General features: G+C 37.8%; 1 protein-coding gene across 2 annotated transcripts; it reads right to left on the bottom strand.

The window, feature by feature from the left end:
• Positions 1-23101: 23101 nt before the first annotated feature.
• tpcn2 (two pore segment channel 2) lies at positions 23102-71280 on the bottom strand. 2 transcript variants are annotated; one of them, XM_051923710.1, is made up of 25 exons: positions 71229-71280; positions 62893-62945; positions 60569-60645; positions 58610-58787; positions 58183-58299; positions 57787-57893; positions 56435-56507; positions 55439-55538; positions 54902-54967; positions 54762-54826; positions 53799-53902; positions 53455-53536; positions 52827-52913; positions 50740-50859; positions 48426-48485; positions 48207-48335; positions 45114-45160; positions 37181-37280; positions 32591-32662; positions 32439-32512; positions 31411-31516; positions 31231-31313; positions 28717-28798; positions 24173-24267; positions 23102-23630 (listed from the first exon to the last, which is right to left on the bottom strand). In XM_051923710.1, the coding sequence occupies exons 1-25, from the start codon at positions 71263-71265 to the stop codon at positions 23552-23554; spliced, it is 2193 nt and encodes a 730-aa protein (XP_051779670.1). In that variant the 5' UTR covers positions 71266-71280; the 3' UTR covers positions 23102-23551. The 2 variants fall into 2 exon arrangements, with proteins under 2 accessions (XP_051779670.1, XP_028649626.1); XM_028793793.2 differs by lacking the exon at positions 71229-71280 and adding an exon at positions 67211-67750.
• Between the last annotated feature and the right edge of the window lie 809 nt (positions 71281-72089).

Raw genomic sequence — 72089 nt, 5'->3', positions numbered from 1 at the left:
AAGACTCAGAAAAGACAAGGAAATGCTGAACTCAACTGGGGATATAATCAGTAAATGGAAGGTGCACTTTGGAATTCTTCAACCCATCATTAGAGACTGGATAGATGAGGAGCTCACCAGCGGCTTGTTACCATAATAGTTGAGATCGGGTCAACATTGCATATTTTTGGAGATTTATTTGATAATCTCTGGATGAAGTGAGTAACACAGGTGCAGTGGTTAGTACGACTCCTTCACAAATACAGCATCCAGTAATTGAATCCCAGGATTCAATTCAACAATAGCATCATTTACTTCTATTACATAATTTCATACAAAGGAAGTAAGTGCTTTACAAGATGTCAAAGAAAACGGAGGACAGAAGAAAATGTAACAAACTCCAGTTTAGCCCGATAAAAGAAAACAACCAGAATCTGCAGGGGTTCCAAGGCCAAAAAACTACCGAACCCAACTGGGCTTTCTACCTAACATAGAGTAGATGTTCCTTATACAGAAGTTGTTCCTTATTGCTTTTTAGGGTTTGTCTTAAAGGAATGGACACAGTGGGTCTCAAAGTATTTTTCAATATTCAATAACAATGTATATTTAATGTATCAACGGTTCAATACAGTTTGTACAGTGCTCTTCATGGAGTACACTCTCAAAGTGCACTACCAAAGTTACTGACAAAATGAAAATGTTACAAATAACATAAAATTTAAAGATTAGGTTAAACACAGTAAAACACTGATTAGTCAAATGATTCAGGTAAAACAACTTCCTACGAAACACACTGTTAACTTGGCAAAAATATTTATGAAATAAATTGTGCTTCACTTCCAGTGAAATTCTTGCCATCGACCCAAGAAGAAAAGTGTTTAGTCCTGATTGGAAGCATTTACATGCTTTAACTCTGCATGCATCTGTCTGTTATTTAGCAGTTAAATAAAAATCTCTCATTTTCTGCCAAGAGTAGACATTTTTTTCAGCCACCATTTCAACATTTCAGATTTTCCCCATCGGAGACTGCGTGGGGAACTAATCAATATCTTCAAACTCTTCAAAGGCATTGATAAAGTAGATCTAGCAGAATTATTTAAACTTAACCATGAATACTTGAGGACAGCAGGGGAAATAAAATGGAAGTACATTCAGGACTGAAGCCAGAAAACATTTCATCACGTAAAATGTCGTGGGACTTGGTTACAAAGTACCAAGACATGGAGTTGAAGAAGAAACCTAAATAGCCTTTAAGAAGCATCTGGATGACATATTGGCATAGCTTAGCTATTAGCTAAACAAACGAGCATGATGGACTGAATGGTCTCCTCTGGTTTGTCAAATTTCATATATTCTATATGCTAAAGATGTATTGGAGAGAGAGAAGAGAAACTTAAAGCTGAATGGCACTTCAGGAGTGCATAACCACAACTCTTTTTGTAGGAATCAAGAAACAGTAATGGACAGCTGATAGGCAATGGGAGTGGGGTGTTTTTCCTTGTGGTGAGATTTTCCTGCAGAGAAAACACAATAAAGTGAATGATGGTGCGTTTTAGTGTATTTTTATATGGAAAATATGCAGTATGTCATTTTTTGTTTTAATTCACTGTGCCCATCTGGTAATGTGAACAAGATAAATAGAATTGATTTTACTCTTATATAATGCACTAGTGAGACCACATCTGGAGTATTGTGTGAAGTTCTGGTCACCACACTAAAAGAAAGACACAGCAGCACTTAAAGCTCGGCAGAGGAGAGCACCCAGGTGCATTGCACAATTTAAGGACATGTCCTACTCTGACAAGCAGTGGAGACTGCATGGAGACCTAACCCACGTCTTCAAAATCCTCTGAGGTATTGATAAAGTAGATCCAGCAGAATTGTTTTCAATTTAAGGGTGAAGTAAGTACTTGAGGATATCAGGCAAAGTGCCTAAATAGTAATTCTTTATGCAAAGAGTTGTGGGAATCTGGACCAAATTGGCGAGGCATGGAGCTCAGGCAGAAACCTTGACAGCCTTTAAGAAATATCTGGATGAGCTATTTGGGACAGCTTAGTTATTAGTTAAGCAAATAAGCTTGATGGACTGAATGGTCTCCTCTCATTTGTTGGATTTCTTATATTCTATGTTCCTGCCCAGGTCTGCATGGATTTGCTTCTGGTTACTTCTGTTTTCCTCCTGCATGCAGGTTAAGTTATTCTCGTATACAAGTGTGAGGTTAGGTGTATGCATTGTCGCAGGTGGCTGGGGGGGGCGACCCGGCCGGGATGCCCCGGAGGACTGGAAGAGGGCTTACACCTTCCCCAGACCACGTGGGGGCGACCGCCCTGGTGGCTATGGGGACCATGGGTACAGAGCTTGGAAGGTCAACCCTGTATGGGCCCGTGGTCACTGCCAGGGGGTGCTCCAATGCCTTGGGAGCCCTGGACCTCAGCACTTCTGCCACACCCGGATGTGCTGGGGTGAAGAGGATCAGGGACACCCGGAGTGCTTCCAGGTACGCAGCTGGCACTTCCACCACACTGGGGAGTGCCGGTGGAAGATTGCCGGGAGGCACCTAGAGCACATCCGGGTGATGATTAAAGGGGCCGCCTCCCTTCATTCAGGACTTGAGTCAGGTGGAAGAAGGACGAGGTCTGGGAGGAAGCAAGGAGGAGGCCTGAAGAAGTAAGGCATTGTGTTGTTGTTGGCCAGGACTTTGGGGACTGTGGAGCACTTGATTGTAAATATGGACTATGTAAATAAACATGTGTGGGGTGATTTAAATGTGTCTGCCTGTCTGTGTCCGGGGCATGTTCCACAGTATGAAAGAAAGGGCTTAGCACCCCATCTAGGGGGCCAGGCTCTAGACCTTTGGCACTGTGAATTGGATTGAATGTGTTTCAAACTGTTATTGCATGGGGTGGCACAGTGCTTCAAACTGATTGACAACTTAAAATGCATCCTACATGTAAGTGTAAAAAGCAGGTTAGAAATTGGATGGATTATTATTATTAGTTTTAACCCACCAGTAGTGGACCTTGCCCCAAGGCACCTGCTTGGTAAAATATTACCCATAATTCCAACAGTACAACACAATTCAAAACGCACCTGGGAATGCCACCCTAGCAGCTGCTCCTTTAGATGTAGTGGGCTTATCAGGCTGTGCTAACACAGATATGGCCAAAGGACCACTAGGTAATAACGTGGCTTTCTTCCATTTCTTCCCAAATGTACTCAGCTGCTCGTACGTTTGGCCTGTTAGAGCCTGAAGCAGGTGGCACAGCAGACATGCCTCTGCAAGAAACAAAACGTTCAGGCATTTTACAGAATAGACTGACTTCCATTAATGCAGTGTATTGCAAGGAGATGACCTTCTAGAATAAACTGATAAACAAAAGATGAACGGCTTCAGACAGCACTGTCTCAGTTGTTTGCTCTTTTTATGTTTTATTAGCTATCCAATAAAGGATAAAGGCAAGTCAACCTCAGGCAATAGGCAATAATACAGGCATTAAAATAAAAAAAATAAAAAAATAGAGTGGGATAGTGACTCAAGCCTTTGGGAATTTAGGACACTCCAGTAATTTTTCATTGTAAAGTTTATAGGGAAAAAAAATAACATGAAATTCAACAGACCCCCCTGCTCCCCATTCCTTCTCATGTGAGCCGACCTTTATGTGACCCATCCCTCCCTCTCTCCGCAATCAAGCTTTGGTCAAGGCTTTTTATTTATTTAATTTGATGTCCAGGCCGTGATTCATTAGCCGCTACAGAGTATACTGGGCTGGTGTTCGTTTCCCAAACCAAATGCTTTTAACAAATTGTCAGGCGGGAGTTGCCCTGGGTAACTAGTAGTAGAGGGATACCAACCAACAACGATAAGAACGTTCTTGTAAAGGTCTTTCCCATAGAGGAATGCAAGTTTGACATACTTGAGGCTTACTGAAGCAGGCCGTTTTCCAGTAATGAGATCTGCTTTGGCTGATGTCTTCTTTAGCTGACCTGTAGATAAAGGAGACCAGCGTGCACATGACATTTCAGTACGTAATTATCGATTTGATTTTAATCACAGTGAAAGAGCTCAGAAAACAAAAACAAAAAAGAAAAGCAAAACTAAGTTGGTATTACAGACTGCGGGGAAGCTGGCATATCACCTAAACATGAAGGACAACAGTAGGGTGACTCACTAAAGAACAGAACAAAATGGCTTGCAGTATGACACTGGGGAGGTTTAACTGTTTCTACGTATCTTCACTCCTCATTTCAAATGATACCAGTGTTCCTATTTGAAAAAATATGTGCTGCTCTCATATGGTTAGCATGGCTTATACAACAAACCCAATCATTGTACTAGTATTGCCATGTGTCCAGTAAATTTCTTACTTGCATGACCAACCAACATGCAACATAACCAACATATTTAAGTTTATCATAGAATGACAACACACCCGTAAAGCGCTATATAAATGTAAAGAATTATTATTAAGGGGCTCCCAGTGGCACCCGGTAGCATGGAGCCAACCCGCACTGTCACAGCATTCCATTCCAAAACTATGGGCATTAATATAGAGTTGGCTCAATATTGGCAGTTATAACAGCCTCCACTCATCTGACAAGATTTCAGAGTGTATCAATTTAGCCAAAACAGCATTTGTGAGGTGTGGGGAACAGCCCAGACACAGACAGGTAGACATGATGTTTAAACCACACACGTTTATTCACAACTACTATTTACACTTATCGTGAGCACAAACCCAGTGCCGCAGCACCAATCACCCCTCAAGTCCTTGGCCACACGCACAATGCCTTCTCTCAGTCTCTCGTCCGCCTCCACTCCTCTCCACCAAGCTTCGTCCACTTCCACCCGACTCTTGCCCTCGAGTGGAGGGAGGCGGCCCCTTTTATACACCCCGGATGGGCTCCAGGTGCATCCTAAGGGCTTCTGAAGCTCTGTCGGTGTATCCGGAAGTCCACCGGGTGTCCCCAATCCTCTTCCCCTCTGCACTTCCAGGTGTGGCGGAAGTATTGAGGTTCAGGGCTCCCAAGGCATCGGGGCGCCCCCTGGCGGTGACCATGGGCCCCTACAGGGTAGAGCGTCAAAGCTCTGTATCCGTGGTCCCCAAGGCAACCAGGGAGGACGCCCCCTCGTGTCCTGGAGGAGGCACAAGCCCAGCCAGGTGCCACAGAGGTCAAGTACTGATGTTGGATAAGACCACCTGGCTTGCAATCAACGTTCAAATTCATCGCAAAGGTGTGCAGTAGGGTTGAAGGCAGGGCTCTATGCAGGCTGCTGTCTTTAAAGTGCCCAGTGGTGCCCCATTAGCCTTTATTGTAAAGCAGCAGCGAGGGCAAAATATTTTTTTAAATTTACAGAAGACACTTGTCTATGAAGAAATAATTTCAACTAGAAATATACCAAACTTATGCTTTAGGAAGGCCAAGAGGTTGGTGGGATATAGCACATGGTATGGGAGTACAAACCAAGGGGGGTAATGCTGTACTATACATATGTCAGGTCTCATCTGGAATGCTGTGTGTACTTCTGGTTTCCAAACCCCCAAGCCCACCATGCAGCTGACCCCCCACACCAAAAAATGAAAAAAGCACTAAAGAAAGTCCAGAAAAGGGCTAGTAGACTCATTAAGGACAGCAGGTTGTGAGCTATGAGGAAAGGAATTTAAGCACAAAAAAAGATTAAAAGTTGACATGGTAAAAATTTTATGAAGGGATTTTGTATGGTGTAATGACCATAGGGACGAAAAAGGCAAGTCCATGAAATACAAAAAATATATTATAGCAGTGGAGAGAGGAATAGAGTACACATGTATACTAAACACCAAAAACGAAATGTTAAATTCAAGGATATATTTTTAAAGGTTTTAACCAAAGCCCAATCTTTGTTTCAGAAGTACCTTTCAGCATCTGCTATACTACGTCTTTTCTGTGCTACAAGAAGCAAAGTTCATTTTCTGTGGGGCCTGCCATGTTTTATAGTGGAGATGTGATGACATGAAATAGATGCAACTTCCTTGTCACATGACTAGCAATGGGTGCCCGATATGGAAAGCATCCATGGAAGTGAAGCATGAAATGATGGCACCAATAAAATATCATAAGAAGAATACAATTAAACAATAATACAAACAACATGCATAAAATAAAATAAAACAAAAATGTATAAGCACAATTAAGGAGTTATTGACTAATGTAGTCAGTTGACTAGTTGGTAGACTTCAGTTTAAGGAAAAGAGGTGACATGATTGAAGTATTTAAAATTATGAAGGAAATTAGTCCAGTGGATCGAGACTGTTATTTTAAAATGAGTTCATCAAGAACACAGGGACACAGTTGGAAACTTGTTAAGGGTAAATTTCACACAAACATTAGGAAGTTTTTCTTCACACAGAGAACCATTGACACATGGAATAATATTATCAAGTAGTGTGGTGAACTGTAGGGCTTTAAGGATGTTCAAAACTCAATATTATTTTTAGAAGAATTAAGTGGATAGAACCAGTAAGCTTTGTTGGGCTGGAGGGCCTGTTCTCGTCTAAACTGTTCTAATGTTCTAGACACAGATCTTAACACAATGATATTCTGCTAGTCTTTACAGAAATGTAACTGATGAACCAGACTGGGCTCAATGGTCTGCTCTCGTTGTTTCTTATATTCGTAAGAAAGAATTGTATAAACATAAAGCTGCAAATCCCAAACTGGCAAAGATCTTCACGTGGTCTAGAGCAGTTCTTATCATATGGCGTTCCCAGGGCTTCAAATGCTGGCATGTTTTCATCCCAACCAGTTTCACTCTCAGTGACTCATTTTACCTCTAACTCATCTCATTGTTTAATTAACTCTTTTTCTGCATTCATAAAAGCACAGGAGCACGAGATTTACATTTAAATATTGGGACAGAGACAACTTTTTTCTAATTTTGGTTCTGTACATTACCACAATTGAATTTGAATTTTAAATGAAACAACTCAGATGCAGTTGAAGTGCAGACTTTCAGCTTTAATTCAGTGGGGTGAACAAAACGATTGCATGAAAATGTGAGGCAACTAAAGCATTTTTTTAACACAATCCCTTCATCTCAGGGGTGCAAAAGTAATTGAACATTTTATTTCCAGTTATTTCATTTGTCCATTTCTAATACTTGGTTGAAAACCCTTTGCTGGCAATGGCAGCCTGAAGTCTTGAACTCATGGACATGACCAGATGCTGGGTTTCCTCCTTTTAATGCTCTGCCAGGCCTTTACTGCAACGGCTTTCAGTTGCTGTTTGTTTGTGGGCCTTTCTGTCTGAAGTTTAGTCTTCAACAAGTGAAATGCATGCTCAATTGGGTTAAGATCAGGTGACTGACTTGGCCATTCAAGAATTTTCCACTTCTTTGCTTTAATAAACTCCTGGGTTGCTTTGGCTGTATGTTTTGGGTCATTGTCCATCTGTATCATGAAACGCCGCCCAATCAATTAGACTGCATTTAGCTGGATTTGAGCAGACAGTATGTCTCTGAACACCTCAGAATTCATTCGGCTGCTTCTGTCCTGTGTCACATCATCAATAAACACTAGTGTCCCAGTGCCACTGGCAGCCATGCACGCCCAAGCCATCACACTGCCTCCACCGTGTTTTACAGATGATGTGGTATGCTTTGGATAATGAGCTGTTCCACGACTTCTCCATACTTTTTTCTTGCCATCATTCTGGTAGAGGTTGATCTTGGTTTCATCTGTCCAAAGAATGTTTTTCCAGAACTGTGCTGGCTTTTTTAGATGTTCTTTGGCAAAGTCCAATCTAGTCTTTCTATTCTTGAGGCTTATGAGTAGCTTGCACCTTGCAGTGCACCCTCTGTATTTACTTTCATGCAGTCTTCTCTTTATGGTAGACTTGGATATCGATACGCCTACCCCCTGGAGAGTGTTGTTCACTTGGTTGGCTGTTGTGAAGGGGTTTCTCTTCACCATGGAAATGATTCTGCGATCATCCACCACTGTTGTCTTCCATGGACGTCCAGGTCTTTTTGCATTGCTGAGTTCACCAGTGCTTGCTTTCTTTCTCAGGATGTACCAAACTGTAGATTTTGCCACTCGTAATATTGTAGCAATTTCTCGGATGGGTTTTTTTCTGTTTTTGCAGCTTAAGGATGGCTTCTTTCACCTGCATGGAGAGCTCCTTTGACCGCATGTTGTCTGTTCACAGCAAAATCTTCCACATACAAGCACCACACCTCAAATCAACTCCAGGCCTTTTATCTGCTTAACTGATAATGACATAACAACAGACTTGCCCACACCTGGCCATGAAATAGCCTTTGAGTCAATTGTCCAAATACTTTTGAGCCCCTGAAATGAAGGGATTGTGTTCAAAAAATGCTTTAGTTGCCTCACATTTTTATGCAATCGTTTTGTTCATCCCACTGAATTAAAGCTGAAAGTCTGCACTTCAACTGCATCTGAGTTGTTTCATTTAAAATTCATTGTGGTAATGTACAGAACCAAAATTAGAAAAAAGTTGTCTCTGTCCAAATATTTATGGACCTAACTGTAAATAAGTGTCAAGTTCTACAGCAAAAATGCAGATGGTTCTATAAGGATAAGTTTGGTAGTTTTCAAGTCCAAGTGATTTCTTCACAATCCTGGTGTATATTAGTTTGCCATGTGAAATTGTGTTCTAAAGTGAACCATATTTTATAAATAAAAAAAAACCTAAACAACTAGCCATCTCTTGCCTTTTATAATGGAGCTTATAGTTACTGGTGTACCATTATAAAATCTTCAAACTTGCCAAATACATCCATTGTTCAAACCAGAGCTGTTCTTGAGTATTAATTGTGGGCTTGGGATTACATGCATATTACAAAACAGCGTACCCATGCAGTTTTAAAAAACAAACTATTGTTCTGAGATTCATTCATGTTAAAAGGAGGCTGTCTGTGCATTTAGCTTTCCAAAGTACTATTTCGGTCTCAGGGAGACTGTCCAAACTGTACCCTGAGTAACACAGAGGGGGTACATGGGCCCAGGGGCATGGATTTACCTTGAGAAGTCCTCGCCAAGTACCGTTATTGGCATTACTGAATGTTGATACATTCTGTCTGCTGTTACAAGCCATGACAGAACGTAATCACTGTAGAAACAGAATTGTAGAAGGAAAATTAGGATTATAAGTAGAGTAGAGATTGGCGCGGGGGGGCTTTGGGTTGTCATAACTTCACCTATGAAGGAGGCTGTGAACAGACAAGCAAACAGGGAATATATTCTTATCTCAAGTAATATAGGACCAAGAATCTGTAATAAAACATATTTCTAATTTCCTTTTGTTACCACAAGGATGCCTAATGAACACAACAGGCATGTTTTCTTAAATTACACCTTTTGCTACTTCAAAGTGGATGTATTCAGTAAGTTTTAAAGCTTTTCCTGGTACCCTTCAGCTCCCATGTAAGCTGCAAAAACAGACAATGTATTTTTAAAAATGTATAAAAAATGCTTCACTTTAGAGCACAATTTTGTATGGCAAATATATATTTACAGCGGGAGATCCACAAAGGGAGAAAATGAATCACGTATCATAAAATAGTTTTTATTCCTGAGCTTTCAGCCCCTACCAGGGGCCTTCATCAGAGGATAATACTTATATAATCATTGTTAAGAAATAACCTTGACTTGCAAAATACCAAATGTATCCTTTAATTGTCTACTGACACACTTTTTCTGCTCCCTTGATTGTAATCTGATAATAAAAATCAAAGACAAACAGAGCAGACAGCGAATGGTAAAGGGCAGCAGTTACTTCAGTGTCAGACCTACTACTGTACAAATAACCATAAATAAACACTTAAAAAGGTAACAAAAACATTGATTTTTCATTCTAATTTGTTTTTTTCCATTATCTGCATGTAACACATAGAAATGGTTGCTACTACATTTCAATAAAAATTTGTAAAGCACAATTTTGCATTTTCTGTATTGCTAAAAACTGGAAAATAAAATATTCCTAGACTAAGGTAAGAGTCCAAATAAAAGCAGAAGTTGGTTAGGATGAAAACCTGAAACCACATCGAATCCCCCAGGACTGAACTTGGACACAACTGGTTTAGAACATTATGCAAAAGGAAACAAGAAGTAAAATGATTTATAAAACGTTGTGCTTGGGCATCAAGTTATTCATTCCATATTTGTCTTGTACTGTATTGCTGGTCACTTAAAATTATAGTTTTCAAAAAAATTACTTTCTCTGGCAGCTCAAGAGTTAAAGATATGAGTGGGGTGGTCTGTACTAATTAGACCCAAAGAATCTTTGGAAAGAGCAAAATGATTTGGGCAAAACCGAACTCACAGCGAAACTCTGCGTTTTTCTTCTCAAGATACAGGGTGGGCCAAAAGTAAGTATGCAGCATTTATTAATTATTATTTTTATTTTACAGGTATTGAGTAGGTATGCAGCACTCATCGGGTTGCGTTCAGTCTCTTAGGTGTTCAAAATGTCCTACATCAATGTTGCAACATTCCTGGATCCCATTCACGACACTGTGACACACAAATTCCAGATAGCATCAATGTCCATAAACTCTTGCAAAATGAACTCCTTCGATACCTCCACTGTGTGCGGCTTCCTCAAAAACCTTCTCCTCTACTAGGCCCCCTAAAAAGAAGTCCTTAGGTAAGTATGAATAAATACTGTATGCCTTCTGTTAGCCCACCCTGTAGATTATATTTTGCTTCCAGTGAAATTTGTGCCATTCACACAAAAAGGTGTTCAGCCCTACCTGGAAGTGTTTTTTTGCTTTCAGTCCACATGCTTCTGTCTGTCATTTAAATAAAGATCTTTAGGTACTAAAGAAAGAAAAGAAAAAAAAAACAAAACACACACGCACAGTCAATGTTTCCCAAATTATGTAAGATTATACAGAAAAGTTGATATTTGTCATTCATTATGCGCCCAGCTTTTCCCAATAGCCAAAGTAATCTAACAGTTAGCAGAGCATGTAACATACCTAGTGAAAGAGGGGACAAATATTCATAAAGAATGCCTCATCACAGTGCAGACTTCACCGTAGAGCAATGAGATCTCTCACAGTATGTATTACTGTACATCACATCTGGAGCACTCCGGACGAATGCAGCATGGAAGAAACTGGCAGCAAAGTTCAAAGTGTACTTTTTGAAATGATTGATTTTCAGGAACACAGACTCTGCATCTTTATACTGAAGAATGATGGCTAATGTACTTTATGCTGATCTGCCTTTTTTTTATTTCTTCTATTAGGCAACATAAATATTTCTATGCATCGCTTGTCTTTCTATGGCATTGAGTTAAATACATTTGATTCAGTGTCATGCTATACTTCAGTCCAAATATAAAATATGGTTCCCTTAGTTTTCTTTAAATGGCCTATTAGTGATTCTTCACGTCTGTAACAATCTAGATGATGCATGCCATTTTCATTTTGTAACACTACCCACCATACTAAGTCCATTAAAATTGCTCACGAGGTGGTCTAAGTTAGTAGGCAACTTTGTTCCCCTTGTCCGACTCCAAGAAAGACACAGCAGCTGCACCAAGTCTGCAGCTCTGTGGTACACTGCAACAGCACTAAACTGGAAAGTTCGCCTTAATACTGTAAATATGCCCTAACAGCCGATCAGCACAGGACCTAGCCAGTGTCCACACTGAAACGAAATGCTGTGGCTGGAGCTGAAGGAGAAAAAAGTTCACGCCTGAACAACCTATAAACGCCACTTATGAAGAAGGAGTGCACCAAAATTCGTTCAGAGCAAGGTGACAAAAATAAATGAAGAAATAAAACTGACCTGGTTAACTGGTTGTGCAATAGCTAATTACTGAGTGAGGAAATGACTTTAATTTGAACAACCTGTTACTTTATTATTTTGAATAATACAAAACACTTTTGAGTTATTAGTTGTTTTTTTCCCCAAATTTAATCAAAATGACATTCACTGTGAAAAACAGGCAGAAAATGTGAAAGGACAAAAAAAAATCATAGCAATGCTATACATCTAACTACTGCCATTAACACCTTAACTTTAGTGAACTCTTAACCTAAACTTGAACTTTAATTTCACGTACATTTAATTTTATGTGCTTTCTTAAAGACACAATAAAAAGCAAACCAGTCCTTGCCACCTCCACTGTAAATGAAACTGAAAGAGCCACAAACCAAATTGTACAGCTGCTCGGCACAAATAATCCCATTAAATTTGATTCTGCTAAACAGAGATCCAGCCTTTAGAACTTGAACAAAACTGCTTCAAAACATTAGCTTTATGACCTCACTGCCAATACCTCCCAGCTGGCGCTTACCTGGCAGGAAATACCCACTTTGTCAAGACAGATGACAGAGGCTGCTGCCAACAGCAGCTGGAGAAACAAGAGGTCCAAGTCAACAATTGGAGTCATTCATCTGAAATGCAAAGCAGAAGACGCAGCAGCCCCCTCGGGATTAGAACTGGGCACATTCTCACCACGAGGGGTACAGCCCACCCCCTGTGCAAATGTAACCCCATTACAGAATATAACATTAGTGTGCAATAAGTGGACTTTTAGTCAGGCCAGACTCCTGCCACATAAAGGCACACGGAAAAAAGGGATCCACTCAAATGAATTGTATTACTCTGCTTGTATGTGTGAGTTTTCATGGCAAAATTCACAGGAACGGATTTACTACTTAATCTTTCCTAAACATTTCACATAAAAAAATCATGATACTAAAGTGATAAAGGCTATTATTGATCCAAAACCTGCCATTAGAAAGCATGGAATGAGTACATCCCACTGATGAGGACTAAAACACATGTGCATTTCAGATAATTCACAATTAAAGTAAAACCAACTTTTAGTTACTGCACTGTACATAAACTCTCTTGCTGAGAGTGTCAATGTTCCAAAGACGGTGAAGATGTCATTTTCATTTTTTTTTCTTATTTGTTTTGTCTTCCACATACAATTCAGGACTCGGAGAGGAAAAAAACAAAAAGACAAAACAAATTTGGCTGTGAAGACAATCAGCTTTCATGCTTTTAGATACAAGACAAAACCCAGCAGCTCAACAGTTCTTGAAGAGTTATTGGGGCAAGACTGACCACCACAGTCGATAACTGGACAAATATGACATTTCTAAAGGAGGCAGAGCAAGTCACCACTTTGTTGTTCAATATGGAAGCTGATACAGTTATGGCAAATATTTAACACGAATGCTACACTTACTATGTACTTTGGGAGTCAAATGCAGTTACTCACCATTGTGCATCTATGAAACTTTGGTCATGGTCGTTAGCAGTGTTATTCTGTTTAGGTAGAAGACAACTGATGTTCCGACTTGGATTTTCAATCTGGATGTTCTTTCATGCTGTAATTGTATTTGTTGTCATTATTAAACTTCAAAGACCATATTCAACATTAAAGTAGAGTTCTTTTAAGTGCTTCACATAAGCAGAGGGGAACCACTTCAACCACAATCTGGATGATGGGACAGCAGCCATTCTTGTGTCAGCACACTCGTCACACATTAGTCATTAAGTACCCCTATGTGCCACCAAGAGCACGGAGGTCATCTGGACGACTGCTCCTTGTAGTGCCAAGATCTCGGGTGAAGTCGAGGGGAGACCGAGCTTTTTCAGTTGTTGCTCCTAGGCTTTGGAATAACTTGCCTCTGCACATCAGGTCTTCATCCTCGATCGAGGTTTTTAAAAGTCAGCTTAAGACCTACTTGTTTTCTTCTGTCTTTCATTGTGTATGATGGGATTGTGGTGGATGCTACAATTGGTTGTTTTATTAATCTGCTTTTGCATGATTGTATTATTTTAGTGCTTTTTTGTACAGCACTTTGGCGCAACCTCTGTTTTAAATGTGCTTTTATAAACAATCTAATCTAATCTAGTGACAGTTAACCATTTAGAGACAGGTGATGATTAGGGACCAAAACTGACAAGGCCATAGTTCGAAAGTTATCCATTACCTCGGAGAACACCCTACTCTTTTGAAAGATGCTCACGTTTCATTTGACCACAGAGAGTTAGGACCTCCATTTAATACTTCATCTAAATGATGGCATCAACGTTTAAGGCACAGTGTCCTACTCATTGCACTGCAGCACTGGGATCCAGAATCAGACCGCAGGTAAAGTGGCTCCTGCTTGCTTCCCCAACATCTCATCCAACAGAAGCCCAAGTTTTTCCTAGATGGTCTCCCATCCATATTATTACTGGCCGGGTGCAAACATGCTTAGCTTCAGGTGGAGTACCTGTTCTGAAGTCTCATGTTCATACAGTTTTTATAAAGCAAGTGCATTATGAATAACTTATTGACTAAAATGTTTAACAATCATTTTTGCTGCATGCCATGGAATAAAATTTAAACTGAGGGAAGATCAATACTTTCAATTTTCCAAAAATTTAAGAAAAAACTATCTGTTCAAAACACAGCAAAAATGTTTACTATTGGAATATTAAGGTAAATATTTGAAATTATGTAATAAATGCATTACTTGTGTATAAATGTTGAAAAATACGAGGGACTTTCAAAAAGTTTCCACACGTTTTTTTTTTTTAAAAAACGGTATTAAGAATTTCAAAAACAAACTACAGTGGAAACTCGGGTCACGAATGTCTCTGAACACGTACAAATCGGGTTACGACCAAAAAGTTTGCCAAACTTTTGCATCTGTTCACAACCACACACTCGGGGGACAAACAAGCCAGTTTCCCTTTCGGTTTGTACGTGCCGATGATTTCCGCACGTGTTCAGTCTCTCCCTATGCATTCCCTGTGCAGCGAGTGAGAGAGAGAGCGAGAGGGGGCTGGCCTTGTAAGGCCGAGAAGGCAGTTAAAGAATGCACCGGGCTTGTTGTTAAAGAGACTGATTCGAGCATTGTTTTAACCTCGTATTTAATGAAGACTTTTTTCTATTGGATTTTAACCTCCACTTCACTTCTGTTTACAGCGATCAGTTTGTAGCGTGCATTGTTTCAATGTTACTTTTTTGGTTGTTTATTAGATTACGGATTTTTCAAATGTTCATGTTTTTCCCTGTGCTTAAAACTCATTAAAAAAAGTGTTTACAGCGAGCGGTTCGTAAGTCTACAGCGTGAATTCTTGCAATGTTACTTTTCTCTGTTCAAGGTTTTCTCAGTGTTATTCAATGTTTTTACATTTAGTTTACTATTACGCTGTGCATTCTATGGTATGGTTAACTATTTTTGTGCTGAAAAATATTTAAAAAAATATATTTACATACAGTTCATACGATCTGGAACGGATTAATTGTATTTACATACAATCCTATGGGGGAAATTACTTCGGGTCATTTTATGGTCGTGACCCGAGGTTCCACTGTACATCGCTTTTCGACATAGTCCCCTTCCTTTGCAATGCAATCTTCCCTGCGTCGTACCAACTTTTTAATACCATCAGCAAAAAATACTTTTGCCTTCGTTTCCAACGAAAATATAAAAATGCGTAAACTTTTTGAATGCCCCTCGTACTATTTACTGTAAATGTTAAATTCCACAAAAAAGCAGTCCTGATTCAGTCAGATTTAACCTTTGTGCAGATCAATAAGATGATTAGATCAATATTTAAGGATATACTGCAAATACACTTGAAAAGCAAATTGATCCATATATCATCACATACACTGGATATAAAAAATCTACACACCCCTGCCAAAATCACTTTGTGTAATAAAAAAAGAAACCAAGATAAATCCTGGCAGGCAAACGGATTGGTGTAATGGTTAAGGCTTTGAACCTTAAACCCTGAGGGTGTGGGTTCAAACCTCCCTATCGACACTGTATGACTATGAGCAAGTCACTTCACATGCCTGTGCTCCAATTGGAAAACCAAAAGAAATATAACCAATTGTATCACAAATGTTTTAAGTCACCTTGAATAAAGGCATCAGCCAAATAAGTAAATGTAAATCCTGTCAAAACATATTCCACCTTTACTGCAAAATCGAAATCCATACAGAGAATGTGAAAAGAAATCAGAAATGGTTTAGTGAAGAAAGGAAAAAAAATCCTACAATAATCTAGTTGCATTAGAGTGCACCCTTTAATAATCAAGGATGTGGCTCTGTTTAGAATCAACCAATCACAATAAGTCTCATATCAAATAGCAGCTAGTATACATCTGACATCAAATAAAGTGGCTCTGATTGAGCGCAGATGAAGTTTGGCTGTTACCATAGGATTATTTAGATATCCTCTTGGTTGCAACACACTCAAAAAGCTTTCAAAACATGAACGGGATCTCAACATTGAAAGTTATCAAGGACATGGGTACAAAAAAATAAAAGTATCCAAAGCATTAAACATCCATTAAGCACAGTGAATACAGTCATCACTGAAACAAATATGGCTGAACAGTGACTCCCAAGATCAGGATGTTCCTCCAAGATTGGGAATGCCGTTCTTTTGATGATGAGCTCTTCAGAGTAAAGCATGGTGGAGGCAGCATCAAGCTTTGGGGATGCTTTTCTTCAGCTGGAGCTAGGAATTTAGTCAAGGTGGATAGAATCATGACGAGCTCCAGCTATCATTTTGGCAAAAAACTTTCAAACATCTGCTAGGAAGCTGAAGAAGGGGGAATAATTCTTCACATTTTGGTTTCATTTTTTTTTTTATTTTAATTGCACAAATCCTACCATTTTGGCAGGGGTGTGTAGACTTTTTATATGCACCGTATGGAAAAAATCTTTTCAAATGTGTAAAATGTCAGAAACATTTATAATGGAAGATAAGTAGTAGAACAAAAAACTAACATTACTCTTTAAAAGCGAGAAGTGTGTGGTTCCATAAAATATTAAGAAAAAAAAAGTGGGGATTGATTGACTAAAGTGTTCCAAGGTTTTTATAAGACAAATAAAAGCCAAACACAGACCAGTAACAACATGGATAAAAGGAAGCACCCATCCATTCAAGTGGTTTCTTCCATGACATTGTTGCAAGAAATCAATTTCTCAACAAATGCATACAGAATAGGACAGCAATGCACGCTTTGGTGCATTTATGCACACATCCCTACAAGAATTAAACACCAAGAAGTCATTTTGACTGCACAAGAAAATATGAACAAATCTAATTTAATAAGAAATGGGACACAACATTCAAATTCTACAAACCAGGGATTCCAGTCAGGAATCTGAATATGTCCAAGTATCATGAGGTGTCACATTAAAAATAAACACAGTATTATGTTTGTTTTTCCCCCCCTAAAACTTATTTCTTTATAGTACTACAAAATGCTAGCTTTAGTGCACAGAAAAGTCCTTTGACTTCATGTATATGGACATGCTGCCATCTGCTGTGCTGGAGTGTGGAGGTGCACAACAGACGAGTGTGAAATTACAGGGGCTGAAGCACTTTTAAGGACTTGCAAAGCATTTGGAGAAGGGCTCTGTAAAGGCCAGTGCTAATGCCAATGCCAGGATGCAACCTTTCTGAAAGCAGGGAAGAAATATTTGGACACTTGTAATATTTTTATTTTTCTGCATTGTATTTTAAATTATAGTGTACGGTTTACCTCCTTTGCATTTATTTTTGTATGTCAGGCTTACTGGCAGCATCTTGTAACAGAAATAACCACTTAATTAACAAATGCAGCACCCTGGCTTCAAATCACATGCCTGGCCGGTGTGCACATGCACTGTATGTCAGAACTTTAACTTTGAAAAGTGTGAGCAGTTTGAGGAAATAACTGATGCCTTCAAGTACTGTTACCAATTCATATCTCCATTTAACTGGGCTAAGCACAATTTTCAACTCTTCTTTCAGATTCATTGGTTTCATTTCTTAACCCTAAGTTGAACAGGTTAACTGGCAATTTTAACTCAAGTAGGTGTTTTTAATATAGCAAACAAAATTACATTACAGTGTGAGACATTTACATACTTACATTTATTTGCTAGGCAGACACTTTTATCCAAAGAGACTTACAAAAGAGGTAAACATAACCAAGTAACAAACTAGGGACTGTTTATTCAGCAAGTGTACTAGGACAAGTAACAAAAGGTGACTGACACAACTGAAAGGATAATAAATAAAATGTACAATCCTAGATTAACAACAGATAAAGCAATTAGACTTAATGGAACAACAAATCAAGTAACCAACAATATCAAAGATCACAGAGCAAAGTCCCACCAGTTCAATTAGACAAATATTCACACAACATATGGGGTTTCAATTGCTTTTTACAATATATTCAGGGAGGCAGCAGTTCGGATGGAAGTGGTCAGCTTGTTCCATCAACTAGGAACTACACAGGAAAGAGTCTGGATTAAGACTTGAGACCACTTAAGAGGTGGCATCACCAGACACTTTGTTGGCACAGAATAGGCAAACATCACTGATCTGAACTTAATTTGTACTGCTATAGGGAGCCAATGTAGCGACCTGAAGAGAATCGACATTTGTCTGCCTTAGTTGGTTAAATACAAGACGGGCTGCTGCATTCTGGACCATCTCTAGGAGCTTGATAGCACACATGGGTACTTCTGCTAGAAGAGAGTTGAACTAGTCCAAGCGTGATAGGACCACAGCCTGGACCAGAAGTTGTGCTACATCTCACTCATACATTTTCAAAAGAGAACAGGAATAAAGGAATTCTGCAGCGCCAGTTTTTTTTTTTTTTGGATGTTAGAATTAAATCTTTTACTAGACTAGGAACAATGGTTATTTTGAGAAACTGAAAGCATCATTAAATGCTTCTAAAATATTTTCACCACAAAAATAGCTGGCATTTAATTGTCTCTGCCAGTCAATTTAAAACCTTATTATTTGGTACAAGGGTAACTCTGCATATCACTGCACTACACTGCTCCAGTCTCATGCTTCAGACCATATATCTGGTTATAGCCCACATGGAAGTTTGTACATTTGCCCAGTTCATAAAGTATGTAGGATTTCCTACCACATCCACATAGACACGATAGGTTCATTAAAATCTCTAAAGTGGGCCATATGATGGCTTTGTACCCAAATAGTGGTGGAACAGGCTCTAGTCCAGGGAGTTTCAGTCTCGGTCCTGGGAATCCACTGTGGCTGCAGGTTTTTGTTCCAATCCGCTTGTTTTTAATTAGAATCTGGGAGGTAACGGTTCACTTAATTCACCCAGGAGTCCGTGTTTTGGGAACTATATAGAAAATTAGAAATCTAGTTTCGGTAAAACACAGTACTAAGCAGTTATGGGAATAATCTATTTTTCTCTTTTTAACTATGTTCATCTTGACTTCAATCAAGACTTGCATAGATGGTCAACCCTTCATCTCACTCTAGCCGGAAGAATTAACATTGTTAAGATGAATATCCTTCCTAAACTTCTCTTTTTATTTCAAAACATTTCAATATATATCAATAAATCGTTTTTTAAACAGATTCAACAATAACCTCATTCATTTGGAACTGAAAACACCCACGTATCTGAAGAACGACCCTACAAAGACCTCAGGCAGAAGGTGGCATGGCTTTACCTAATTTTCAGTTTTATTACTGGGCAGCAAACATACAAGCCATAAAAACCTGGACACAAATAGATGAACATACACAGGCTTGGTCCGCAATAGAAGTAAAATCCTGTAGTACTTCTTTATATTCCCTGCTCTGCTCTCCAATAAATGAAAGTTATCGCAAATATACTAATAACCCAATTGTGCTTTACTCACTCAGAATATGGAACCAAATTAGAAAGCATTTTAAGATGGAAAATCTTTTATCAGTGGCACTTCTGCAAGAGAGCCACCTCTTTCAACCTTCGCAAGTATATCCAGTTTTTAAAAAGAAAAGTTTTGGGATTAAAATGCTCAGAGACCTTTATATAGACAACATATTTACATCTTTTGAACAATTACGTTCAAAATTCAACCTCCCAGCTACACATTTCTTTTACTATCTTCAAATTAGAAATTTTGTTAAACAGAAATTGCCCGATTTCCCCCACCTTGCACCATCCACAATGCTGGAAACAATACTGCTCAATTTCGAGGAAACAAACACTATTTCCGCAATATATAAAATCTTAAGAGTCCCTACCTTTCAAAGATCCAAGAGGACATTGGGAAGAAGATCTCTTAATCAATATATCAGAAAAGGAGTGGAAGGTAGCAAAGCAGAGAATTCACTCAAGCTCCATATGCGCAAAGCATAGAATTATTCAACTAAAAATTATATATCGAGCTCATCTGTCTCGCTTAAAACTGTCCAAAATGTTTCCAGGGCAGGATCCAACCTGCGAGCGCTGCAACCAAGCTCCTGCCTCACTGGGTCACATGTTTTGGGCCTGCACTAAACTATCATCATTTTGGACAAAAATTTTTAAGTGCCTCTCAGACAGCCTTGGCATCACAATCCCTCCTAACCCATTAACAGCTGTGTTCGGTGTTCTTCCAGATGGACTTGAATTGGAGAAGGACAAGCAAACTGATTGCATTCACTACACTTTTGGCACGCAGACTTATTTTGTTAAATTGGAAGAATCCTAATTCTCCTCTTATAAGTCGGTGGGAAACCGATGTTTTATATTATTTGAAATTGGAAAAAATCAAATTTTCAGTTAGAGGATCTGTACAACATTTTTTCAAAACATGGCAGGATTTAATCAATATTATTTTAGAATAAGAGAAATAACTATTATTGCATTTAACTCCCTTCTCCATCTCTTATTTACATAGATATTTACTTCTCCCTTTCTTTTGTTTAATGTTGTCTTATTAAAAAGCCTAAAGCAATTTTCCTTTAGCTAAGCTCTCCTTCTCAGGGGTGGGGTTTGATTAGTCCTCAAATTTGTTGGGTTATAAATTGATCTGTTTGTATGGAATGATTACAATGAAAAAAAAAAAAAAAAAAAAAAAACCCACTATGTTCATCTTGATTTTCATTCTACTTCTCCAGGTGTTCTAATTGTTTAATTAATCCATTACTTACTAATTAGTGGGTTTGATGCTAAAGTAGCCTTTCAGGATTCAGTGTTTACCTGGCTGTCTGCTCATGTTTAATTGCTATTAAAGATACAATGAAGGGAGCAAACTGCACAAAGAGAAAAATATAATGAAAAACAACAAGAGTTAAGCAATTAAACCTATAGCAAAAATAGAAATATTTCTAAATGTCTTATAAAATGTACAAATGTATAAACGCACTGGGGAAAGGGAAAAAAAAAACAAACAAAAAAAAAAAAGCTAACCAAATGAGATCAGTGCTTTCACCGAAAACACAGATAATATGAATCTGGCCGGAACAAAAAAAAAAAAAAACCTTCAGCAACAGTGGGTAAGACCACGATTGAAAACCTCTGTTCTAGCTCTTCAAGATCCTGAATTAAACAGAGGTTTAAAATGTTAAAATGAAACCTAAGCAAAGCACCACTTGAAGTTTTAAAACATAAGGAACCAAATTTACGGTAAATGGGGGTGCATGCAGCCTTTATGAATTTGGGCTGCTTCCTTTTATTTAATAAATACAAGTACTGGATAAATGTGGCAAACCTAGAGATTTGTGCAGAGTGTGTTGACAAGACTAAGCCTCACCTACCAAAGGATCATGCACACAAATACAGAATCTGGTACCTTTTCACATTACTGTACTCTGTAGTGTCACACTAAAAAGATTATATGGTAAGCTCAGATCACATTGTTAGATTAACTACTCATCCGCAACCCACCATAGACAAATACAAAATAGTATTCCAGGTTTTCATACAAGCATTGAACATTTGACCATAAAGGTGTTGTGTGTTGTATATTGACCAAGAGCTGCTCTACAAATATTTTCTTTGATCCATGAAACAGAACACATTTGAAAAGAAATTTATGTATAAAACATATAACCTAATTTATAAAAAAAGTAATGAAAGCAGTCACCTTGCACATGCAAATCAACCTGAAAATAAGCAATATTGGGTATAGCAACTCTTAAAATGGGAGAACAAAGAAATTTTATAGCATTGCCAATGACTTGGGCTCAATGCTGCCAGCATAGATTACAGTTTGGGGTTTAGTTTATAAAAACATTGTTGCTAAAAATAGACTCACAGATCACTTTAATTAGGCACACCAATAGAAAACCAACAGTCTCCATTTGTCTTTAGTGATTGGCTTTAAAAACAGTCCTGTCAACCTCAATGCATTTCATGAAGGATGTGCCACTATTACTATTTCAAGCTTTAATCTTTAGTTCTCCATATGAACAACAGTGCAATTGTACCCCAACCACACAAAAAAAGGTCTGCAAATATGAAGCCATCAGTTAAAGCAGATGTACATAACAATGGCCATCAAAATAAAAATCCAGAATGTGCACTCTAAAAACGATGACCAATGTCAGGCCAGAGCTTAAGAAAACAAATGGGGCTTGACACAAGCGTCTACTTGGTGGACAGCCTCAGGAAAGGCATGCAACTGGTAGAATACTGCAACCGTGTATTGCTGGTCAAGAACTCCAAGCCTCCATTGCCCTCTGTAATTTGCATTCTTCCATAATGTGGCATGGAGATTAACAGTTCAAAATATGCTTCAAGTTTAAGAAGTGTCCTTTTAGAAATGCAATTTTGGTGCCCAGAATTAAAGTACAGAGAAACACTTAGTATATACCGGATAGGTTTAGATTGTGTCCCACATAACATGTATTAGAAGTTCCAAATTAGCTGGTGTAAAGCTCTCCTTACATTTCTATAAAGCCCAAAAATATGCTCATTCTATTTAATTCCAGCACTACCCTGGAATGACCACAAATTGAGAAACATTTCTGGAAGTTTGAGATGATGACAAGTTTGCTTCTAGTGCCCAAGACACCACCACTCCAAGTTAACATTTAAGGAACAACTTATAATGCTTAGACTATTTAACTAAAGCTCTGCCACGGCTCCATATTCTTTTCACACCTCCAACATTAAATTTCATATGGACAGATTAGAGAGAGAAATGTTCTTTGGGTGGGTAAATTTACTCAAAAGTCACCAGGGGGAGACAAAGCAGATTTCAAAACAAGCTGGAACTTAGACAATGAATTGTAGTTAAAAAAAAAAAAAAGATAATACAACTGATACAAAGCTGGGGTGGGTGCATTATGACAAAGACTAAATTTAAAGACAATGCAGATGAAAAGGGGAAAAAAAACAAACATACAGGTAAAGTGCATTTTAATAAAATACTGTGCAAAATTAAGGCTGTGTCGGGATTAAAACATTTCTCAAACAGGTATGGCACCAATAAACAGATGAACAAATCAAATACATTAGTCATGCCACCCAATGTACATAGATATTACAGCAGCAAGAGCATGATGAAAGCCATGAGGCCCACCTGTATTTAATAAAACTGGTATCTATGATGCTGTTCCTAAACTAAATTTAGGATGTGTGAGGAGTATTTGGTTACTGCTGCCAGTCTTTAAAATAGTAAACAGCCATATTACATTAAAAAAATATATATACAAACTACAAAATTAAAACTGCATATTGAGCTTCCTATACAAGTCTAAAATTTAAAAATCAAAATTAAAAAATTACCCACAAGAAGTGACCGCTAAACAAACTACCCCTCCCTATGCCCCCTATATACTCTGTCTGAAGGTCAGTGTGGAAGATGTAGATGTGGGTGCTGGTGAAGTCTGACAAGTAGCTCCTCTTCAGTAGGCTCTTTTATTTGCTCGCTGGGGGAAAAAAAAAAAAAAATCTATTAGTCGTCTTAATTACTATAAGAATAATTGGTCGTAAGTTCTATACAGAGCACTACATGCTTAACAGTCTTATCAGGAATTCAAAACCCTTGGATCTGGTGCTACTAACTAAAAATAAAAAATCAAGTATAAAACAGACTACATCTGAAATTCTTGGTCATAATTAAAAACTGATGGGAGTTTTAAGTAGGTGGGATACTCATTTCAAATGTGCATTTCTGACAATCATGCAGTTTGTAAAATAAAGCTTTCTCCGGGGCACACAACCAAATATACCTTCATGCGTTAAATGGTGTGAAGACACTATGAAAGTGGAGATGTAAAAACAAAAGTATAGCACAGATCTGCTTCAGACAGACAGATGCGGCCACTGTTTTCACCTCATTCTATTTCAACAAATACCTTTGGGAACATTAATTGCATAAACTGAGCAAATACATGAAATGTAAAATTCTAATGTTCTATATAGTTCTATATAATCTTGAGCTCCCAAAAAGGTATAATTATATACTCACCGGAACATTAACTGCACAGTCATTGGACACATTGCTGCCTCCTGCTGTTCAGTAATGGGACCATGGTGGCTTTTGTCCCATTTGTGGATAAAATTCTAATAAGGATAGGGGGAAAAAAAATCCAAGAAATTGAAAATCAAAAGTGAGTGCTTAATTTCCAATGAAAGACTACAGATTACAAAGCCAAATATACTAAATATAGATTTATTAATTTATCTATGAATAGACAAAAAGCACGTTTCGACAACATAAGATGAATCGGGCATGAGTTTGTCTCAGTAGTGTATGAAGAACAAATAAGTGATGTAAGTAATGATAACTAAGGTTTGGGATATGTATGACTATCACGGCAAAAAATACTGTACACGTAAAAAAAGGCATGCTATGACAATGTTTTTTGTTTGTATACTGGAGGCCTGTCAGTATGCAACTAAAGTTATAAAATCTCTCTGTAGACTACATTTTTTGTGAATACACTCACTGTTTGGTAGTAATTTCCCTTGATGTGGCCCATCTTTAATTTGCACCTTCACATCACTCGCTCGCTGAAAGTACTTAATATGTTCTTGCGTATTATTTTGAGTGTGAGGGTTGGCTGTGATCGGGGCTAATATCCTACGCCTGGATTGGAAGGATTTAGGATTTCAGAATAATAATCCCGAAATGCGTAGGCTAAATCCACTGCCTGCCGCGATGAAGCAAATTTTCTCTTTAGAGGCATTTGTATAAGTTGGAAGTGAGACGAACTGTGAAATTTTTAAGTCATGAATGTACCTGTTGAAGACAGTTGTATAATGCGTAGGCTAAATCCGCCGCCTGCCGTGATGTTGGGGTTGGATTTCGGTTTCGTAAGGTTTTTCAGGCAGCGGAGCAGAAGGCGACTGCACATTCAGCTTCGGACTGACATCAGTGAGTGCGCAGAAGGCGTCTGCGCATTCGGCTTCGGACTGATGTGAGTGAGTGAGGAGGCAGGCGAATTATGTATTAAGATAGACTGCATTTGTCCTGTGAGTATCTTTTTTCCTGCTGCTGAATGCATTCAAATTTCACATTGGGATTAATAAAGTTAACTGTAGCATTTTGGACTACAAGTTTAGATGAATTGCTCTCAACAATTTAAACTTGGCAACGAGTTTTATTTTATGCATTTAGCAGAACACCTTAGGACGGACAAATGATACAATATATACACTGGAGGCTTATTACACTCTTAAGAGGTTTCCAGCTACTCTTAAATCTTTTAAATGCAAGTACCATCTTTATTGAACTGACAGGGGACATACTTTAAAAATTTAGTGGCAACATTAAACACCATAATATATATATATATATATATATATATATATATTATATATATATAAACTGCAGTAAACAAACTTACATTTTTATCATTGATCAATGGGAAAATTGCAACATTCCTGGTAAAGCATCAGCATATGAGGCACTATGTGCGCTACAATTCAATGTCTTAAGGTTACTGATTGTACATCTATCACACTCTAAGATTTCAGTTAAAATTTGATTAAAAAAGTATAAACATCACATTTAACATCTAAAGTAGAAAAATGGAACACAATTTTCACAAATGCAAGTTTAGATAATATTTGCAAAATGCTAAATACAGCAATGACAATTCTTCATGCCCACAAAAAAAAGAGCAGTAACTTGTCAGTTGACCACATTTTTGTAAATTACTCAACCACATGCAGAAATACTGCAACAACAAACAACGTGTTATAACATTTGTATTGGCATGATTCAGTTTTGCTTTATCAATAAAAAAATAAAAAGGTACAGTTAAGACTTGTTGGATTCAGCTTAAATCTTCACACTTTTACTTGGATCCAGATTGCAGTGTAGCTTCAATGCTTTGAAGACCTGCTAAATTACCTTTTACTGTTGAAGCCACAGAAAAACTTGCTCATGGTCATTTAACAGTACCCACTTCATTTTGTCAAGCAGCAATTTCAGCTAATGCTGCTGTGATAAATAGTTTACATTTATATAGTGCTTTTCCCACTAACCAAAGCGCTTCAGTGAGTGGTGGAGCAACTTCAACCACCACTAATGTGAAGTATGCACCAGGATGACCTGATGGCAGCCATTTTTGTGCCAGTATGCTCACCACACATTAGCTGTTAGGTAGTGAAGAGGAGAGACAAAGAGAGATAGAGAATTATATATAAATGAGGACTCCGATGAAAGAGGAATGACTAGGAGGCCAGAATGATGGTGGGCAATTTAGTCTGGACATCAGGATACACCCTACTCTTTACTAAAGATGCCCATGGATCTTTTATGACAATAGAAAGTCAGGACATCTGTAAAAATGGCTCTATCCTTCGGATGAGATGTAAAACAGAACAGTTTCCCCATCACTGCACTGGGGCATTGGGGTCCACATTCAGACTGAAAGGTAAGCACCCCTTGCTGGCCTCACCAACACCTCTTTTAGTAGCAACCCAAACTTTTCCTAGATGGTCTCCCATTTAAGGACAGGCCGGGCCCAAACATGCTTAGCTTCAGGTGGTTGACTTGTTCATCTCAGTTAAATTTCTAGTGCAATGAGCCATACCACATGCACTTATGAATCCTTTTAAAATTAAAGTAGAATGCTTTTTCTGAAAACTACCAAACTTCACTCCAGTAATTCTTGTTAAAGAAATATAGGACACACTCTTAAGAAAGCAGTTCAACACTATGTGAAATATTACATACATAGAGCAGTTGCACAAATATTTTAACTCTATAATGATGCACCAGAGAAAATACCTTGCTAATTTAGAAACCAAGAAGTGTATACAGAGGCCCATTGCCACTATGCTGAAGACACAGGAAGACCGAATGATGAAACATAGGACTTATTGAACAATTTTCATTGTATTTCTGCAATATTTTCAAAAAAGATTGGCCTTATTTGTTAACACTGCCATATTATTTAATACGTGAGCATTCAAATTATGTTCGCAGGAGGCTCTGTTGATACTGGGGACAAGTGTAGATTGATAGGTGCATTCATAGCAGTAATGAGGAGCTGCAGAAACATTTTTATGGAGGACAAACATTGCATCTCAAACATTACTAATTGGTTTTCAAAGTCAAAATGTACAGTATGTTTATCTTGCAAATAGCAATGGTTACTTGGCATTGTGCAGAATTTACACCAAGATTTGCCCATTTGTTTCTGCCTTCATCTCATGTGTAGGTTTGAGCACAGTTGTATTTTTAAAATTAGGTATACCATTAGCAGAAATGCTTAAGAGTTTTATACAGATCATACAATTAAGATGGATAAAGTTTCAAAGAGAGTACTGCCCATTATTTAAACTGCAAAAAAACAAACTTCTTAATTAGCAGTAAAACCAGGCTTATCAGTGCTCATGAATAAAAGTCATGCTTAGTCTACCCTATAACTTAAATAATCAGCTTTACTCTTGGGCCAAAACAGCTATGTGGGAACTTAACCTAGGTTGTCAAAATCTTAAGTACAGATAAACTTAATAAACCTTTAGAGCAAGTAGCATACTCTATGAAAGCCAAGAACAAAAAAAGTGGGGAAGTGCATTTAAGGCTGAATCCAGAAAGCACACTTCTATAGGGTAATAGATTAAAAGGGTTTGGGGAAAGAGCAATGTAGTTTAAAAAGATACATAAAGTGTGACAAAAGATGTAAAGGTTTAAGACATAGTTGAAACATTATACATGCATACTAAATATCATCCAGTGAGGTTAATCCATATTACTAACCGAGAATGGTAAACCGGATGGCATGGACACAGGTACATGGCGATGGGACCATGAGACGTACTGCGCAGGCGCGTACAGCGCACATATCATAAACCTCACGCGAAGTTGTATCCACCGCGCACGAAGGAGTCACGGCCCAAAAACGAAAGAGCTCAACTGACGTGAATGAGAAATGAAGCAACAACACGCCCATGGCTAACGACTGCCGACAGCGCCACACACACAAAAAAAAAAGGACTCTGCGCTGCAGCCCAGATTCAAATGGAAGAGGCTACGGAGGCCCCACAGGTCCATAAAGTACGGAAGGCGCAGGCGTCACCGCCATATTGTGAGTGGCACTACTGCGGAGTGAAGGCACACGCGTCACCGCCATATTGTGAGTGGCACTACTGCGGAGTGAAGTTAGGAATAATGTGCTGCTTGGGTCGACCAATGTATTTCAGGATACCCAACGCCGGGGGTAGGCGAGCGAAGCGAGCAGGGGGCGGAGCCCCCTTGTATTTATATAACTAGGTTTCCACTTAAAATATTCAACTTCATGCATTTCTACATGTTTTGATAGTCTTTCAGACCCTAAATTTTTAAGTGTTTTATAGTGCAATCAACCAGCTAGTTGCACATTAGTTTTGCTGTTAGGGAAACTAAAACGAAAGCTCTGGTGTAATTTGTAAGGAATACACAGGTTAAACTTTCCATTAGCAATGAATAAAGAAATTACTCAACTGTCAGAAAAGATAGTACCTGTACTCCAAGAAAGTTAATGGCAAAAAGGTCAAAATTTAGTCAAATTGTCTTACCTCAAGTACTAGAGCAACAAACAGATTCACCCACATGATAGCTGAAGTAAGCCACCAAGCCACAAAGTAGATTTTAGACCACCTGAAATACACATTACAAGCATTGACTTGCTGACAGATAAGCCATATTTGACAGATTCATAAAAACTGAGGCCTTTCTTCAGTAATATACAAAAAAAAGATTCAACATATGCCTGAAGGGTAACATTAAGTTTTCCAGTTTGGCAAAAGTAAAAAAAAAAAAAAAAGCCAAGTTTTAGTTTACCTCATCAATATGTACTGCATTTATTGCAAGTTGCATAAATAACATGGGGAGGAACAGACTGGGGGACAGAAAGGATTTTTAGATCGATTGATCTGATAGAGATATTTATACTGTATATAAAAGTAAAGTTTCATTGCTTCAGTTTTGAATGAGTTGAGGGAAAAAAAACAAAACAACACATTAAAGAAAACCATGCCTCCCCACTTAATACCCAACCCTTGTTTCAATTAGCAGTGTCCTGGGGGTGAGGTGAAAAAATACACCAGACCCAGCATATAGCAGCATGAATAAACAGGCTGATTGTGTAAGACAGGAGTTCTTAATCTTTCATAACTCAATTTAGTCATCATTTAAATCAAGATGAAGATTCATTAGTCTAACCTATCCATTTTTTTTTTTTAAATGAACAGCTAAAAACCCCTCACCATATAAATGTGACAATTCTGAACTGCCACTGACCCTTTTGTATTACTCCTCTCTTCTTGGCACCCTGCTGTGACATGTGATGTTTGAGACAATTTGGAGGTAACAATACTTAAGTATTTTGGTTTGCAGTGCTGTAGTAAAGTGAGGTCCACAACTGATTGGCATCTATTTAAATAATCACCGCAATCACGTCTTGGTACGTGGGGACGTGGTAGTGTGGCAAGAGTGGTTCCCACTCGTGATGCAGTAGCGGGCAGTTCTACAGTAAGTGCACAGGTGTAGGATCGTCCATGACCCTAATCAATACCAGGTGGAGCTGGTGTAGGAGTGAGCGAGCAAGCCAAGGAAAGCAGGCTTGAGGGTAGAAGACCGATAAGGCAGCAGGGGTTGAGGAAGCTTGGGAGGAGAGCCCCACTGTGAGTGCCCTAGCTTTTGGAGACCCAAGTCTTGGTCTGGTGAGGGAATCTGTTTGTAGCTATGGGATGGCAGGCAAATGAACCTGAGGAAGGTCAGCTGCGTCTGCTGTTTGGGCAACTTCTCTGCTGTAAGACCCACATGGAGGGAAGCCCCCAGTGTTAAATCCGTTAACAGTCACTTTTTTTTTTTTTTTTTAAAAACCCGGTACCACCACCTTTTAATTTATTGGGATTATTTTAACCTCCACCTTTTCACCTGTTTTAACGAATTATTTATGAACTAGCCGACACCCGCCGTAGCATACGGCGGTGTAAGAATAGGAACGGAAAAATGTGAGAAAGGAATTCAGAAATCAAGAAGAAATAAATTACTTCTTGAAAGATGCAGTGTGCATGGAGAATTTCCGGCCAAGCAGGATTACACGTGAAAGTGATAAATAAATCAGGCTTTCCGAATTTACATACTATGGCCATGGCATCCTGATAGTTTTGTTGCATGTATCTTGGACTTCCTGGAAATGTGGACGGTAATATTATAATTTTGCCTACATGTACATTTTCAGCATTTGCTTGCAGTGCATCTGATAGTTCCACGCGCAGATCTTGATGTAATCTGAGATAGTTGAGACGTGCGCCCTCTGTTTTAACATACGCGTCTACGACGTACTGTTGGAATAATTTGCCGCTGGAGTGCAAAATACTAAAAGTATTCCTCATTGCTAATCTGTACGTGTAAAATTGGCATTGAGTAAGCCTTATTCGCTTGGCGGCTCTTTTATCAGGAACATGTTGTAAATCTTTGTGCCAGCCAATGTCTCCGCAAAGGAATAAAAGTGGGTAAACCATAAGATCGCAATTCATATTGAGCGTGGAAATCTGTTTACAGGAGTTGCCTATGGGATAGATGCAAATGTCCCGTTCGTCAGTCGGTTAGCCACCCTCTCCGACAAAAATCGCTGCAACATCAGTGTGACATGTTGGGGTATTGTATCGTTGTAAATCCTGTCTAGGGTCAAACACATATTATATTATTATTATTATATATATATATATATATATATATATATATATATATATATATATATATATATATATATATATATATATATATATATATATATATATATATATATAATTTTTTTATACACACACACACTGTACTATTTTATATTATATACAGGGGTCCAATAGCTTGGCTTTAGTATTAGCTAGAGCATTGCTAGAATAGTGGCTTTAAATTCAAGTGATGAGTCAAAATACTGCACATATAAATAGGCACCACTTAAGGGTCAGAAGGAGCAGTATAAAAAGTGCTTTAAAATATTTAAAATGCACAAACAGATTAAACATTTCTCAGGAAATGATCGAGTATGCATAAGGATAAGAAACAAAGCAGCACAAACTTACGGGGAGGAGTATCTGGAATAAGCTTCCATGAAAACTTGCCAGTTGTTGACAACCATGACATCATACAACAGCACCAAAGTTGCCTAAAAACACAAAAAAATGTAATTATGATGTATGTCTATTCGTCTCACTGAGATTAGGGTGAAGTTTGTATAAGCTAAAGCAATATTTGGTACTTACTGCAAAGTCATCAAAATTGTTAGGCCAGTAAGCAAGCTGCTCATATGTGCCACAAACTGCTGTGTAGTTAACGGTGTCTTCCTCTGCACTGGAGTTGACAACTACACTAAAAGTGAATTATGGCATTTTAGTAGGGAAAAATTTTCAGTGTTTCTCCCCACCCCACTAGGTTTAGGTCAAAAACTTGTAAAAATGTAATTATAATAGTAAAACATTTTAAATAACTACTTCAAAAACTAGGTGTAACCATTGGGTTACTAGACAATGACGTAAAAAAAAATAACATTTCGCTGTGAAAAGTCATTCATGACAAAGGGGAAAAAAAAAAAGCATTAACGCAGCTTGGCTCTTTAGTAAACAAAAAAGATATGGATTATGCGCTGCATAAAAATTGTACACCAAACTTCATAGGCATTTCACAGCTTTAGGATACATACCATTGGGAATGGAGACCTTGGCTAATGAATTCTACTGCAAATTATGCAATCCATTCCTAGCAACATGCCCTTTTTGCTGTGGTATTTCACACAGAGTAGGGTAAGATTGTTTCACTCTTAATTATTGAACATATCAAAAAGGGAAATCTACAGATTTTCAAGAGCGAGATGTTTTAGGGTAGACAACTTTAAAAATTTGTACCCAAAATACTTTACATTCTTGCACTGAGAACTCATTCCGTAACCAAATCAATCATCTTCAATTTTCTTGCAGATTAGTCTTAATGTTAAAAAAGTGATCTAACGTTCGTATACAGTTACATTTGAACTGTAACTGTTCAAAAACAGTTAAACTTATTTTAAAAGGAAATTGACACACAAACCATTTGTCCCCAAGCTATCTTTTGGCTCAGCAATATTTAATCACCATAATTTACTTTTAACCAAGTCTAAAGCACAACAGCAAAAACAGATTTTTTGGTTACCTTGAAATAATGCAATACTGGCCTACATCTGTAAAGTGATGAGGACAGGAAGGTCAAAACTAAATGGGTGTTGGTAAGAACACATTTCCCTATATAACACTCATACCTTGTGTTATTTGGAGGTGTGATTGCACCTTGAAATAGTATAATTCCAACAACTGCAAACACATAGTAAACAACCTGTTGACACAAAGTAAAAAGCTGTATTAGAGGATAAAGCATGTTTAGGTTTTCAAGTCTATCAGAACTGTCACTTACCACTAGGATACCAGCAAATGCTCGCAAGTTCTTTACGATGTCCAACAAGGTGCTTGCAACAAGCCCCATCAGCTGAAAGATGCAGAAAAATACACCAGTAAATACAGAAAACAAGATATACTGTATTCTCCAACCTTTAGTGGTGTGCATTACGTTTAAGAGCATAAAAGCTACATTTCCAGCTAAGTCAGAATAGGTATGCTACACCAGAAAAAGCACTTTAAAGCTTAAGTATTTTAACATATTCTGAGGGTGGTAAAGGTCAGCTTTTATATTACAATACTAAAGTGTACTAACTCACTGGTTGTAGAGAGTCTCCAACATCTTTTCAAAACAGCAAACCACAGAGATCCTTAGTCTATTCTGATTAACTACAAACACCATGCATGATGGAGCCAAATGAACCAGAAAACCTTTTGGTACCACTAAAATGTTGCAGGCTTCTTTGGATTCATTACATGCAAAATATGCAATCTATACAAAAACTACTTAGAAAATCGTGTGTAACATTTCAAATAACTAAAAATGGTCCATACAGTACTTCCACGTAAATTACACTTTTGTAAAATCTTTGAGTGATTTTCACTATACAATCCTTGTACAGTACAAATGCACTGCCTGGATTTAACTAAGCAAATAGGTAAGTAACTTCCATTGGATAACTACTACAGTGATTAATGTGTTTCAGCTGGCAACAAATTTAGCCCTAACTGATGAACAGTAACTTCTCATTTCTTAAGCAACCATGTTGCGGTCATATAGTTGGCCTGCATCAAGCAAATTACTAAGATTGCTAAAACTACTAAAACTGGGTTAAGAACTGTTCAACACATTAAAACCTGGAAGGATAGTGGTGAACCATGCATGATCTTTGGTGGGAAAAACACAGTGCAAGTCAAAGCGACATTTAATAGTGAAAGCATTTCCACATGCACAACGTGAAGAGAACAAGGTATCGTGAAGCTACTGGAGCAATAGAAGAGCATGTGGTGTGACGAGTCAAGATTTACCCTGTTCCAGAGTGATGGGCACATCAGGGTAACAGGAGGAGCAGATGAAGTGATGCACCCATCATTCCTGGTGTCTACCATACAAGCCTGTGGAGGCTGGGTTATGATCTTGAGTTGGTTCAGTTGATCAGGTCTAGGTTTAGCAAAGTTATGTGCCCACCAAAAAAGTGAGCAGACTACCTGAATATACTGCATGACCAGGTTCCCCCCCAATCAATGGATTTTTTTTCTTCCCTTATGGCACAAGCATATTTCAAGATGACAATGCTAGGATTTATTGTGCTCAAATTATGCAAGAGTGGTTCAGGGAGCATAAGAATTTTCACACAGATTGGCCACCACAGAGTCCAGGCCTTAAGGCAGTCCAATGAAACAGAGCGTGCAAGTTTTTTGGTCAGTTAGTGTATATGCTCATGTACATAAAATCTTGCATGTATTACAAAGTTATTATGAACAGAAATTGAATCCAGTGAACAACTTCAATAAAATTTAATTTGAAACTAAAAAACTTTGGGTCAGATTAAGTAAACAAGTTTTATAGACAGACACCCCACACAAGGTGAAAAAGGATTCCCTCATTCTTCATGAATCTTTCATGATTTACAGGTTGAAAACTCTGTACCCAATTTGCTTACATGAAACACATGATCTGACCCTTTTTTTTTTTTTTTTTTTTAACTCCCTCTCCCAGCATTCCTAGTTCATTAGTAACTGTTATTGGAAGGTTTTCTACATTAAAATTATCCTCACTGAAGTTAGTTATTTCATCTGTCATTGTAATAATTCTTTGCACTCACACTCTTTATTCCTTCTTGTAGTGATTTGACAGTTTTAAAATTATACTAGCTGAGCAATATATTAAAAAAATAAAGTTTGCTCTTAACTAAAACTTACAAAAGTGAGCCCCATGAACCCCTCTTTTTCAATCATGTGCACTCTAATTTGTGTTTATTTTTTTTTCTACTTCAATTACAATACTTATTTGAATTAGTTTCCCCTTATCTTTGTGTAGATAGATAGATACTTTATTAATCCCAAGGGGAAATTCCCTTTACAATCAACACTGCTAGTATAAGCATTTGAGACTCTCTCATATGTTTGGTACTAGTCCTTTATTTTTCTTCCATTTTACCTTTATATTACACTTTCCACATTGTATAAATTTAATTTTCGGTAGTGAATTGCTTTTAGCCCTTAAGTTGTGTCGTTTGTCTAACTAGTGATAGACAAAACAAGTGTCACCAAGATAAACTGGTCATGTAAAGGGCCACACAGACTCAAACTCCCAGAATGCACTTTGCTTAACAGAGCATGCACAGATGCTAGCCATTTCAGAGAGGAAGAGCAAAAAAAAAAACTCTGTGATCTGTACAGAATGGTATCCAACAGACTTAAGCATTCTAAATATGTAGACTGACTGACCAACAAGCCTAAGTGATAGAATCATGCCACTGCCAGAGGAAGTGGAAACTCCATTACAGCCGATTTTCACACTTCTACAGAACTAATACTGTACCGAGTGTTGTGCAAATTTCATAAGCAGCCACCAAAGTACTGCTGAAAGCAGTAACTGTCCAATTTCTAAGACTGGGAATATATTAGTTTTGCCAAAAGGTATTTTGGCTGCACAGGTAAGCAAATTATGTGCAGTAAAAGCACAAAGGAATGCAGTTCATAGGGGTCCACAGTATCAGTAGGGAACGGAGTTGTGCTACTTCCAACAGCAGTACAAACCAAGTGGTTACCCTTGACTGCAACCAAAGATGGGGAGATGACCGCCCATACAGTCAGAATAGGGATAAAAATGTGAGGAAGGACACAAGGAGGTATACGCCTAGAATGGCTGTTTACTTCCTGAATAGGGAATCAATCATGTGCTGGACTTTAAGACACTCACACGACTGGCTGCTCTGCTTTCAGTGCTACACTTAGAAGGGGGCAATGTGGTATATGGACAAATACCTCATTGAATGTGGAGCCTGTTGCCTTTACTGATCAGGAGACAGAAACAATGGATGGTCTCAGTGAATGTGATAAGACAGAACATGGTTGGCATTTCCTTGCCTGGTCAGGATGGTTAGCATTCCTTTTCCCAGCTGGGAGACAAAAAAAAAAAAAAAAAAAAAAAAAAAGTGTCTGAAGGGCACTAAGAGGCTGCCTCCTGTGCTCATCTCTCTTCTCCGTACAGTACGGGAACAGTATCCCTTCTGGCAAGACCCATGTGCGTATAACTGAAGGGCAACAAAGGTTCTGTAAGGTTAATCTGTTGGGTTCCAAGGGTCATGCCAGGGGAAGCTATTGGGAGAACAGTCTCTCTCCCCCATCCCATCTTGAAGTGGTTATGCCCCGACTTGGAAGTGCTTCCTGGAGTCTATGATTGGAAACCAGAATACTCCTGGGTTTGGTTCAAAAGAGGTTTAGATTTAGCTTGCTCTGTTAAAAATTTTAAATTACACAAGATGCCTTCAGAATGCTGCAAACAAGTTAGCTCCTTGTGAAACTATTTGCTTTACTTCCTTGTGCAAAAAAAATGTGAGCTGCCTAGTTCCGAAGAGGCATTTCAGAACAAGTGCACTCCAGTGTCATGGATACAAGCTTGTGTCAATTAATGTTGACTATCAGAAGCAGAAATACTACTTATGCCCTACTTGCCTCAACAAGCAGCAGCATACTTTTAGATTCTACCAGGGGTGTCTAAGTCTGGGCCTGGAGGGCTGCAGGTTTTCATTCTAACCCTCTTCCTAATCAGTGACCAGTTTTCACTGCTAATTAAATTCTTTCCCTTTATTTTCATTGCCCTGTTTAAGGAATCAGTGCTCGGAATGGATTCTTTTCTTCATTAAATGACAGCCAAACAGTGGGACATGAAACAAGCCAACAGATGACCAGCAAAATTGGGGCTTCAAACTCCAACCAATTTCACTCCAATCTATTTCTTAATGAGAAGCAGATTTGTTCTGTTAAACTCATTTAAATTCCATGGCTTGTTGCTGCTCTCATTCTGCCACAGCAGACACTTCCTAAACTGTTGATTTTCTGTTTTTTCTAAGAACACAGTCAACATGTTTTGTTGACCTGAGCAGATCAACCTTACGGAGGCATTCACCTTTATTTTCAGATATTGAGTGAAGGACACAGGTGAGCTGGTCATGTGGCGACTTGTTGTGTCTCACTATTTGACAGCTAATTAAGGAAAAACAAACCAAAGGGACCCGAGTCACATTAATTAAAATTAAGGCAAAAGTTAATTAGCAGCAAAAACTGGTCACTAATTAAGACTATGGTTAGAATGAAACCCTGCAACCACTGCGGCCCTCCAGGACCAGAGTTCAACACCTGTGTTCTAGAGACAAAGGTTCAGAATCCATGACATCACGGCCTTAAAAGATTTTATAGATTTGCTTAAAAAGAAAAAAGATATTCCGTGAAGAAGTTTATGGATCAGAACTTTTATTTAACTGCTAAATTGTTTTTCTCCCCCACTCTAATACTGCTAGCAACAGAAATGTGTAGTAAGGATAAAAGTTAGTCAGGCTAGGCTGAAGAAGGAAAAAAAAAAAAAAAAAAAAAAAAAAAGTACCTGTATGTGTGGAATAACCCGCAGGAACCTGAAGACTATTAGCAAGTTCACCATTCTGATAAGCTCCAAGAGAGACATAAGACCTGGCACATCAGAACCCCTAAAAAGAGACATTAACATTAATTTTTCCATAGCTGTGGTTTTGAACATTACTGTGTATTGGGCTATTCAGGAACAGGTCACTCAGTTACAGAAATAATTAAACTGTTGATGTAAATAAAAGGCTGTGATAGGCACCAGTTTCCCATAACTCTGACCTATTATATATATATGCAAGTTAAGAAATGTATGGCTGAAGCAGTGTCAGAATCTACAGCAAACCAAATGCTTATTTCATAAAGGCACTCTTATGAGTACCACAAATGCAATTAGAAGTGAAGCAAGATGACCTTTTATTAGCTAACTAAGCAGATAGAAATATGCAAGATTTTGAGGCAGCTCAAGCCCCTTATGGCAACTTGCAGGTATGGGCCGGTTCAGTTGGCCATTTAAAGTTGTCATTTTTCTTCAGTTCTCTTTGTACTGTTAGCCATTATGGACGGATGGATGGATGGATGGAGCTCTCTCTCTCTCTATTACTATTCATTGTCTTCCTTGTCATGCACTATACTGGCCTGCTGAGCGTAATACACCCACCAAGTACTTGAGGTGCTGACACAACGGTAAAGTAGCTTTAACACCTTTGCGGGAGCCACCTGTGTCTTAACAACAGCTTCTTACACAGCAAGCATCAGAAGCTAAAAATTATCATGAACACATTCAAGAATACAACTCTTCTCTAGCGTTTGCTTCCATGGGTGCACAGATAACTTAACCTCCTGGCCACAGACCATACCGTTATAAAATACACGGGCAAATTTATCACCAAATCTCTCCACTATACCCTAACACTTCTACCTCTCCAGGATATGGACAGTTGTATGTTTGACACAGCGTGAGCTACTGAAGTACGCTTACAAAATAAAGCAAATTCTGCATGCAGCTAAAATGTACTTCTCCAGCTAGATTCCATGCTCAGAACCATCAACCCCTTCGCTAAATCTTACAAACACATGCATGAAATCGCTCAGTTCTATCCAACAGCATCTGTACGAATGGTTTTCAACAAAACCCTTAAGCAGGATTTACGACGATATGCCCCAACATGTCACACCTATGTTGCAGCGGTTTTCGTCGGAGAAGATGGTGAAATGCCTGCTGAAAGGGACATTTGCATCTATCCTGTAAACAGATTTCCACGCTCAATATAAATTGCGATCCTATGGTTTACCTACTTTTATTCCCTTACGGAGACATTGGCTGGCACAAAGATTTACAACATGTTCCTGATAAAAGAACCGCCAAGCGAATTAGGCATACTCAATGACAATTTTACACGTACAGATTAGCAATGAGGAATACTTTTAGTATTTTGCACTCCAGTGGCAAACTATTCCAACAGTATGTCGTAGATGTGTATGTTAAAACAGAGGGCGCGCGTCTCAACTATCTCAGATCACATCAACAAGATCTGCGCATTGAACTATCAGACACACTGCAAGCAAACGCTGAAAATAACGTTCGTGTAGGCAAACTGATCAAATTACCATCCACATTTCCAGGAAGTCCAAGATACATCAACATTTATATAGCACATTTTCATACAAAAAGTAGCTCAAAGTGCTTTACATAATGAAGAAAAGAAAAATAAAAGACAAAATAAGAAATTAAAATAAGACAACATTCGTTAACATAGACAAGGAGTAAGGTCCGATGGCCAGGGTGGACAGAAAAAACAAAACACACCAGAAAGCTGGAGAAAAAAAAAAAAAATATGTAGGGGTTCCAGGCCACGAGTCCGCCCAGTACCCTCTGGGCATTCTACCTAACATAATATGAAACATGCAACAAAACTATCAGGATGCCATGGCCATAGTATGTAAATTCAGAAAGCCCGATTTATTTATCGCTTTCACATGTAATCCTGCTTGGCCGGAAATTCTACATGCACACTATCTTTCAAGAAGTATTTATTTATTCTTGATTTCTGAATTCCTTTCTCACCGTTTTCCGTTCCTATTCTTACACTGCCGTATGCTATGCCGGGAGTCGGCTAGTTCTAGTTTAACAAAATCTCAACAGAACAAGTACAAAAATTATCTTCATTTGACCATGAAACCCATGTTTAGATGTTTGGAAAAACGCACACACACGATAAATGCCACTGAAATATTCTAATATAAAAGGTGATTTGCCCATCACGCCTTAAAATTAACATTTAATCCAAAATGTTTCTACTTGCATTGATGGATATAATTTTTACAACTTCTAGATGCATCCAAAATCAAATTTCTTTATACAAGCTCTTGACGGTATAGAAGAAACAAAGTTTCAAAAAGAAAACTTGCAAAGATTTGATTTCAATATCAATACTAAAGTAAAGTAAATAGCTACGCATTAGTTTTCATCTCCCTTACTTAAGAGGCTTCAAGTGACCAGACATATGCAGATAACCATAAGACTACACCAATTATCAGGTTAAGAAGCTGGACTTTAAGCCCCACAGCTATTTGTTCAATGCCTAACTGACTTACTGAGTCACACGAAGTAATTTGCTTATCTTGTCTGCATTACCATGTTCTTATGTCACAAGGGGTAAAAGGCCTACCAAAACATTCAATTTAAATAATATGTGAATGTTCAAAGAAAAAAAAAATAGACGGAAAATGTTGCACAGGTGACAGGGCTTTAGAAGTGCCATACTTGAGTTACTCTGTACTTCATAAATTTTCCAGACACTGAAACATTAAAAATCACTTAAGTCAAACATTAAATAGCATTATCAATTATAATGGAGACATGGATTTGTTAAATGCTGGGTATCTGATTAACATTAACTAAATTAAGTAATGTGTCCTTAAAGGGCAAACAATCCTTAACTTAATCTCAACCAGAAATACATGCTAATTTAGTCTTCTGGTACACAAAGCTGTTTGACAGAGGTGTGAGCTACCTTAAATTAGCGAGGAGTATGTTTAGGACTTTCAATAAAGACTTGAAACAGGACTGGCCCCTACTTTAACAGTAGGCAGGTCAACAAGAATCCTTACTTATTAACTCCTATATAAGTAATTAAATCATTAGACAAAAGTCCATATAATTAGTGGTAAGTTATATTTAAGGCACTTGTTCCATCTGTCTTCTAAATAGAAAATGAAAATTCCAAAATTCATAAAATCCCATTGCTTATAATGCGACCATACTACACAACCAAGAGGAAAATGTCTCGGGTTATTGACCTACTCTACAGGCACATGTCCACCACCTGTATGGTGGATCCCTTTCTCACATTGTCCGTAGCTCCTAATTAGCATGTTTCCATACATTTTAGTTTATGGATACATTTTCAGAAGAGGCTGGAGATATGTATGATACCAGTACAATTTCAAAGATTAGCTTTTGTAATATGGTAAAATGTGACAACCATGAATGGATGCATGCATAAAATTTAAAAAAGGTCTTAGGTTTCAGTTGCAAATCTTAATGTTTGAGAGGTTTTGTTTAGTACTAAATTTGTATTATGAGGCATCTTTTCCTTGCAGTTGCAAGAATAACTGAACATTTTCTATCGAGTGCACACATCTGTGAAAAAGAAAGGTATGAATAACCAGACAGACCAGCTTACTTTTCTTTCATGCGGCTAATTCACCTGCTGGTGCCATTACATTACGTCATTTTCATTCATGCTCTTAGAAAGTGCTAAATGGTAGAGACAAATGGTCGCTTATCCAAATGAGCATTTGTACACTCCAATCTTTTACAATGAGACCATCTGAATTAGTGGTTTACTCCATCTCCTAGCACATGCATGTACAACCCCAATTCCAATGAAGTTGGGACATTGTGTAAAACGTAAATAAAAATACAATGATTTGCAAATCCTTTTCAACCTATATTTAATTGAATACACTACAAAGACAAGATATCGAATGTTCAAACTGATAAACATTATTGTTTTGCAAATCTTCACTCATTTTGAATTTGATGCCTGCAACACGTTCCAAAAAAGCTGGGACAGGGGCAGCAAAAGACTGGGAAAGTTGAGGAATGTTCAAAAAACACCTGTTTTGAACATTCCACAGGTGAACAGGTTAATTGGAAACAGGCGTTTGTCATGATTGGGTATAAAAGGAGCATCCCCAAAAGGCTCAGTCGTTCACAAGCAAGGATGGGGCGAGGTTCACCACTTTGTGAACAACTGCATGGGCAAATAGTCCAGCAGTTTAAGAAAAACATTTCTCAACGTACAATTCGCAAGGAATCTAGGGATTTCATCATCTACTGTTCATAATATCCAAAGATTCAGAGAATCTGGAGAAATCTGCACGTAAGCGGCAAGGCCGAATACCAACACTGGATGCCCGTGACCTTCGATCCCTCAGGCGGCACTGCATTAAAAACCGACATCATTCTGTAAAGTATATTACCACTTGGGCTCAGGAATACTTCAGAAAACCATTGTCAGTTAACACAGTTCGTCGCTACATCTACAAGTGTAAGTTAAAACTCTACTATGCAAAGTGAAAGCCATATACAGTGCATCCATAAAGTATTCACAGCGCATCACATTTTCCACATTATGTTACAGTCTTATTCCAAAATGGATTAAATTCATTTTTTCCTCAGAATTCTACACACAACACCGTATAATGACAATGTGAAAAAAGTTGGTTTATGCAAATTAAAAATAAAAAAAAAAAACAACTGAGAAATCACATGTACATAAGTATTCACAGCCTTTGCTCAATACTTTGTCGATGCACCTTTGGCAGCAATTACAGCCTCAAGTCTTTTTGAATATTATTACATTTATATATGATGCCACAAGCTTGGCACACCTATCCTTGGCCAGTTTCGCCCATTCCTCTTTACAACACCCCTCAAGCTCTATCAGGTTGGATGGGAAGCATCGGTGCACAGCCATTTTAAGATCTCTCCAGAGATATTCAATTGGATTCAGGTCTGGGCTCTGGCTGGGCCACTCAAGGACATTCACAGAGTTGTCCTGAAGCCACTCCTTTGATATCTTGGCTGTGTGCTTAAGGTCGTTGTCCTGCTGAAAGATGACCTGTCGCCCCAGTCTGAGGTCAAGAGCGCTCTGGAGCAGATTTTCATCCAGGATGTGTCTGTACATGGCTGCAGTCATCTTTCCCTTTATCCCGACTAGTTTCCCAGTCCCTGCCGCTGAAAAACATCCCCACAGCATGATGCTGCCACCACCATGCTTCACTGTAGGGATGGTATTGGCCTGGTGATGAGCGGTGCCTGGTTTCCTCCAAACGTGACGCCTGGCATTCACACCAAAGAGTTCCAATCTTTGTCTCATCAGACCAGAGAATTTTCTTTCTCATGGTCTGAGAGTCCTTCAGGTGCCTTTTGGCAAACTCCAGGCAGGCTGCCATGTGCCTTTTACTAAGGAGTGGCTTCCATCTGGCCACTCTACCATACAGGCCTGATTGCAGCAATCAACCAGAGATGGTTGTCCTTCTGGAAGGTTCTCCTCACTCCACAGAGGACCACTGGAGCTCTGACAGAGTGACCATCGGGTTCTTGGTCACCTCCCTGACTAAGGCCCTTCTCCCCCGATCGTTCAGTTTAGATTGCCGGCCAGCTCTAGGAAGAGTCCTGGTGGTTTCGAACTTCTTCCACTTATGGATGATGGAGGCCACTGTGCTCATTGGGACCTTCAAAGCAACAGAAATTGTTCTGTAACCTTCCCCAGATTTGTGCCTCGAGACAATCCTGTCTCGGAGGTCTACAGACAATTCCTTTGACTTCATGCTTGGTTTGTGCTCTGACATGAACTGTCAACTGTGGGACCTTATATAGACAGGTTATTGGACATGATTTGGAAAGGCACACAACTGAATTTACCACAGGTGGACTCCAATGAAGCTGCAGAAACATCAAGGATGATCAGGGGAAACAGGATGCACCTGAGCTCAATTTTGAGCTTCATGGCAAAGGCTGTGAATACTTATGTACTTTCTCAATTTTTTTTATTTTTAATAATTTTTTTTTGTGGTGTGTAGAATTCTGAGGAAAAAAATGAATGTAATCCATTTTGAAATAAGGCTGTAACATAACAAAATGTGGAAAAAGTGATGCGCTGTGAATAGTTTCCGGATGCACTGTATCAATACCACCCAGAAACGCCGCCAGCTTCTCTGGGCCCGAGCTCATCAGAGATGGACTGACGCAAAGTGGAAAAGTGTGCTGTGGTCCGACGAGTCCACATTTCAAATTGTTTTTGGAAATCATGGATGTCGTGTCCTCTAGGCCAAAGTTCAAAAGCCAGCATCTGTGATGGTATGGGGGTGTGTTAGTGCCCATGGCATGGGTAACTTGCACATCTGTGAAGGCACCATTAATGCTGAAAGGTACATACAGGCTTTGGAGCAACATATGCTGCCATCCAAACAACGTCTTACAGGGACGTCCCTGCTTATTTCAGCAAGACAATGCGAAGCCACATTCTGCAAGTGTTAGAACAGCGTGACTTCGTAGTAAAAGAGTGCGGGTACTAGACTGGCCTGCCTGCAGTCCAGACCTGTCTCCCGTTGAAAATGTGTGGCGCATTATGAAGCGCAAAATACGACAACGGAGACCCCGGACTGTTGAGCAACTGAAGTTGTACATCAAACAAGAATGGGAAAGAATTCCACCTACACAGCTTCAACAATTAGTGTCCTCAGTTCCCAAACACTTATATCGCCGTTCCTTTTAACAACACTCAATAACAGTGGTAAACATGCCCCTGTCCCAGCTTTTTTGGAACGTGTTGCAGGCATCAAATTCAAAAGGAGTGAAGATTTGCAAAACAACACAGTTTATCAGTTTGAACATTCGATGTCTTTGTAATGTATTCAATTGAATATAGGTTGAAAAGGATTTGCAAATCATTGTATTCTGTTTTTATTTATGTTTTACACAACGTTCCAACTTCATTGGAATTGGGGTTGTAGATCGCCTTTGCATACATTAGTTGGGAACATAAAATTTTAAAGTGACTGAAATGTGTTATCATCCTATATTCAGTTGAAGTCAAAACTTATGACATACCTACTCCACTACCTTTCACCCTCCTGTTCTCTTTGGCGTCTCTGGTCCTAACTTTGTACTGTTGTGCTGTATGCAGCTTTACATAAAGCTTTAACCAACACTCAGTTTTGAAGCATGACCCTCCATTCCGTTCCTACAAATGCCTTATATTCTACAAAAAAATCTCAATGGCCAACATGTTTGACTTAAATTTGAGCATAACCTTTACTATGAAAATCTAAGCCATTAAGAAATAGCACTAGCAACCAACTCTTACGTCATTTCTGCTCTGTAAATGACCACTGTGCTTTCCACTACTCTCTTTCGGAAAGGTCCAAGTCTCCTTTCCTATCAAGACCCTTCGCATTCCATCTCTTTTACACTATAGCTCTGGTTTCCCTTTAACCTTTACACCTTGGGCCTCTACTGTATATGCTATTTGCATTGGCAGTATCCTCTTGCTGGAAAATCTCTGCGTCAGACTGGCAACATGGAGATTTCCCTCCACCCTTACAGGCCTTTCATTTTCTGCCATTCTTGACCTGGCAATTACTGAACACAGCTGGGGTATTGGGAGAACACTAGTGGTGTTTCTTTCCCTTTACTTTTGTTTTAGAAATTACTTTGTTGCAGTAGACATGGGAAAGCTCCAGTTCCTTCAACAAAACAGGCCCCTTTCCTAAATTTAAGAATGACAAATTTTCCAGACTTGCTGCTTAAAATTCAAATCAGTAACAGTCTTGGGAGAACCATAGCTGAAGGAAAGCAAGACCACAGAATCTTTAGTTCAGTAGCAGAGATCATAAAAGCCAAATTAGACTACACATAGAAAAAGCAATCCAAACACACTTACCATTTTGGGTGGATTAAGTAAGTGAAACACATCGTAAGCAGCAGAGCCTATAAAAAGACAAAAAACATGTATATGGTCAAAATTTGTTTTGCGGCAACTAATATTGAAGATGGTTTATAAAAACTGAAAAGCATGCACTTTTATCTACACAATTTACTCAACATATGAAAGAAAAAAAGTTGCCCGACTGTGCTATGCTCTTGGACTCAAACAGTAACAATTATGCAAAAGCTGTAAACCGCTGCTTGAGTACATCTAAAGAATCCTTTTTAAATCCAACATGTACACATACACTACATAATCCCAGTTCTAAAAATCTTCTGGGTTTACCTAGATATTTTTGACTGGAGTATTCGTTTTAGCCGATCAAGTTATTATTTCCTGGTTCAATATAAATGCAGCTTTTCTGTTATGTCAGTTATGACCGATCCTATATAATAAAACTCAACTGTGTATAAAACAAGGTTTTTCTAGTTCTAAAGTTTTTTTTAAGTTTATAGTTTATCACCATCACTTTGTTTTAGGTTGTTAGATGTATTAGTTTTACTAAGCAAAAATAAAACTGGACAAGTAAAAAAAAAAAAAAAAAATTAATTTCTTTACAGTTGTCAAATTGTGTAATCTTTCATACAGTACCCATCAATATATAATGGTACTTTCTCAGACAGAAATTTACGATCATGTGACAGTTTAGTACAACCAAACAAAATGAAAGTTAACTTAAAAAATCATTTTTAAAAATAATCTACAGTAAGTTTAAGCAAAGTTTTATTGAAATTCATGTTTTTTTTTTTTTTTATTCATGGAGTTTTTCTGGGGTTATTTTTGAAGAGGGGGAGGAAAAAAAAAAAAAAACCAGTTGATCTCATTACTTGAACTGTCTTAATAGTAATAACAAAAGTCAAGTCAAGTTGGGGAGCATGCACTGGTACAGCACGTTGCCGCACCCACTACACAACGAAACAACTCGGGATCCCGGTTTGCAACCCCTCAGGCAGACCCTGCGGACATGAAACTCTATGTGCCTCAGCCAGGTGTTACGTGGGCGACCCCTTGGTCTGGTCCAGCCACTCAGGTCCCCAACAATGAGGATCTTACGAGCCGGGTCACCCTCAGGGAAACGCACCACATGGCCATAGTGCCGTAACTGACGCTCCCTCACAATGAAAGTAATGTGCATCATTCGGAACTCCATGAGCAACTGCTCATTCAACACAAAGTCAAACCAACGGTACCCAAGGATTTTCCGGAGAGACACCGTACCAAAGGAGTGCAGTCTTCGTCTCAGGTCACTGGATAGCTTCCATGTCTCGCAACCATATAGCAAAATAAGAAGCACCAGGACTCTAAAGACTTGGACCTTCATCCTTTTGCATAGATCGAGAACACCACACCCCCTTTTCCAGCAACCTCATGACTCCCCCATGCTCTCCCAATCCGTCTACTGACTTCATAGGACGAGTCACCAGAGACATGAATGTCACTGCCAAGGTAAGTAAACCTCTCAAAAAGGTCAACACTATCTCCACAAACAGACACTGCTGATGGTTGTGCCCAAGAGGTCATTAAAAGGCCTGGATGTTGATTTTTATCCAGGACACTCGCAAGCCCAGACACTCAGACTCCTCGCGCAGTCTCTCGAGCGCCCCAGAGCCTCCATTGACTCCGCGAAGATCACAGCATCGTCCGCAAAGTCAAGATCCGTGAACCTTTCTTCTTTCTAGGAAGAATACACCCCTGACAAACTCCAGAATAAACTGGGGAAAAATGCAGAGGTCCTGCCTCCACTCTGCACAGCACTCACAGTACTAGTGTACAGGCCGGCCATGATATCCAGCAACCTTGAGGGGATCCCACGAATCCTCAGGACATCCCACAGGGCAGCTCGATCAACGGAGTTGAACGCTTTGCGGAAAATCGACAAAGAAACTCTGCTGATATTCGCATTTGCGCTCCATGAGAACCCTCAGTGCCTGGATGCGGTCGATGGTAGACTTCTTAGGCGTAAAACCAGACTGTTCCAGTCGCTGGTAGGTGAGCAAGTGATCACGGATCCTATTGAGGACGACCCTAGCAAGGACCTTACCTGGCACAGACAGCAGTGTTATCCCCCTGTAGTTGCTGCAATCCAGGCGATCCTCTTCCCTTTCCAGATAGGGATGACAAGTCCCGTTTTCCAGGCAGTTGGGATGATGGCAGTCTCCCAAATGGAAGCAAAGATTGCTTTCAACGCCAGGAAGACAGCCTTACCACCATCCTGGAGAAGTTCACCCTGGATACCACAGATCCCTGCAGCCCCTCAACCCCCCCCCCCAGCTGGTTCACCACCTGTGCGATCTCAGCGAGATTGGATGGTTCACAGCTAATTGGAGGATCAGCCCCAAGAATCAATATCCAATATAACCAATAACAAAAAAAAAGATTTTACCATGTACATGCTTGTAAAAATGCAGTACTTCCATGAAAAACTTATAGCAACAACTCAGATCATTCACTTACTAAGCAACATGCAAAACCTGCACAGCTCCCTATTAGCTTAAAACTGGGTGGGATTTAACACAAGAAAGAATAAACATTAACAATTAGGGGTGCATAGTAACAGTATCCAGCTACATAATCTGCAGTAACACACACTGTCCACATGAACATGCAACCTCCACAGACACCAACTAGGCTAGCAAACTTGAACTAATGGTACTGTGTGAAAGGAACTCCGTCTGCGACACCACATCACCCACATTAAATCAATACTAATAAATTATATGTATATTTGCAACATCGGCTTGGTTGATAACTGCATGCTATGCATTTGCTAATCTGTCACTGAAAGGACAGCAAGCAACATCTTTGCACAATAAGGGAGGTAAAAAAAAATGATAAATACATTGAATTGTGCTGCTTTCTCAAAACAAAAGATTAAATATACTAGTGCATATCATTTAAATTTATTAGGGATGCAGGAGGCGAGAGAGGGGAGGAAAAAACAAAAAAAAAAAAAAAAAAAAAAAAAAAAAAAAAAAAGCACATTTATAGTCTCTGCCATTTCAACAATCGTCTTCCTACACAAGTAGGATTTGTCACACAAACTCTTACCAAAAGAGTAACAGTCAGTAGCCCATCAAAAACATTACTGCGGCTGGCTAAGTAGCCTTTAATTCCAAGAGAAAATATCTTCAAAATCATCTCCAGCAAGTAGAACAGAATGAAGAAACAATTGATAACCTTTAAAATTAAAAAGACAAATTAAACAAAAATCACACAAAGGTTAAAAGAAACATGCATTATAAAAAACCTGTAGTAAGCACTTCTCACCCAAAGGAAATAGTCATCGCTTTTTGATAAAGCTTTGTCCGCGAAGATTACCAGGGCAGCCTGAAACAAAAATAAAGCCTGGTATTGGTTATCTGAAAATGATTCCTTGGACTACACCCCCCCCCACCCTCTAAACAAACAACTTATGAACAGACACCAGCAGAGAATCATGTTAGGTCCACTAACAAAGAACCTGAAATAGACAGAGAGAGATAGAGATTTTATATATATTATAATATATATAAAAATCACACACACACATATATTAGAGGTGGGCGGTATGACCAAAATTCTATATCACGGTATTTTTCTAAATTCTGCCGGTTTCACGGTATTAGACGGTATTTTTTTTCCCCATGCAGGAGTGGATGTTAACCACATTTTCCACTGCAATTACTGCAGTAGACTGGCTAAGAATAACCTATTAGACTGTTATGAGAATTGTACATCGTACAAAAAGACATTTTAATGTGCACACAAGTATTAATCCAGGTTTGCATGGCCCCATAATGTGATAGTTTTCAAGGGGGTGGCACTAAAGAGAAGGAATCACATTGCATGACAGATGCAGTCAAAATATAGAACCTTTAATTGAACAAATTTTGCAAAAGCTTAAACTAGGATTTTGACAACATATTTTCAACCATCCAAAGAGGCATTTAGACTTAGTAAAATATCCAGAAGTGTTTGTCAAAAGTTGGATTGCACTGAACACGTCTTAGAAAAGGAATAAATAGTAAATATTTTTTGTAAACCAACTACACTTTCTTGTAATGTTAACAATCTCTGTCCACTGACACGTTAAAGTGACTTTTTAAACAATTTTACCATCATTAAACTGCATAATATTTAAATTAATAACAACAATAAAATACATAATAGTATTACTGATAGTTGCACCATTACTTCAAGGCTTCAAGCCCACGTGCATTACACAGTATTCACCAAATTAAAATAAAATAAAACAAGTGTAATATTGGTGATTGCATCTTACCAACTGTACCATCATTTAGGCAAACTGCATTAATATGGACCTTGCTTCAAGCTAAGCTATATACATAAATAATAAAAATTGCAACTTGCATTTATAATGCTGTTTGTGGTATAGACCTATGGAAGCGCATTAGGGCCACTGTGAAGAAAAAAAAATATGGACACGGAAGAAAAAAAACAAACTATATGTCGAGAATAAAATTAGTCAACATGTCGATGTCAAGATTAAAGTCGACATTTCCACTTTATTCTCAGTTTATTTTATAATTAAAGTAGAATGTTGTAAACTAAACTTCATCCTAAAATCAATGTTTAATTTACTAGATTTTCTCAAACCCCATCACAAGTTAATGCAGCACATCAAATACTTTGTGTTAAGTGTTCCCCGACCCAGTCGTTAATCACTACGCTTCTTAAACTGACTTCCTCCGCACTAAGAGCAGGCGCCTGCAGCAATCACCGCACAGAATCCATTCACTTCATGATATTCCTGCTCTCTATCAAAACCACACGATAATTACCAATCACCACACGATAAATGTCTTTGTGAAATTAAAACTAGTTATTAACTTAGCCGACGGAGTGTTCAGAACTTTAAAAATATCTTCGTTATACATGTTTAATTATGCCATCCATTCAGAGTTGCGCCCATCTCTGAACGAGTCGATAGCACATCGCAGAATGAATACAAGCAAAAACATACACTAGCAAGTACAGAAACAAGTACAACTTGGCTTGCAGTATTATCCAGTAGTATAGAAACAGTATTTACACATCTGACCTTTTAAAACTAAAGTATCTCCAGGCGACAGATGTGACTCCTTTTTTTCGGCAAAAGTTCTTCTGTTCATCACATGTTCAACTTTACTTTTAGTTTAGTTTCGGAATGCTTTTTGTCCATTTTCACCCCGCGGCATATCTATGCTACCGCCCACTATTTGGTGGTGTAGCAGTGAAAAAGAGCCCTAGTGCAACAAATGTGTTTAGTGGTGTAGCAGTTTAAAAGGTCCCCATTTAAACAGTTTCCCGCTGCGCCACGTTCCAAACGTCGTTTAGGCAATTTAAACCGGTGTTGCAGTATAAGAAAAATTCATATCATAAAAAAAAAACGGTTTTCGGTATGAACCGGTATACCGCCCAGCACTAATTATATTATATATATATATATATATATATATATATATATATATATACATATATACACACACATACACACACACACACGTAAAGTAAAACTATAGTATTTTAAAATGCCAACCACACCCCCTGCAAGTCACAACACTTACTATTTCCATATTTACAATAAGAAGTTTTTACTCACAGAAATACAGATGACATTAATAAGAGCCACAGCATTTCCAAACAAATTGAAATAGCGATGACTGAAGATGACCTGAAGCTTTCGGAGGCATGCATTCTGGTACTCTGGCATGGCAGGGTGCTATGAAACAGAAGCAAGAGTAATTGTGCGAAAAACATGCAATTTTTTTTTTTTTTTAAATTAAAAACAAAACGAGAATAAAATTTACACTGTCAATATTTAAATCAGCTACAGTATGAATTCCCACATATTAATCTGGTGGTAAGAACATTAGGCACATAAAACTAGTTATAGCAGACAGTTGCTGAATACTATACACTATGCTTAAGCCACCAGCTAAGACTTGAATGGTAGAATATTCTGCTTGCCGATACAGGTAAACCTATACCCTTTCTAAGTTGTGAACAAACAAGCCTGGCATGATTAATTAGGCATCGCAAACATGGAATGCAGAACATGAAAATGAGTAAATGTTTGAGATCATAGTCTCAAAATGAATCTGCTAAATTGGCAAAAAAAAAAAAACATGTAAAAAAGCTGAAGGCTCCAAATTAAAGAACAGTGCCAACCACTTCTCCAGAATGCCTGCACAATAGTATACAGTCTACAATTTTCTTGACCATTCCTAATGCAAATACTATATGAAGTACCGTTTATCATTTTTATAATTTTCACTTGGAAGCAACTGTAACCAGTTTAAAAGAAAAAGGCAATTTCCACCACATTTGATACATACTGTTGCTTAATGTACATCTGTTCCCTTTAAAAGTACAAGGAAAGTATTTTGGTATGAAAGATGTTCAGGGAATTCAATGTGCTATTGAGATGAATTTATATATATAATGCCTCGACTCAATTCTTAAAAAGGTACAAGGACACTACAACATGATCCATAAATTATCTAGGATAGTGAATGGAGAGCTCAAAGAACCAATAAGTGTAGTGGACAGTCACAGCACATGGTGGTCAGTCCTAGAGTGCGACAATCCTAGCGAATGAGACAGAGCTCTGTGACTTAGAACTGGAAGCCATAGCCACTCATGCATGAGGTTCAACACTGGTGGGACACTGCCATATTGTAAAGTTGTTTGTGTAAATTGCAATAAACCCACAAGTCAGTCAAAAGCAATAATTGTATTTATATACCCATGAGTGTCTTCTTTCAAATACATCACAAGTTTCTATATTTGTTCTTTCATTAATTTTCTATTTGCACAAACATACCCTGAAACAAGCAGCACATCACAATTCAGTGAATACACTTTTATTGAAGTTCTCACTTGCTTCAAGAAAAATGCAGTAAAAGGCACATTAGCATTGGATAGCCAAGTATCAGACCATCAAACAAGGAATATAAAATGACCAATGTGACAATTCTACATATCACAGCTGTGCGCAAAACAAGAAACAAAATGACTTCTGTGACAGGTCATCTTTATGCATAAAAGCTCAAGCCAAATTCAGATCACAGTTTTGACTTTAAGACACAAGCAGCACGTTACAGCTGAGTGAATCTGCTTTTATCAAAGATCCCACCTATATCGAACCACATACAGCAAAAGGCTCATTACCATTTGATAGCCAAATGTCACACCTTCCCAATAATGAACAATTGTCTATGATTGACCATTTGTACTACATTTTACAACTCTGCTTAAAAAGGCAGGAAATTGCTTGTGTGACGGCTCATCTTTATACAAGATTACGCATTAAGCTTGACTGAGATTCTATTTGGTTTTGACTATTAAGAGTAATGAGTTTGCTTTAGGACTCTATGCTGTGCTTGATTTGTAAGGTTATAGTTTGATGTGTCTTGAAGTTTTATAGTTCTAGCATTATGGTTCAATTACCATACCTGGATGCTGTCTGTTGCATGTTGTCCATAAGTTAAGTTTTCTAACAAGTACTCTTTCAGTTTCAACGTTTAAAATAGTTTCTGGGCATTAGTAAACAGACAGCTTATGCTTAGATGCAAAAATAATGCTCAACTGCATCACCCTCAAAATATGACATTTTACAGTAATTGCAGAACTGTTGTAAAATTTCTTCATACATGGGAACCATTATTACATACTTACTCAACATACCTGTTTTATTTTATCCTTGTCAAGTTCATCAAAAAGCTTCTGAAATTGGCATGAAGATATTAAGCAATCACCAAACTCCTGAACTTTCTAGATTTGATATTAGGGGTAATGAGAAAAAGGAAAAACCCATTAGGATTTTCAATTCTTAAATGCTCACAGTAAGGAGGCTGGGGTGCACATCCTAAGTAGTTGCTGCCTGGAGTTTGCATGTTCTTCCTGTGTCCACACTCCAGGTGCTCTGGATTTCTCCCTCAAAAGACAGGAAGGTTAGGTGGCTAAGCTGGCACTAGTATGTATGTGTGAGTTCACCCGTTGATGGGCTAGTACCCTGCCCAACGCCCAATGATTAAGTGCAGTTGCTCAGTGACTTTGTACATAAATGAGACCCTGCCCTGGGAAAGTGGGTAAGGAAGACAGAAGACTTCATAAACAATATTTTCTGATGCGATTGGACTGGTTAAGTTTAAAATAATTTTTCCATTAGGATATTTACATTGGTTTTATTAAAGAATACAAGCAGTGAAATACACAGATGCAGGCATCATGCATTTGCTGGCATCTATAACCTCTATAAAGGTTTTGCTACAGGAAAAGACACTTTCAAAAAGTGAATGAACTGTTCACTCACCTGAGTAATGACTTCCTTGTAGTAAGATTTCATCTGAACCTGATCAAGGACACTCATAACTAGATGGGGGCTCACACCTTCCCTACAATGACAAAAATTACCCCCCCAAAAAATCAAGAAATACTAAAAACAGATACCAAAAAGACCACAATACTACTATAATGATTCAGAAACAAATGCCTGTATAACAGAGCCAGAAATGAAAAATATATCCTTCCTTTGCAGGTTAAGAGTAACTTGGTAAAAAGGACAAAGGTCAAACTGGTATTAATGAATATTCTTGAGAAGACGCTTGCAAAATTTACATACGATAAGGATGTTGTAATTTTAGAAAACCATCTTACATGTGATTATTGATCTCCGAATCTAGTTGCTTCTCGCAACACAGTACTTCAAAGGCTGTTCTAATCCCCAGGCGACGTCTCAAGATAGACGTCTGAATAGAAATCTAAAGTAAAATAAAAATATTAAACTGTAGCATGCAAAAAGAAACATGGTGGAATCAGTCATTTAAGAAACATAACTCCCAAGCTCAAATTAACCACTCGCTACTGCACTCTAAATTGTCAGATACAGGTTAACCTTAAATTTAATTCTGTTGTCCCAGCTTTTGAAATGCTTTTACAATGTGGTATAATCGCACAGTAAAATGTTCACAAAGGCTGCATTTGGCTTTGTGTCTAGATAAACTAGACATTACTTCCACTTCATAACCTAAAACAGACAGCTGTTGCACACCTGTCATATAAGGCTCATTTATGCCTCAAAATGTAACTTCATATTCAGCATGTGCAGTTATTCATTTTCTGCAATACTCCAAGAACACAAACAGAATTCTGACAGGGTCAGACAAGTTTAATCTAATCTTGTATTGGACAGGGAAGACATTACCCAACTCAACCAATAGTCAATATTAATTCCTTATGTGGAAGATAGTAAGGCTGTGAGTGATTAAAACAGACAAAATAATAGTTATGCAAAGTTCATCCTACTAAATATACAGGTGAATTAGGAGGAAGAGACTGCTAGATGTTGTAGTCTTTGATATTGAATATGTGTTTGTTTACATCAATGAAAATTCCCCACTCAGGGATGGAAGCATGTTTGACCCTTTTCAAATGGATAGCTGAAAGCCACCACAGAACCCCTTTCTCAGCATGCCAGAGAGCTTCAGCCCAATCAGATTGCTTTGTTTTGATGAAAGTATTTAACAGCTTTTTGTTTTGTGCTTCCAGACTGAATCTGTTTTGAAAATTTTTCAATATTTGCATATGGTCCAATTCTTAGACTGAATGATCAAAACTTACCAATAAATAGCCTCGAAATTGGTTGTATATGACGGCTGTCAACAAGTTCATTAGAAAGTAGGTCCCTAAGAAAGAAATTCAGTGTTGAAAGCAAAGGAAAATACAAATTCAAATTATAACTGTCAAAATGTTTCTCGTACCAAAACCAGAGAACAGGATGAAGAAAATAGAATAGGCTCGATTCTCAGAGTAGGCTGGCAGCATAACTGTGGAGAAAGGATTTGAAAAAGTTCACCAATTTCTCTGGAGAATAAAATCAGAAGTTAAATTTGCTTTAAGATGTACAGAATTTAATCAATATGAATTACCACAGTGCAGGTTTATGATTTAAGATTAATTTTAAAATAGACCAGTCTAACCCTATACAAGGATTAACACCTGTCAGTCATACACAGCATCAGAGCTGTGCAATCATGTGCCTTAAGTATATTGGTGCAAATTTATGACTGTGCCCAACCTAAGGATTACACATGTATTTCTACATTAATTAAGGTGAGTTAAAAATGAATTGGGAGGATTCAAAAGAATGATATACAAAAGATCTGCAACTTTTCTTCAAAACAAATTTTCAGGCATAAACATTTCAAATTAGATTTAATAATAATAAAAATACATTTTATTTATATAGCGCCTAGATTTCAAAATGTTTCCACCATTTGCAAGATAAAACTTAATACCATCTGGATTGTTGGCAGTGGTGAGTAATACAAGCAAAGAAGTAATTGAATCAGGGAGGTTTTTGAAATACATCTGCCATTCAGAATTTGAATTTGAACTCTGCAAAGAAGGAAAAATGAAATAAATCACTTGGTTATATCCTACATGGGTAGTGGTTAGTTTCCTACTGCTCTAACATCTAAGGCAAATAAACTTGCATTTGCCTTGGAAAAATCCCATTTTGGATCAGCATGTTTGAAGCCAATCAACAGCCATTAAATTTTAAAAAGCCATTTTTCATGGAAAAACTGCAAGTTGCTAAAGGAGACCCTGACTCTGGAAAACATCTTAGCTATGCCTGTACAATTAATCCTGTTCCTGCCTTCATTTAATAACCCAGTAAACTCCAGATTTTGCAAAAACTAAGCTAGAACAGGTGAAATATTGCAACTAATCGAGTCATTGTCTGTTGCTTGCAGCTTTGAAAGTCCATAGTATCAAATACATTGATGTTTGACTATTAAAAACACTGCTTAAATTCCGTTACCTTAATATAAAAGACGGATGCAAATAAGGTTCATTGAAGATGTTAACATTCAAATTAATTTAAGCAAATGCAGGTAACAAATCTGGTCTTGACATGCACTTAATGCAGTTTACTGTACCATTACAAAAGGAATTTTTGAACATTCTACAGAATAAAATTCTACCCCATTATTATTTACTACTTTTGACAGTGTTTACAGTTTGCTAGTTAATGAGACAATTTGAAAATAAAACAGGTTAATGGCAATTTACACACTAAGAAGAATGTTAAAAAAAAAACCATTTAACTGTATACCCTTCATTGGTTTTGTTTCCATTTTCTGCACACCCAACTATTTTCAGTTTGGGGAAAACTAGGCTTCACAGCAAAAAACTAATTTAGGATTAACATGTTAGCCATGTCTTAAATCACAGCCCCCATCCTGGGATTAACCATCTATTAAAATCTTGCTGACAAAAACACTGATTACCTTGCTTTTGACAAAAAGTAGCATCCCAAACATGGTAAAAAGACACAGATGGAGACCCAAGAGAAGCAGAACACTACAAGACAAAACATCAACCATATGTTACAACTCAAAGTAGCCAGAACCATACATATCAATTTGCATTAGTGACAGAAACTTCACCAGCAAACCTAAAAAAGTTTACACATTCGGCAGCAGTTTAAAAAGTTGTTTCTCATTAACAAACAAGTATAACCTCATTAGATAAAACATAAGCCTGCCTAGATATGGGGGGTGGGTGGGGGGGTGAGGGGGCTTGGGGGGAGAAAAAAAAAAAAAAAAAAAAGCTATTGGGCAGAAACCTACCACAATAAAGTACTGGAAACATGCACACAGAGGTAGGATATGAAACTAGCAGTACTTTGGGGGAGAAAAATAAATTTAAAAAAACTCAAGCAAACAATCGGGCAACAATCTTAAGGTCTACAATAGCAGGGTCCAAAGAATCACTTGCATAGTTTTCAAGAATCGAACACTTCTGGGCAAAGGCTGAATGGAATACAAGGCTTGTACACCAACACTAAGTGATATTATGCAGAAAAACCTGCTGACCCACCTGGTAGACTTGCCAAAAGTTAAGACACTGAACGGCACTTGATACAAAAGTTTTTTGCTCCAGGTAACAGAATTTTAAAATTCTGTTAAATTAGGGTGAGGGTATGTTTGCTATTTAACTTGTTTTGTTATATCCTGGTATTGACATTAAATCATTTGGTAATCTTTCAGGCATCCCTTATTATGTATGTTTTAGACATCTTTGAATCAGTATGAACTATGCCCGTGTAGTAAGTGTGTAATGGAGAATGTAAATTTATTAAGTTTCCATATATACGTATGTAACTGAAGAGTATATTCAACATTGAGTGTTGCCAAAGAAAGCTATGCACCTTAAAGCAACTGAAATATCTCTGAAATTAAACAGCCATCTGCTTAAGCATATATTGCAAGCTCAAGTAACAAGTGAAATCAGAACACACACTAGATAGATGATTCTTGCATTTTAAATATAGTGAAAGACTCGCATTTTTTTGTAGAACACCATTTTCCGGTTAATCTAGGTTTCATTTGTTGACGGATAAATAAAAAAAAATACACTAAACATGAATGTGTTAACCTAGATTAAGCCAACATTTTTTGGTGGTTAAAATGAAGCTATATATTAAAAAATAAAATATAGAAAAAACAGAACAGAAGAAAACTAAATAAAACCAGATCTTTAGTACTGGGCATCTACATTACTTCAGACTGATCTGTTGTCAACAAACGTTAACAGAAACCTGGAATCAGACCTCTAGATGACCAAGCATTTTTCCAACCTTGCAATCTCTGGAAGAGTTCTTTTAATGCACTTCAAAGTTTTCTTCATCAGTGATGAGTTTTGAAGGAGAAAAAATGGCCTCAGGACTCTTCGGATTCTCAGTCCCTGAAACAAAAATCCATGTTACCCACAGTATTTATATTTAGGAAAAACCGCATTTAAAAAGGGAGAAAAAAAGAACACGCACACAAAACTTCAACCGAAGGAGGGCTAGAAATTAAGTTTTCCTGCCAATCAAAATCAGATCACATATGAACTCATCATAGGTCTACCTCAGGAACACTTTAACCTCATAGCGCCCAGCGTAACAGCAAACTACCCAAAAAGCAATTAGAAGACTACTGTGAGATGAGCTTTTCTTAAGTGTCACACCAAAGCTGGGAATCAATCCTACCTCCTGGCAAAGCAGAGCAAGAGAGACCATCCAATCCATAAAAGAAAATGCTATCACCAAGATGTAGGCCACCAGCCACTTGTTCTTCAGGAACTCTTCCCAACCAACTAGATAACTCTGAAGAGAAAGGGGGGTTGAATAAAACATACCAAATTAAAATGGCAGTTTAAACAATTTATTGACTATATAGTCAACTTTAAATATTTAAGAAATACTGCATTTACAAGCTAATATGAAACTTAAATGCAAAATAGGTGTGCTTTGACAATTTACATTTTACAAAATCCCTTTACTGAAACTTGGGGAAATATTGTTCCAAGAATAAATCAGACTTGGAGAAAAGAAAGCTTAAAAAAAGTTCCAACCCACTAAATCAAAGTATCTGTGTACTATTGAAGTACAACAAAATAAAGACACCTTTTTTTACCTTCACAGATACATCAGCTGCAAAAATCAGAAGGCAGACAACTTCAATACTCTCCGTCACACCACATGGAGGCTCCCAGGGGACACTGCGATAGCGCAAGTCAGAGGTCAATGTTAGAGAAGAAGGCTTTTCAATAAAAGCCAGAGCTAAGATGATAAAGATTGTAATGCCTAAACCCCTAAAAGGAAGACAAAAAAAAAATGTTTATTACCAATATTCCAAAAACCATTCTGAAATTATAAGTGATTTTGTATTAATTACAAAGGAGACAGACACCACATGCTTTCAGATAAAAACAGTATTAGACTACTAATGACGGTTATACATTTAACATAAGTATTTCATCATTTTTATTAAGTTTGGCCTGGTTTGATAGTCACCAGTTCATACACTAAAATCTTCAGCTTTAGCAAAAAAGGAGGATTGGGGTAATCAGGTTTTAAAAACATGGCTACTAAAGATCTATGGTATTTCCTATATGGAGGAGCACGGAGCAGAGAGAAGCATTTGTGCTTCTGGCCATATGTACTGTAAGTACTTTGTCTGCTGCAATCCCCATGGGTGTTATTTTTTTTTTAATCTTGACATGACATACACACACGCAGTAAAAGATTTACTTTAACATACTTTCAAATGGCAGTGGGCCTTAAAGTGTACCTTCACAAACACAAAAGTACACTCCCCTCATTACAATCAGAATGAACACATAGCCTCTGTTCATTTATCATGACTGTAGGACTCTTAAAAGCAATTAATCTAGTCAACTAGATAACGAAATATCTCCTCTAAGAAATCACGCTAAACAATTATACCTCATTTGATTGGTAACATTTTGCATTCAAGTGGCAAAAATGTAAGCCTGTTTATGCTTTACGCTTAATTAAAAAAAATTGATTCCTGCACTTACATGCTGAAATTGTCCTACAGAAACAGAATGCATAGTCAGACATGACATCTGCAGTTTGTTTTCGATCTGTGTTGATGTGGCACTGTATCACCACCACTGTGATCAATTTTTATATTTAGTTTTTATTCAAAAAATGTATCATTGTGCCTTCCAAAGTAATTTGTACAGTTGTAATCATGCAAGTGCAGTACTGACTTTCTTGGTACTACTAATACTAGAAAGAAAAAAAAAATGCTACAGTCACTAGACTGTTGGAATTGAATTAGTACTTAAGTGTCTGTTCTTGAAGCGCTACTGCTTTGAGAGAGAGGGGGGAAAAAAAAAAAAAAAAAAACTTGCATATTCCAATATGAAAATATACATATCTAAAATTTATGTAAATTGTTTTTTGTTGTACAGCTTTGGTCACAGCGATTGTTGAATCAAACTTAAACCAATTTTCTACATGAAAACAAAAATTTCTAGGCGATTGCTATAAAGCATATGAGGAAACAAACATTTACACTATTTTTATTTTGGTGGAATATTCCTTTAATAGGGTTCAAGCTTATTTTTCAATTACGGCCATTTTAAGACTAGAGCTTTTACTTTCAACATCCCTACCAGAAGAGAGACCTACTGTCAATATTTTAGTAAAGCTATGAATTTGTGAACTTTTACAAAGGCGGCAGATGTTTCATAACTCCTTAAAACCCCGCCCCCTTCAACCTCCTCTCTCTCTCTCTCACAAACACACACTTGAAATTTAATAGCTCTCCACAAAAAAAAAGTTTTAACCTCAGATCCTACAAAAGAAATTGGCCACTCTGTATAGAAGACATACTAGAAAGTTAACCTATAATAAAACTTGAAATAAAAATTTTCATGAACTGTTAACTTAATGAGCATGGCAGTTGAAAGACCGCCCCAACCAGACCCCCATACCCAACCACACCAGAACCTGTAAGAATTTTTAGCACAGGGCAAAGCATTTTAGCATTATTTTGTTGAACCATAAAGCCTCTGAGAAATCCACCCCCCACCCACTAAAGAAAAAAAAAATTAAAACTTGCCATTGGACAACACGGGAATAATACCAGCGGTACAGTCTCAGGGAACTCCAGTCCACCCTGTGGTTAATTGAACGATACTGTGTGGGGGGGAAAAAGTTTTAAGTACAAAGAGTAACCATATTTATAGCTTCAAGCCAGAAAACAAACCTTTAAGAATCTTAAATTGTAATTGAACACGTTAGGAGCTACAGTAGATAAGGCAATCTTTCAACACCTGGTCTGGGATGAGATGAAAAGAAAATTCCCAGCAGACCCACCAAGCTAAAAACAGAATTTGAAAGACATACTCCAGTGCACATGGCAGAGCCTTGATCCAGTCATTTGCAACATCCTTGTTGAAAGCACGACCAGGAGGCTGCATGTGGTTATTGCTACCAAAGCAGAGCCTAACACATACTGAACAGGACTTTGAGAAAACTTCAAAGGCCAGGAATACAAATTGTTTGAAGGCAATAAATTATATAACTTGAAAACACTTCCAAAATAAGTTTCTTTACATAACACACAATTGTAATATCTTCGATAGTTTTTAAAGTTTGTTCTCCAATGTCCCCAATTACATTTCCATTTATGGCCATTTTTTCAGCGTACAAATAATTTTTGGCTATACTGTAGTCTGTTTCTTTAACAAAATGCATTTTAGTTTAGTTTTTGCCTCTCTGAATTTAGTTACTTATGCAATAAGAAAAATTTTCTAAAAAGTACAACCTCAAAATTGGATGGGAAAAAAAAAGGAAATTGAAAACTTCCAACATTGAGAAGCTGGTATAGCCCTTCATTTAATCGAATACCTACTATAACTGAAAATTAATTCAAACCACCAAGGAACAGAAACACCTAAATTTGTTCAGAAGGCTATAGTACCTTTTTTATCAAGGAAAAAACAATAGCAATGGTCTTTGCACTGGTTAGTTGGTGAAATGAACAAAATAAGAGCTGTCGAAATCAAAAGGATATTGTTCACTCCTCAGGATGCTTTACATCAAAAATAAACTATTTGCTGAAACACAGAAAATGACAACTGTCTGAAGGACACTGTGTGTGTAATTTATCATGAAGAAAAACTCCAAAAATTCTCAGTTCAGTATTTAAATGGATTCTAATGATCCCAATGTTCTGTGCAGAAAGGAGTTTTGCATAGACCAACTGAATACCAGAGCTGTGGAAACTAATACTTGAGAACATATTCAGAATTTTGTCATCTATAACAGCTACCATACCATGCCCATTTTAAATTATGGGTTTTACGAATCTTAACACAGAGGCTAGCTAAAGTGTGAAAATAGTACTGGAAATCACAATTACCCCAAATATTTAGGCACAGCCAATGAGGCAAAAGATAACTTAGTCATAATCAGTGATGGACAAGGCACATTTAACACACTACTAATCCAGTGTGTTATATTCGAGATCTAAAGATGGGTGCGACACGAAACATCAGTTTTACACAGCACAGCAGTAAAAAGCATGAATTGCTATTTACTGTGGCTCTTAAGGAACTTGCCTTTATCATGCCTGGCTTAAGACTGACCTAAAAAGCAGCAAATAAAAAGCGAGTCAAATTAACCACACAGTACAATTTACCTTGAAGCTTATGTTGGAGAAGTACACCACCACTTATTTTCCTATACTAGAAAATACTGAACCCACTAACAAGACGGCAAATTGCTTCTAAATAGAATTGTTTTTTTCTCACCCTCTACATAAGCACTACCGTACCACCCGATGGAAAGGCTGCATGCATGTTAAAGTGCAAACTTATTTTACCACTGAAGGAGATGTCCTTTGTCAGTATGCAGCAGCAACTGGGGCATACCTGTATTCTTACCCTCAAGCTAGACCATTTACTGCTGTAAAATGCAAGTCACTGCAAACTTTGAGATACAATAACTGATTGTAGATTTAGAGAAAGAGTATGCCAAAGACTCTCTTTAGGATAAAGTGTTTTACCTACGTATAGTCTCTTCAATCACATTGTCTAAAATGAACTGAAAAAGAAAATTACTAACAAAACAAAAACACACACTGCAGAGCAACACTTTAGGTACGAAAGATCCAATTTCATTTCCCATCCCATAGCCACCTAAAAGAGGAGAATGTCCACTAATAGGTTATATGATACCCTCATTTTAAAATAAAAATCCATAGTAAAATGTCATTTAATGTAAAAATCTCAAAGACAAACTAAATCACAACCTACAATTATAAGCATAAAGTACTAATGCCCCTTGCTTATCATGCTAAAATGATTATTACACAGTAAATTTTAATACTTAACCCACCCAAATAAATTAATGAAAAAACTGTACTGTTTGATCCCATACCTGAATTGCATCCTCAATGAAAACCACAGCTTGCTGAATACAGAGGTCATGGTCTGGAAAGGTAAACAAAAGTAATAAAATTCCTTCAAATTGAAACTGCAAAAATCAGAATTACAATTTCTTGATAAAACCATATGGTTTCCATTATCCAACAGAACAGCTAGAAATTTTTTTTTTTTTTTTTTAGTAAAACAAAAGTTACAAATGGAATCAACTCTGATGGACTTTAAAAATAATGCACATCATTTTCAAGATTAAACCTTACAACTTAATACTTACACTTCCTTAAACACACTTTACCAAAAGCACCATTACTATATGATGGCAGTGTTATCAAATAAGATAACTAGTTTGAATCAGGGTTGTGGTTATTTTATGGTTATTTTATTTTATGGTTGAATGTACTAATGAAGTACTTCTAACCTGAAATAATGATTTCAGAGATGAGCATGATTTATTACAAAGCCGCAAAATACAGCAAAGTTACAGTACATCTCCAAACATCACTCACTTTAACCAATTTAAAAACAATTATGCATCTACAAGTGGTTGGACATATGAAACAAACTAACACACAACAACCTCATAAGTCCATTTTTCTTGAATATTTGAAACAGTCAACCAACAAAACTCCTTATATTCTGCTTTAAAGCACTTGTGATTACATTATCTGGAATGCAATCTAATAAGGACTACATCAGAAAACAAAAAAAAAAAAAAAACTAGACTAAACAAGAAAAAAAAAAATGTTTTGTTTAGCTCTATTGCACATATTCACCCTGCAATGGGCTCACATCCAGTACAGGGTTCCTGCCTTGTGCCTGATGCATACAATAATAGGTTTCAGCTTTCCCACAACTATGGTCTATCTAAGCAGGTTTAAAACATAGATGAATTAATGTATTCATAGTTTTAAACTACAGTATACAATCATTAATAACTGACGAGTTCCACGGTGCAAATGAGCGCATGATCACAGTATAAAAGGAAGTCCCTGATGATTTGGATGTAAATGGAAAGATCAATCTTGTGTAAGATGACTCCATATTTTAAATCATCGCCACTCTATCATGGAGACTTTAGCAACATCAGCATTAAAGTGTTTAAAAGGCTATGCTACATTTGAGTTAGATGGTGATGATAGTTAACAGGCTCTTTTTACCTACCTACGCCAAAAGAGAACAGAAAAAATGTTGTTACAATAACCAAGTTTAATTATGCGGGAGATGTAACAACTTCTTGAATTATACAACTTTATATGTACAATAACTTTTGCAATTATTTAAACTGCTTTAAAGTGGATACACAGACTGCCATTCTTTTTACAACATGACACTCCAGCCACTGTAAAAAAAAAAAAAAAAAAAAAAAAAAAAAATTTCCATTCCATCCAAACTAGTGTGGTGCTGAGATGTCACCAGTTGCACGGCTGCATTAGGTGGTGGCTTGGAGGCTAATGATCTGTGCTGGTATCCAGAAGGTTGCCGGTTCGAATCCCCGTCACTGCCAAAAGAGATCCTACTCTGCTGGGCCCTTGAGCAAGACCCTTAACCTGAAATTGCTCCAGGGGTGCTGTACAATGGCTGACCCTGCGCCCTGACCCCAAGGGGTATGTGAAAACTAACAAATTCCTAATACAAGAAACTGTATAATGCAAAATAAAGAACAAAAAAAAAAAAAAAAAAAAAAAAAAATGGGATCCTGAGATGGTTTGTTGTGGGGTGTGTGCGACAACGCGTGGTATCAATGCATTCTCTCAACCACCAATAATAATTATATATTACAGTGCTGTGCAAAACTTTTAGGCAGGTGTGAAAAAATGCTTTCAATAATGGAAGTGTTGATCATTTATTTTCAATCAATCAACAAAATGCAGTGAATGAACAAAACAGAAAATCTAAAATCAAATCAATATATTTGTTGTGACCACCCTTTGCCTTCAAAACAGCGTCAGTTCTTCTAGGTACACCTGCACACAGTTTTTGAAGGAAATCTGCTGGTAGGTTGTTCCAAACATCTTGGAGAACTAACCACGGATCTTCTGTGGATGTAGGATTCCTCACATCCTTCTGTCTCTTCATGTAATCCCAGACACACTCGATGTTGAGATCAGGGCTCTGTGAGGGCCATACCATCACTTCCAGGACTTCTTGTTCTTCTTTATGCTGAAGATAGTTCTTAATGACTTTGGCTGTATGTTTGGGGTCGTTGTCCTGCTGCAGAATAAATTTGGGGCCAATCATACGCCTCCCTGATGGTATTGCATGATGGATAATGAATCTGCCTGTATTTCTAAGCATTGAGAACACCATTAATCCTGACCAAATCTCCAACTCCATTTGCAGAAATGCAGCTCCAAACGTTCAAGGAACCTCCACCATGCTTCACTGTTGCCTGCAGACACTCATTATTGTACCGCTCTCTAGCCCTTCGACAAACAAACGTCCTTCTGCTACAGCCAAATATTTCAAATTTTGACTCATCAGTCCAGAGCACCTGCTGCCATTTTTCTGCACCCCAGTTCCTATGTTTTCGTGCATACTTGAGTCGCTTGGTCTTGTTTCCATGTCGGAGGTATGGCTTTTTGGCTGCAACTCTTCCATGAAGACCACTTCTGGCCAGACTTCTCCGGACAGTAGATGGGTGTACCTGGGTCCCACTGGTTTCTGCCAGTTCTGAGCTGATGGCACTGCTGGACATCTTCCGATTTTGAAGGGTAATAAGCTTGATGTGTCTTTCATCTGCTGCACTAAGTTTACTTGGCCGACCACTGCGTCTAAGATCCTCAACGTTGCCCGTTTTTTTGTGCTTCTTCAAAAGAGCTTGAACAGCACATTTTGAAACCGCAGTCTGCTTTGAAATCTTTGTCTGGGAGAGACCTTGCTGATGCAGTATAACTACCTCGTGTCTTGTTGCTGTTCTCAATCTTGCCATGACATGAAACCATCTTTCACAACCTCACCTTGGTAGCAGAGTCTGGCTTTTCCTCACCCAGTTTAAGCCTCCTATACAGCTGTTTCTGTTTCAGTTAATAACTGTTTCAACCTACGTGTGACATTGATGATCATTAGCACCAGTTTGGTATAATTGGTTGATCATACACCTGACTATAATCCTACAAAATCCCTGACTTTGTGCAAGTGTACCTATAAGAATTTATGCTGGTTTGAAGGCAAAAGGTAGTAACACCAAATATTGATTTGATTCTTTTGTTCGCTCACTTTGCATTTTGTACATTGATAATAAACAATTTATATTTCTGAAAGCATTCTTTGTTTACAGCATTTTTTCCCACACCTGCCTAAAATTTTTGCACAGTACTGTATATATCCCCCCCCCCCCCCCCGTTTAGAAAGAACCCTTGCAAAATGCATTCTTCTTATTCTAAAACGTTTCTAAAAAGGTAAAAAAAAAATCCCTTAACCCCACATACAATATTTTGTCTCAGTGGAGTTTCCATGTTCTTTGCTTTCTCTAGGTAGTTTTTCCTTCCACATCCTAAATAGCATACTGATCTGGCTTCTTTAGAACTAGAAAATTGTCCAGATGTGGTAATGAGTGTGTCCTGTGGGGAACTGGCACCCTGTTCGGGGCCTAAATAATATACTTCACTACTGTAACTTGTCCAATTGTGAGCAGAAGCGTCTCTTGTGAAGAACTTGCACCCTGTCCTGGGCTAGTTCCTGCCTTGCATCCATGACTACCCAAATAGACTGCAGGTCCGAATGACCCTGAACGGGACTAAGCAGATGCACAATATTCTAAAATTGCTTTCAACTACCGATTTTAAGTTAGCTGTCAATATAGCATGAAACAGGTAATCCTTTTCTAAAGATTAACTTATTCATTCCACACCCATGGGTCAGCGAGTAAACAGACCTCTTAATTGACGAGCCTTACACTTCCTTCAACGAAGAATTGCTTCCTGTCCTGTGCGAGGTTCGAGAAATGATCCTTGTCAACTTAAAAATACATCTCTTCAGTTAATAGAGTGCCCTGAATCAGATTTAGTGTGACTGAGTTGCCTCAAGAGTGGCAAAGCACACCAACTGACTACCGGAAAAAATAAAAATAAAGAAAGCCATATGCTCTGGAGAAGACACACACGCAGGATAAGGCAGTCAGAGGTGCGCATTACAGGCAAAAAAATTACAGGCATTTTCACAAACAATGATTGGTTTAGCTCAAGTATGTTCTACAGAAACTTTTGTCGTGACTGAAATCAATATGTATTTGAAATGACAAATCTCTACTAAAGAATTTCCACCATAAGGTCACAGATCCGCTTGCGGCTAAGCGAACATTAGAAGAATCTCACCTTCCTGAACAGCGCTTGTCCTCGCAGAAGAATAGCGCTGCAACTTCTCGTCGGGTGAGCAGCATGTCCCTCCATAGCCGCTGTCGGCACTACAGCAGATAGATGTATCCCGAAGTGTAGCTCGCGTCTGATGCGAGAGTAGCGGCTCCGTCTCCATTCGTCAAACAATGTAAAACTATGTAGAATGGTCTACACAGTTCTTTTACTCGGGTACAATGCGAAGTTGATCCGTTTACTTAATGACTTAAATTAAAAAAATAAAATAAACAGCAAGCGCGTACGTCCGGGGAGACATGACTTTAAAATTTTACTATATCTACACAAAAAAAAAAGTTAGGAGCTCGACCGTCGCAAGCGCCAGTTATAAACTGCCGAAGTCACTGCAAGACCCAAGCTTTATAGTCCACGAATCCTGCAAAAACAAAAAAGGCTGCCGCTTTATCCCACTTCGGCTCTCCCATACCCTGTCCAGCAAAGCGTCCGCTCATACTACAGGAAAACTGAAAGTTTAGCGGTATGCAAAGAAAAAAAAAAAACACACCTGTCCATCACGCGCAAGGGCCGCCTTTATAAGGCGGGTCGCGCTCGCCGCGTTTTAGGGATATGTAGTCCTTTGAAGAGCTATCACTGTTTGACTTGAGAAGGGCAGAGCCGTACATAAAACTACTCTTCCCAGGCTACCGTTCTTCAGAGAAGCGTTCTCGTTGCCGAGGCGTCTGCATACGAAAACAGTGACGCAATTAATCAGCCTATCGGAAATATTGATACAAACGGTGAGTGGTGACCTTTGTTCATTCTTTGTGATTGATTTATTTGGGGTTGGATTTAATTTGAAGGACATTACACTTGGAGTTTATGCAGTTCCAGCTAAATTCCTTCGTACTTTTCTTTTTGGAATGAGACATTTAACATTTCGACATAGTTAGAATGGAAAATAGTTTGGGCAATCTGTAATAAATAATACTGTGCACCTTACAATGTGAAATAAGCTACCTTAAGAATTATTCACAGCGTTTAGCCCGCGAATGTAATTTTAAAAATGTAGACATGAACAGAATGATTTATGAAGAAAAATTATCTCGAACTTTAGTTATATAAAAACGTTTAGGCTAGAATATAAAACGTTTTCAGTTATTCGTAATGTTGGTATTGTGTTAAAAAGGCATCAATGTTATTTAGGTATTGTAAGGTTTCATTCTAAGAGAACTGCTTGTTAAATAGGTACAAACCATACTGAGGAAGCCAAATGGTCTAACATTATTATTTTAAGTGGTATATTCTTTAAAAAATAGAAAACCAAAAATGTAAAATTATATTTGCAAATCTTTTTACCTGATGACCTCTATTTGACACTCTATGGCAGGGGTATCGAACTCCAGGCCTGGAGGGCCGCAGTGGCTACAGGTTTTCATTCTAACCCTTTTCCTAATCAGTGAGTAGTTTTCACTGCTAATTAACTCCTTTTCCCTTCATTTCAATAGCCCTGAATTGATTTGTTTCTTCATTAAATGGCAGCCAAACAGAAATGAGACGTGAAACGAGCCAACAGATGACCAACTAAACTGGGATTTCAAACTCCAACCAATTTCACTCCAACCATTCTCTTAATGAGAAGCTGATTCTTGCTGTTAATTAAGCCTATTATTTAATTCAATGGCTTGTTGCTGCTCTCATTCTGCTACAGCAGCAATTTCCAAATCTGTTGATTTTTCTGTTTTTTCTGTCATATGGTGGCTTGTTTGATGTCTCATTATTGTTTGGCTACTAATTAAGGAAAAAGAGACAATTAAGGGGTCTGAGTCAAGTTAAGTAAAACTAAAGCAAAAGAAGTTAATTAGCAGTAAAAACGGCTCACTAATGAAGAAGATGGTTAGAATGAAAACATGCAGCCACTGCGGCCCTCAAGGACTGGAGTTCGACACCTGTGCTCTATGGTATTAAGCTTTAATTATTATGTTGTGCTTTGTTATTTTATACTTTGGGAGTATTACTTTTTCAGAGTTTTCCATGTGACCAGAAAAGTCGCACTTGTGAATATAACATTCAGCTATTAAAGTGAAAAGAATATGTTTACCAATCCGAGGTATCTTCCTGGTTTCTCGTTTGTCAGCAGTCTAATCTTTCCCACTTCTGTATCTTACTGCCTTGCACCAATTCTGCTGGTAGGGGTTCTGGCCAATTTGACCCTAAACTGGATTCAGAAGGGTGGATTTGTTTTCCTGTTGTGGAAAGTTTCTTCTGCCAGTGATACACATTTTATTTATTAAGTCTGCAGTCTAAAGTAAAGTAGCTTTCCAGGCACTGGAAATACTTAACGTCCTTCACCAGCTGATGTATCACAAAAAATCTTTCCAATTCAACCTGTTTTTCCAATTGATATTCATGATTTTCCCTTTTGTTGTATTTATTTTGTATTATATTCATTTCCAACAACTGTTTTTCCTATCAGGATCTCTCACAGGCCATTGCCTGTACTAGCAGATATCAGCAAAAGATATATCCATGATCTACCATCTTCCCATTCTTTTAATCTTAAATGTCTTAACTTATCATTGCCCGCTAAATCAGTCAAGTAGTTAAGTGGTCTTAGAACATCATTTACTCACACTCCTTCCATTTTGGCATTCTATAATATTTCCTTGTCCATTTTGACATACTGTATGTTCTTTGTCCTAACCTATTGTCTCCTCAGTTCTCTTTGATTCATTTTTTAAGGTAGCCTTCTTTTTCATGACGTGAAATATTCATCAATGTTTTTAATATGATGAAGCAAACTTATTCCCATACTAAAGGCATCTTCCTTAATGCAATAGCAACAAGTGTTTTGTATCTTTAGTATCATACTCCCCATGAAATGCCAACTGGTACTTTTCATTATTTACCACCTTTATTTTAATTCTCTCAGCTTGCACTTGCTGTAAGACCTTTAACCCATGTGATATCAGAATAATGGCTTAATATGCCTTACACCCCGTTGCTTTTGCTTTCATCTTTAATATTGTTTATAATAATAGTCTGTTGAAATCTTCTGTCCATATTCCACCTACGAATGTCTTTTTCAGACTAAACTTAAACTGTCTGAAGTTCTTTCTTCTGTAAACTACTAAAATTAATGTAAAATAATAATTAAATTTGACTTTGTTGTTGCATACCTGTGTATCATTAGTTGCTTTTTCTTTATAGTTTTCATATCTCTTGTCCTTTTCCTATTTCTTTTTCCTTTCCATCTTGAACTGTTTGTTTGCCTAATAGTGACTAAATATAAACTTGCCATCTCTACAGAATCTCCTTCATGTCACAATATTTATACTAGCACTTCTTGATCCATCTGTTATTGTTCAAACTTTGTTATACACTACATAAATAAAATAACTTACATTTTCTCTAGTGGTTCTTTCTCATCATACACTGTAGTTACCACCACTGTTTGCCTTTTTCTTTTCACTTCTTATTGCAGTATTTAGTAGTTTTTGTCACTTCCACATTTTTACCATTTTCTTATGTCATCTTGGTATTCTGTTTGTAGGTATTTCCACCATAATTTTACGCGCATATTTAATATGTAATTTGGTATGTTCCATTTCAGTGTTTACTCTTGTAGCTTTCTGGTGTGAGACTTCACCTTTATTTTACATTAAATATTTTTTTAGTTGAATATTTCTATATAAAGGTACCAAGATGTTTATAATTTGTATACTTTGTATTTCTTAAGGAACTAAAAATCTAGACTTTAGATAAACACTCAGAAATCAGTTTTATCTAATATAGAGTTGAATGTTAGATATGATATGCTTATATATATATAAATAAATAACAAAAGAATAAGTCCATGCAGTATATTGAACACATAGACACACACACATATCTGAACCTTATTAAAAATAGAATATTTTGTGAGCCTTGTGGGGTTTCTAGGCTCTTTATAATGATAAAGTTAAGGTGAGTTGACAGTTGATGAGAGGAAAACATCCAAAGAAAAATAAACATTTTTGAATCCAAATGTTAAAATCTATCTTACCTCTGTTCAACTGGTCTTTCTGCCCTACTGTGGACATGTTAAAGTTTACTGTTGTAAAGTTCAGTGTTAAAAGTTTCATGTAACGTTGCCCGATTCTCTTGCAGATGGTAACATTTTCTCCCAGTCACCCTTAGTTCCCTTTCTGTGGCCAGGAGCTAGATACTTGCAAAAGAGACCTGTAAAGAGTTTGTAACAGCCAGAAATTATGAAATCTATAATTATAAAATAATATTTTCAAAACCACTTAATCCATCTGAGGGTTGCATGAGAATGGAGCCTATTGCAGCAGCATTGGGTCCAAGTCAGAAAACAGCCCTGGAGAGTGTGCCAGTCCCTCACAGGTCCCACTTGTGCAAACCCACAAGAGGGCAATTCAAAATTGACAACTAACCAAACCTGAATGTCATTAAGGATTTGGGATTAAATCTGGATTACCCAGAAGAAAACTCGTGGAGGAAAGAACATGTAAATTTCATACGGACAGATTATAGATTACAAAAATAATGTGGGCAGACATTTAATATGAATGTTTACACTAACATCTGTAATAAAAGCAGTCTTTCCTAAAGTATTGTGTTCCTTCAGTTTTGATTTAACTGCTTCCTAAAGTACTAAACTTGAAATGGACAAAATATGGGACAATATTAGATGTTTCCTTAGAATGGCTCACCTAATAAACACATGTTTATCAACTCAGAATAGTCCTGGATAATTCAGATATCCAAGCATCAACAAGGCTTTCTCTTCTTGGTTAAAATCAGTATTTTAATTCCCCTATCAAACACAAATAAATAACAACCTTTGTAAAACTGTATTAAGTATGAAGCAATACCATTTGCTAAAAAATAAAAGTATATTTAT

The sequence above is a fragment of the Erpetoichthys calabaricus genome, chromosome 2 (genome assembly GCF_900747795.2).
Source record: "Erpetoichthys calabaricus chromosome 2, fErpCal1.3, whole genome shotgun sequence".
In the NCBI taxonomy this organism is placed as follows: Eukaryota; Metazoa; Chordata; class Cladistia; order Polypteriformes; family Polypteridae; genus Erpetoichthys; species Erpetoichthys calabaricus.
Note: the sequence above shows the minus strand (reverse complement) of the source record. Positions and strands in the feature narration are given on the sequence as shown.

What these genes read in the sequence shown, in the direction of transcription:
- tpcn2 (XM_028793793.2), bottom strand. Translation starts at nt 67,367, where the DNA reads ATGGAGACGGAGCCGCTACTCTCGCATCAGACGCGAGCTACACTTCGG. An exon ending in TCATTGAGGATGCAATTCAG is followed by an intron (nt 60,646 to 62,892) that starts GTATGGGATCAA and finishes CCCCCCACACAG; the next exon opens with TATCGTTCAATTAACCACAG. An exon ending in CAGCTGATGTATCTGTGAAG is followed by an intron (nt 58,300 to 58,609) that starts GTAAAAAAAGGT and finishes CTTTCTCTTCAG; the next exon opens with AGTTATCTAGTTGGTTGGGA.